General features: G+C 49.0%; 1 long non-coding RNA gene across 1 annotated transcript; it reads left to right on the top strand.

Annotated features, from left to right (window-relative positions):
* Window positions 1-22,019: 22,019 nt before the first annotated feature.
* On the top strand, window positions 22,020-41,939 carry LOC308337126. The gene is made up of 3 exons (XR_013966295.1): window positions 22,020-22,135; window positions 23,082-23,237; window positions 38,847-41,939. It is a non-coding gene; the product is annotated as an uncharacterized lncRNA (long non-coding RNA).
* The last annotated feature ends 29,868 nt before the right edge of the window (window positions 41,940-71,807 follow it).

Below are 71,807 nucleotides of genomic sequence, written 5' to 3'. Positions count from 1 at the left end.
ATCAATGCCAATTCACATCTCTCCAGAAGCTGGCTCCCTGATCCGAACTAATAAGCAAATCATTAGTGAATTAGGGCTGGGGAGGGCTCGACACAGCGCTCCTTAACTCCAGCTGTAAGACAAGCATAAAAGCCCCAACCCCCTTCCTTGGCGACCTCAAAACGCTCACACCGAGGAGATTTTCTGTGTTAAAGCAGCGAGCAAGTTCTCAACCCCGCGTTGCCCGGCCAAGCCCCAGGATCCTTGGGGGACCACAGGGGGCAGCCAGCACTTTTTTCCCCTCAGAATGCTGGTTACCAGACCCTGCACCACCAAACCTCCCCTCTCCCACCAGGCCGCTAACCCTGTGTTCTCTGCCGTATCAGGGTCCAGAGGCCTTTGGAGCCAGGCATGCCAAGCTGTGTCCCTCCCTCCCCCGCCCTGGGCACAAACTTGGCCCCCTTGCTTATTTCCCGGTGAAAGCCCATTATCTCTCATTTACATCTAAACTAGCTTTTCATACTATTTTAAAGGCTGCTCCTCCCCTTCTGTAATCTCCCTGCGAATGAATTAAAAGTTGATTCTTGAAACGCACAAATCTTGGGGGCAGTTTCTTTTTCCTTCTTATTTAAATCATATGCTGTTTTGGACTAACCCTTTTATTTCCTCCCAATTATGATTTCTGGTGTGTTTTCCAGAGCTTTACAACATGGCATCTGATTATACACAAAGCTTCAGAATAAAGCCCTGTTTTTCCCTTCATTAACGACACAAAGGATGGCTGTGTGATCCACACAGCACTTTGTGATTTAATGCAGCTTTACCGTCTAAATCACACCCGGCTTGGGCAAAGCAGATTTGGGAGTGAATCAACGCATTTTCTTGCTGCCAGGAGCTCCCTTGCAGATTCCAGCAAATTCTTTCACCACACGGAATTAGCATTTGATTAAGCTCTGCAGACACGTTCAAACTTTTACCACTGAGCGCCGGCAGGGCTGCGGTAATCTCCCGAGAGGGGGAGGCACCAAGAGCAGCCGCTGCCTCTTGTCCCCTCCCCCGCCCCCAACGGGGACACTCCGCAAAATTGTGGGAGTGGTGGGTGATGGATGAGCTGAGAGAGGGGGGTGCCAGAGAAATGTGAGGGCTCCTGAGAGAGCAGGGTGGGGGGCTGATGGGAAGAACATCAGATGCGTGCCTGGGTGGCAACCATCCTTTCTGCCCCAAACTGGCACTAGACGGGCTCTCAGCCAGTGGGCTCAGCTCACCACCGAGGCACTTTGATTGCACGATTCTCTGGATTCTGTGACACTGGGAGATGGGACCTTCCACCAGAACCCCCGCCCAGCCCCTGGTCAGAGGGAGTGGGGAGGGTCTCCCGCAGCGCTCCTGCCCAGCCCTGCGGCCCCATCCTCAGGATTCTGCTGCCCCTCCCGGCCACCTCCACCCAGACAAGCTCATGATTCACTTCCAGCAGAGCTGCGAGTAATGCCTCCCAACAGCCTGGGTTTAAAATCTCGTCCGTTTCCATTATGCAAATGTGAGAAACGGAAGTTTATCAAACTGGGGCTTTGTACCTAGAAAGCGGGCGTGCCAGCATGGGGGGGTGCTATAAAGGCTTTATTGCCACAACTTTGGGGTGATTGCTTCTCTCGCAAATGCCAGGAGCACGATTGAATTATGCAGGTCTTCCCAAACAGGTGGCAATAAAAACTTTACAACCTCCCACACCATCACATATTTTGTTTATGCCTCTTAGGTGTCTTATTTTGTTAGAAGATTTTTTTTTTTTTTGGACCCTTCTGTTACTATGGAAACGGGAGTAGGTGGAGTTGGTTCCAGGACACCTGTTAAGGCAAACACAAGGTAGATCTGTTGTCCTTGCGTGCTCCGATTCTATCCTCTGTTCAAGGAAATAGCTGGGTTTCTAAGTGATGACAAGAACCGATTAGCTCTGGAATGTCATGGCCATTCCAGAGTCCCACGGCATCCCTGTGGGGGGAGAAAAGGAACGTGAGAAAAATGTCCATTTTACAGATGGTGAAACAGGTATGAAAAGCGTCTTTCTGAAAGTCAGATAGCAACTTGGCCACATCGGAAGAAAAGAAAAAGTGCAAAACCAGTGTATCGTCCAGGGACCTATTTGTCCAGGGTCCTCCTAGAGCTACAAAACCAAAAATCATGCCTGGGTTTTGGTAACCCGAGGGGGGTCAGGCTGTAGTGACATCTGCTGGCAAAAGTGGAACTGGCCAAAGCAGGTTTTTCTGTTGCTGGCAGCTGCCGGGCCAGGAGCCAGTGATCTCTGTCCCTGGCGAGGGCTTGTGGACGGCGCGGTGGGGAAAAGGGCTTGTGCAGCCCCTTCTTTATGTGATATGGAAGACAGGCACAGCTGGGTTAGGGTGGGGAGGGTCCAGATGCCAACAATCCCAGGTACCCCCTCAATTCCAGGGCGGTATAATTCACCAATGGCATAGAGGACATACCCAAGGTAGAGCTCCCGGGTTCTGTTTTCAACGAGAAGAGGTTTTCTGATTTGGGTGTCCTGTTGCACTCTCTTATTCGGGGGCAGGTTGGGATTCCCATTCCTTATGGAAGAGGGGGTGAGGAAAATGGGTAAGGGGGTTAGGAAGAATCTGAAGAAGCCATCAGCAACCACAGAAACGAGGGGCTCCTGCAGAGATTTTTTTTTTCCCCTGGGATGCCCCTGTGTAGACAAGGATGTCCCCACCTCAGAATGAGGAAGCTGGTCTAAAAGGTTACTGGAGATGGGGAGGAAGACCTGGCCTTCACAAACCCTGGAAAACCTTCTGTATTGGCTGAACTTTGGTCTCACCATTTAAGGAAAACAAAATGTAATGCCTGTCTAAGCTCTTTCCCTCAGGGATGTGTCATGAGTAAAAGCGTGATAAGCTTCAATGTTTGTAGAATTTTACACTCAACTAAAGGCTGTCGTGTGTTTCTGTCCTGCCAGACCCATTGCCTGGAGATCTCTTCTTCAAGGAAGTCTTATCCCCCACCATCTCAGAGGTCACTGCCAGCTGGGGCAGAGTTTGTGGCCCCTAAGTGACAGGCTAGGTACAGAAACGGAATAAGCATTTAGAAACTTAATATGACGGAGTAATTTTACTTCGATCAAATCCAAGTACTCTAACTTGGGGCTCATAAAATTTTATTTTATTTTTTTCCCCTCAGGAATTCGTTTTTCTTGTATTTGACCAAAGATTTGCCTGTGACAGATTGGAAAAGAAAAACAACAAAATCAACAACAGGTCCCTCACCACAGGAAGTCTAGGAAGCACTGCTCTGTGGGGTCCCACGGTCACCCTCCTACAGCATCCTTCCTCCTGGAAGCTTTCTCAGTAAATTAAGTTATGAATTCTCGGCGCAGAGCCCAGCTCGGCTTCGGGGGGGGTAGCTGGTGTAGGCCAACCATAGGGCTGCTGGTGCCGGAAGTTGGGGCCGTCTTGTTCTCTCTGCCGTGCCAGGCCACACCTGGCTCCCCAGGCACCCTGGGGACTCCTCCTCCCCATTCATCTTCTGATGCTTGGAAAGTGCGAAAAATGAGCCCTTCTCAGCCCCTCTTCTCTTTTTGTCCTAAGTGAACCTGATCACATCGTGGAAGCCTTGAGATAGGCAAATGATAGTTCATGATCTAGTTCATTTGGCTGCGAATCCCCAGGCCCCGCCATCCACAGAGTCGCTGCTTGGGCTCATGTCTCCCTGGGGACGCGCTCGCTGCCCTGTACCCATTAGTGCCACCCACACCCCCCAGGTACCCGGGCCCTTCACGGTCTCCCTTATACTGTGGGTGCCGCACACTTCTTGGGGCCGAGAACGGCCTCATGCTTCTCATCAACACAGTGCGGGCCGTACTATCCAAGCAATGCATGTGAACTTGGCGGGAGTACTTCCTGAGACCCTATGAGGCCTCCCGAAAGACCAGTTATTAACCTCTGATTATTACTGTTTTCTAATATTGATTATTATTGTCTTCTGATTATATATTGATTTTTGTGGCCTTGGGAAATTCGACCTAAAACTTCCGCTCGTTTTCTTTCTTGGCTGCAATACGGATATTACAAGGATCTCCTTCAAATGCTCCCAGGATTAGATGAGAGGATCACGGAGGAAGAGCATCCTCCCCGCCCTCCCCCAGAGTTGACTGCTTCTATCTTACCAGATTTACCCTCCTCGGGGAGGGAGTCATTCCCCTGTGCACCTTTGTTGTCAGCCCAGGCCTGCGGCATTGACTCATGTTATCGGGTGTAGGCAAGAGGGGTGTGTCCTTGTGGGCAGGATGGGAAGGGAGTGCGCCCCTGGTGGATGACTGCGGTTGGGCGGGTCCCTGCCACTTTCTACTGCCTCCTGCCCCCACTCCCATGTGACCTGCGCTGGAGAGGCCAACATCTTTCTTTCCTCCCGGTGATGTCAGGCATTTTAGTAAATGCAGCCCCCACCGACATGATTTGGCCTTTGGTTTCTTGCTTTTTTTTTTTTAATCGACCTCACCTCTAAGATTGCCTAGAGCCAGTTTATTTTTAAAGTCCATGAGCGGTCACTTCTACTCCATGTCACTAATTTCATGGGCTGTGTTTTTCTCATTTTTTAATCTGGCAAAGCATTCCCCACCATCTTGCACCTTAGCCAGCCTGCCCGGGTGATTCAAACATGCTAAAATAATGAAATAAATACGATCCCGGGGAAGTGTAGCAGTAAATCAAGGCATTATATTAATTATTGTCATGATTGGAATTCTCTAGAGCTGAAAGGCAATAGAGATGACACATATTTTGACACCTATTTAATGTCAAACTTAGTGCATTTAAATCTGCTCTGCATTTCATTTGAGTCCTTTCTCTATAAAGTTGCCCGTGCCATGGATAGTTCCAGAACACCTAATTAAGAACTATCTATCAGTTGCTAAATGTTAGGCTCACAGTAGGTTGCCAGCTGGTATGTGTATCCCACCGTGCGCTAGGGGTGGGTGGCAAGTGGCTACGCTTAGCGCTGCCTCCCCCATGTCCCAGCATGCATTGCAGCTACTGCCTCCCATCCCTCTAGCTTGGATGCCTTAGCCACATTCTGGATATTGCAGGTGTCATGGCTGCCAAAAAAATTACCTTCAAACTTAGTGGCCTTAAACAACCATTTACGCTCACAGATTCTGTGGATCAGGAATTTGGACAGAGCACAGCTTCCGGGAAATGACTTGTCTCTACTTCATAATGTCTGGAGTCTCGTCTGGAAGACTCAAAGGCTGGGGCTGGAATCTTCTGGAAAGTAGTACACTCACACATCTGGTGGCCGGTGCTGGCTGTTGGCTGAGATGTCAGCTGGCTCTGGTCTCTCCATGTGGCCCAGGCTGCCTCAGAGCATGGTGACGGAATTGCAAGGATGAGTGTCTGAGAGAGAGCAAGGTGGAAGCCGTGTCCTTTTATGACCTAGCCTGGAAGTCACGTAGCATCACTCCTGCCAGACGCTGTTGGAGAGGCAGTCATGGGACTGTACTATGGGCATCATTTGGGAAAATACAGTTGGCCACACCGGGGCTGTCCTTGGGGAGGTCCTGGCCTCTCCCCTGGCTGGAGAGCTGCTGGTCATCATCTTCTGGCTGAAAGGAAAAGACTCTTGAGCTACCGCCCCGATTACATCCCATAGTGGCAGAAATACGCATCTCAATTCCACAACCAGACTTAAGGAAACTACCGGAATCTTGGTTTATAAACTCACTTCGGACGAGAGCATTTTCCTGCTGTCTTCGTTTGGGCTCCCATAATGAAGTACCATAGATGTGTGGCTCATACACCACAGGGATTTATTTCTCACCGTTCTGTGGCCTGGAAGTCTAGGGTCAGGGTGCCAACATAGTCGAGTTCCAGAGAGGGCTCCCTTCTGGCTTGCAGACACTGACTTCTTATGTCCTCACCTGGTGGACAGAGGACGAGAGCTCTCTCAGGGCCCTTTACAGGGCACCAACCCCACTGTGAAGGCTCCGTCCCCATGACCTCATCACCTACCTAAGACCCCCCCCCCCATTCCTAATACTATCACACCAAGAGTTTAGGATTTCAACATATGAGTTGGCGGGGCACAAACATTCAGTCCATGACACCTGCTTACAATACTTTTGATGCTTTCCCATTGGGCTTACTAAAAAATGCAGGCTTTTCTGGGAGGCTTATGAGGCCTACATCTCCAACCCTCTCTCTTCCCACTCACTGTCCCCCCACCCTGAGCTCCACTTCGAATCTCAAACCCACTATCTCTTGCCTGTGGGCTTTGAGCAAAACATTGCTTCTACAGAACGGCACCTAAATGAACCCTAATCCTTCTCCACCAACTCTCTCACTTGCCTGGATGTTTAATTCTCAGACTTGGATCCATTATTTCCCTAGAGTATACCCCATGCCAGAAGAGTGGGGCCAAGACAGGCGGGCAGCCTCTGCCACAGAACAAGTCAGAACCCGCCCATCTTCCATGGCTTCCTTTCGTTTTAAAAAATTTATATTTAAATTCAATTCATTAATATGTAGTGGTTTATTAGTTTCAAGGGTAGAACTTAGTGATCTATCAGCTGCATACAACACCCAGTGCTCATTCCATCATGTGCCCTCCATGCCCTTCACCCTGTTACCCCACACCCCACCCTACTCCCCTCCAGCAGTCCTCAGTTTGTCTCCTAGAGTTCAGAGTCTCTTACGGATTGTCCTTCTGTGACTTTCTAGAACAGTGGTGTCCGATAGAAATATAAAGTGAGCCACAAATTCCAGCCAGGGGAATGATTTAAAACTTCCTAGTAGCCACATTAAAAAGAGTAAGAAGAAAAGGGTGAAATTTATTTTATTAATATATTTAACCTCATAGATCCCAAATATTTGCCATTCTTTTTTTGTACATCAAGTCTTTGAAATCTGATGTGTATTTTGCACTTACAGCACATCTGTGTGAGGACTAACTTCATTTCAAATGCTCAGTAGTCAAACAAGGTCACTGGCTATGGTATTGGACGGCACAGATATAGGATATTTCTACCATCACAGAAACTTTCATTGGATAGTCTAGGTCTGGGGTATATTTGCTATATATCAAACATAGAAGGGATATAATCTCAGATGTACTTGAATGTCAGGTATCAGAACAGTCCCTGAAAAGGTGAGTGTATTTTGCAGAATTAAATAATGCTCAAACACACTGTACTCTAAAATACATCAGTCTTTCTTTTTTTTTTTTTAAGATTTTATTTATTTATTTGACAGACAGAGATCACAAGTAGTCAGAGAGGCAGGCGGAGAGAGAGGAGGAAGCAGGCTCCCCGCTGAGCAGAGAGCCAGATGCGGGGCTCAATCCCAGGACCCTGGGATCACGACCCGAGCTGAAGGCAGAGGCTTTAACCCACTGAGCCACCCAGGTGCCCCTACATCAGTCTTTCTTAAGAATATTTTCTCTTATGACCACAGTGCCATTATCAACAATATTGTCCCAATTTCAGTAAATTTATCAATATGCTATTTTGATCTAATTGACCACTCATATTCTCATTTTGTTGATTATGCCAGTAGCATTTCCCTCCCCTGTCTAGGATCTAGGATAGCATCAGACACTGCCTTTAGTTAACATGTCTCTTTCTTCTCCTGTGTGGGACATTTCCAGGCCTTGAATAACATAAGTTCGAATCGCGTGGGTCCACATATATGTGGATTTTTTTCGATAAATACAATACAGCACTGTAAATGTGTTTTCCTTAGGATTTTCTTTTCTTTCCTTTTTTAAAGATCTTATTATTTTTTGAGTAATCTCTACACCCAACATGGTGCTCAAACTCACGACCCTGAGACCAAGTGTCACAGGCTTCTTCCCGCTGAGCCAGCCAGGCGCCCTTCCTTACGATTTTCTTAATAACATTTTCTTTTTCTAGCTTAGTTTGTTGTAAGAAGATTGTAAATAGTATACATAACATACAAAATATGTGCTCCTTGACCGTTTAGGTCATTGGTAGGGCTTCTGGTCAACAGTGGGCTCTTGGTTGTTTTGGGTTTTCTGTCGTCTTAGGTGGGTATGAGATAAGGGACTCCCTCAAAACCCTCAGCTGCCCTTTACCATTGGGGGGAAGGCCTCAAACTCCAGTTCTGAGAAAGGACCTCAGAATCCAGCCCTTCCGAATCTGGGGGACCGTCCCCTGAGCAGCTCACCTGCTGGAGGTGTCAGGTCCCAGCGTCACGTGTCACAACGGCCCCTGAGACCACAGGGCTGGCCGATCGATCGTCTCCTCTCTCCTTGCCCTCTTGGGGACTTCCACGTGTGAGCCAGGGAGCCCACCAGGAAGGCAGGCAGTGGCTGGCTGGAAAGCTGACTTTCCCACCCTGTGATTTGAAAACCTGGCCCCTCCACGAGTTCACATAACCTCTCTTGACTGTCTAGATTGCAAAACCAGGCCAGATTTCCCCGAACTCCCGGGAGACCCACAGAAGTCCTCTCGTTTGCTCAATTATAGCGATAGACAGATCACAATGGAAGGAAGCACTAAATTAATGGTGACAGCCATTAATGCGACCTCCTCGGTGGCAGTGACTGCATTGGGGGATCGCAGATCCGATGGCTATAACATGTTGGGGATGAGGCCGCCCGCGTTGGCTCCTCGGCGGGCCTTGAACTTGTTGGAAAAGACCAGGCCTGTACACAGGGCCCCGTAGCCATGGCAACGGGCTCTCGCTCAGCAAAACACATAAAGATGATTCATTTTGTTTTCCTTTCCTTTCTTTCCACCCAAATTTTCGTGTGGGTTGGAATCTATTTTTAATTTCTTTCCTTGGAGGAGAGGCTATTTTTAATTTTGTTACCTCCCTCCTGGGGGACTGCCAGGCCCGGATTTGAATGACCCAGGGAGGTAGGCCGTACCGGGCCTGAAGTCCCGAAACTTTTCTGGGTTTTTCTGGAGCCGGGGGAAGGGGCGGGAAGGTACAGTCTGGGCTGGAAATGATGCCGGTGTGGCCTCGGTATTGAGGCTGGGACCTCATGTCTTGGAATTCGCCTGAACTCTTTCTCCCGTTGGTCTCTCTGGCTCCCTGCTGGAGGAAGGCGTGTCCTTTCTCATGAGTTGGCCCTAAGAAGACCGAATTCTCTTCTGCTCTGACTGAGTGCTTTCATATCCATGTTCTTATTCCATCTGAGTGGTAGTTAGGTGGGGCAGAGACCTCAAGTGTGGCCCCATATCCGAGGGCCCTCCCTCCTGGCCCAGTGCCAGACGCCACTTCTCAACCCCCTGGCGTCTAGGTGGGCATGGGAGTCGTTCTGTCCCACGGAGCAAGGGCTGAAGTGCCGTACACACGGCCACTTCCAGGTCCCGTCCCTAAAAGGTCCTTTGGCACCCCTCCCTCGAATTCTGTGTTTGCTTGCTGCCTAAGCAGTGTCGGGAGATCCCCAGGAGGGTGGGAGGGCCAGAGGCCCTCGGGAAACGGTGGGGCCACCCACTCCACCAGAAGTTGCAAACCTGTCTGGCTGTAAACTTGGATGGGGAAAAAAAATTGATCTTTATCTCCACTAACTTTCTAATGAGATTTAGCATTTCCTTCAATTATGAATGTAGGCAGCAAACCACAGTGATATTAGCAGTTTCTGAGACCTTGTCTCCAAAAGAAATCACAGACATTTCATATCATATTACCGTTGTTATGCCTATCTCAAAATATCATTTCCACTTATCACTTCTTTGAAATTGCAAGTTATTAGACCTGCCACTCTATCTTATTAATTACTGCATTAATAAAGAAGCATATATATTATAATATCACAACTGTTTTTTTTTATTTTGGTAACTACATTTCAGAATAATTGGTTTTCTTTGTAATTTTATTTTATTTTATGCATTTATAAACCTTGTGAGAAGCAGCCCATAGACATCACAGCGTACCAAAAGAGTCCACAGCACAAAAGGATAGAAATCCTGGCCCCATGGCCCTGGCTAGTCACATAAAACTAAGTTGTGAATGAGTGATGACCTTCTATTGGGCTACGCCAGAAGCAGTTAGAGAGTGTTTGTTAAAGCAACTAGCATTCCTTACTCTGACCGATAAACCAGGACAGGAACAGCATGCTATCCAATTGTATAAATGGGGAACCAAAGCTCACAGGAGGCAGGAGCCTTGCCCAGTGTCACACATTCATCAAAACGACACTGAGACTCAAATCTCACCCTCTCGACCTCAGTCCAGGGCTCCTTAAGATGCCCTACATGGTCCCATCGTCTTCATACCTCAGCCTCAGAATGCTTCTATGTAGAAGCGATACAGTAAGAAACCTTCTTCCCCAGCCTACATGTTGGTTGGCTTTCTCTGTCCGTAAGTAAAGTTTCTGAACAAAGCTCTAGAACTTTCTGTAGTGATAGGAATGTTCTATGTCTGCCCTGTCCAAAATGGCAGCCCCTAGCTGGGCCTCACCCCCAGAGAGTCTGATTCAGCAGGCCTGGGGGGAGGGGTGGCCCATGAACCTGCCATTCTAACTAGGTCCCAGCTGACGCTAATGCTGTGGGTCACTTCTTACCCTCAGCATGTCTGTCACTGGGCGTCAGATACATTTTTGTTATGGGGACAGTCCTGTGTTTTACAGAGTGTCTTGCAGCATCCTGGCCTCTACCTAGTTGACATGAGAAGCACCCCAATACCCCTCCCTCACAGCTGTGACAACCACAGATGTCTCTGGATATGGCTGATGTCTTCGGGGGAGCAAACTCCACTTCCAGATGATAACCACTGGTGTAGACATACTCAAAGATATATTTTTTTTAAACATCAGAGTTTGAGCAGATTACACTAAGAAAATACAGCTGACCTTGAGTAATGAGGGGCTTGGGGTGCCAACCCTCTTTGCCATGGAAAATCCATGTATAACCTTGGACTCCCCCAAAGCTTAACTAAGAGCCTACAGTTGACCAGAAGCCTTACCGAGAACATAAACGGTCAACAAACATATATTGTGTGGGTTCTATGTATCATATAGTGTATTCTTATAATAAAGGAAGCTAGAGAAAAGAACATGTTAAGAAAACTGTAAGGAAGAGAAAATATATTTACAACACTGTAGTGCTTTCATGAAAAAAATCCACGGACAAGTGGCCTCACGTGGTTCCAGTCCCTATTGTCCAAGGGTCCACTGAATTGAAATCTGAACTTAATTTCTTCTTACAGCGGCTCTAAAAGTACCAAAACCTGATTATATTCCAACAACACACCAGACTAGGTTGGGATTTTTTTTTTCCTTCAAAAATAAATCAATCATGTCTCCTCTGCGCTGGTTGCCACACCTCACGGCCCCCACCTTTCCCGTCCTCTTCCCTCCCGTCCTCAAGCTTCTCCCTCACAGTGTTGCCCCCTCGCCTTCCCTCTTTTCCCTTTTTGACTTCCTGAGGCTTCCCTATTTCCGTGTCTTTCCCTTCTTCCCTCCACAACCAGGGCTTCTCGGCCTCCCTCCCCGCATCCCCCTCTCCCTGCAGCAGACACTTGCACTCCCGGTGCTCTGTGCTGTTTAATCTCCATGCCTGTTGTCTCTGCCGGCTCTGGCTGGGTTTCCCGCTTTCTTCCTTTTATCTCCAGTCTGTGTTTGTCTTGTGCTGGCCAAGTTTGGCCTCTGGCCCCAGACAGTCTCGGCTCCATCTCTGTGCCCGCTTCCTGCCCCCCTCCAGCCCCCGCTCCCTCACACAGCAGCAGCCCCCTGGTACCGCCGACGGTAACAGGCAGCTTGTAGACAGCAGAGTAAGGAGAGCCCTCGGGATAGGCTTTCTCGGCTTGGTGCCAGAGTCACGTTATGCCACCGATCCAGAGAGGGCCAAGGATCTAGTTGGTACTTCTTTTCAAAAAAGCACTTAGAAATTGTTGTCACCCTCGTGGCTAAGAAGGGTAAGGAATGATCTGTGTCGGTGGGACAATGGCACGGGGCTTGGCATTTGTCCTGCGGAGAAGTCAAACATGTCAGAGGCTGACATTCTCATACGGAGGTGACATTAAACAAACAAGGTGGCGGGGAACTCTTTAAATCACCAGCAATATTGCGAGCAGTCAATCAATAGAGCTGTGACAGGCCGGGGCCACAGACTTGCCCATGACCGCTGGGTTTTGCGTCTCACGGAAATGCGCTTGACAGGAACCGCGCTGCTAATTTGGGGCGGTAAGCCTGTCTCTCTACCTTGACTTTATCCCAGTGTTAGTGCATTTTTTAAAAAGTGACCTTTGAAAAGACACAGGCTGAAGATTATGTCTACTGAGCGCTCACTCACTAGGTGGGATTACTTGGAAATATTAGACTGTTGACTAACGCTTTCCGTTTTCAGCTGCCTCTCTGGGCCGCTGTCAGAGGCACTGTCTCACACGTGCAGGGTACCAGTGATTTCAGTCCTTATTTATGAACATAAGGCCAGGAGCTGGAGGGGCCCAAGTGAGGCTGGCTCCAAAGGAAAACCATGAGGCTATCGTGAATGCCTTGGACAAGACACGAAGTCAACCAGGCTTCATTCTACAGCAAGAGGTTAACATTTCAAACCCAGGTGCTCCTGGGAGAGGGAAAGGACTTGGGCTTGAATTCATGTTAACTTGTAAATCACTAATATTAGAAAGTCGTTCTCAGCCCATTTTTGATTGAGGAAGGCAGGCCTACCTGAGGGTTCTAACTGACCAAGGATGGGGAGAGACATGGGAGGGGAGAGGGTCACACCGTTGACGATGGGAGAGGGGCTCACACAAAATGGAGACCCTCTCTGGTGTGAATACAGGCCTGGGAAAAACCACAGGGGCCTCTCCCCTACGTGCGTCTCAGTGTGGTGCATAGCCCTCTGCGGCCATCATGGAAACAGAATGTAAATGTCAGGAGTGGCGGTGGAGAGGGCTACTGGTGAGGCGCTAAAATCATCCAAGGGTGGGGGTAGGGGTGCTGGGTGGCAGAGGAAGGAAGCCAAGGAGAGCGATAGGGGCAGGGACACTTTAGTGAGACCAGTAGTGAGACAAAGGTTCTCAGGGACAGGCGATGGTCTCTCAAAGCATCGAAAGGTTGGAAGGACCCTCTAGGTCTCTCTGTTGTCCGTTGTCCTTCCCAATAAGCCCGCCAAGGGGTCCTATTGCTTCTACTTGAGTATCTCTAGCAAAGAGGAGCTCATGACTTCTGAAAACTTATTCCATGCTAGACAGATTTAATAGTGGGATCTCCCTTTCTCTCAAAAGGTCTTTGGACTCTAAGTGTTATGAAGAGTTCATCCAAATTCTCTTTTACAGGACAGCTTTTTAGCTGTTGGGTGACCACGTTTATGTTCTCCATAAGTCTCCCTCCCCGTAAATAGTATTGGTGTCATCGATGGTTCCTTATATCCTATGGCCTTGTGACCCTTCATGGTTCCCACCGGCCTCCTGTGGGTGCACTCCAGTTTGTCAATATCCCTCATCAAGTGTCACTCCGAACAGCACACAGTTCTTGTTTCGGTTAGCTAGTGCTGCAGAACAACCAGCCACACAAAAAACCCCAGCAGTGTGCAACAGTGAGCTCACAATTTTCAGGACGGGCTGGTACGTGGATCGTCTAGGCCAGGCTTACCTGGGCAATCCTGCTGATCTTGATGGGACTTGCTTGCATTTCTGGGCCCAGCTGATCTAGGTCAGCCTTGGCTGGGCCATTCATGTGTCTCTCATTCCCTGCTAGGATCAACAGGCTAGCCCCAGGATGTTCTCACAGAGACGGCAGATACGTAAGAGAACAAGCCAGATCACGCAAGTGTTTTTCAGAACTTTGTCGTGTCCAGCCCGTTAACTGAACAAGTCACATGACCAAACCTGAAATCAAGAGAGGAGTGGAACTCTGGCTCCTTTGTGGGAGGAACTTTAAAGTGATATGGCAAAGGGCAGGGCCAAAGGGATGGCCGAAGAATTGGGGCCATTAATACAGCCTATCGTAGATTTGATCTGGTCAGGTCAACGCAGAGCTAGATTATTCCCTCTCTTTTCCTGGACACCATGTTTCTATCAGTTCAAGTTAAGATTTAATAACCTTTTCAGGTAGCCACACTGATAGCTTACACTGAACTCGCTGTCAAGTAGAAACTGAAAATGTTTTTACATATGCTTGCTGAGCTCTGGACCTGTGCCACTGACCTTTTAGACCCCCAGTGCAGGGCAGTATGTGTATTCCTATTAAGTTTTTATCTTGACAGAATTGGGTCCCAAAATATTTAAGTAAGATGGAATCCATACCTCCTTTACTTTCAAGCCTCATATCTGCACATTTCATCATGGCGTCACCGGGGTTTGTATTGGTGTCAATGAATTGACTTCTCAAAGGTAGCTAGAGCGCTACATCTCACTGCTAGAGACTGCCTTCAGGGTTGCCAGTGGTCCGTTGTTCTGGTATTTTAAACAGTAGGAATTCAACTGATTCCACCATCCTCTGGCCTCCTTTCTCTATCATGTCTCGGGATGCGAAGAGACATTGTAGAATGCCCGTTATGATCACATAAAGGTCAGGTAAGATTTAGAGAGGAGATGCCATCTCAGTCTGAGGGAGCAAGATGAGCTAGATCCTTCTATGGGAGTGAGCTGGTATACTGGTGGGTACAAAGTCTTTAGATAGACATGGAAGGCTCATGAGTGGGGCCATCGGAGATGAGACCAGAAAAGGAATTTGGCTTCATGGGATGAGAAACCTTGGGTACCAGGATAATGATATTGGAATTTTACCTATGGGCACTGGTTTTCAAAAACTTGCAGAGTATAATGGCTCCTTGGAGGTGCCCCTTAGGGCAACCTTACTTTGGTGAGTATGACAAAGACTGCTTGTCCCCAATGTCTGTTCTCTTCTTCTTCCTCAGTCATAGCACCCATGATTTTTAGCAGGGTATACGGCTCTCCCAGAATAAAGACTGCATTTCCCAACTTCTCTCACATCTAGGTGTGGCCATGTGACCATGTTTTAGCCAATAAGAGTAAGAGCAGCATGAGTAACTTCTGGGAAATGTCCTCAAGGGATGAGGTGCAAACTTTATCCCTTCTAGCTGACCAGATGTGCATCTTTGACCCTGAAGTGGCACTGGAAGTCATTCATGGCAAAGTAATAAAATAGAAATAACCTGAGTCCCTGACCACATGGAGTTCTACACCATTCATGAAACGACTACTAAGGATTTCTTTTACGTTAGCAAGAAATAAAAATTTTTGCTATGTATTATGTTGAGTTTTGCTTAAAGTAAACCCAATCCTGATCCCCCTAACTAATACAGAGAGATAGGAGACCAAGTAAAATCTGGCTGTGATGTACAAAAGAGAGCCAATGGTGATGTGGGAACAGTTGGCTCCTGACTGTCCCTGTGCATGCTGGGAAGGCAGCCATGATATAAATGATTGAGAACCGTAGATACCCCTCTTCCACCAACAAAGCAGTTACACTTGAATTTACGGGCGTGTGGAGCTCTGTGGCACTGTTCCTCTTTCCCTGGCCCACTCCTAAGACACAGCTCTGCTCCAGCCACCTGGTCTCCAGGGTCCTGCTGGCGGGATCATTACCCCAGGTTAGGAGATGCAAGATTCAGCCCGGAGTATGGGGATATTGTCTGCATGAGTGTTCTTCTTGAGGCAATGGCCGAATATGCCCACCATATTGGTAATCAGAATGACTTTTATTTCCATTGCTTATAATCACAGTTATAGTTAGTAAATACCTATTTATCCCCCAACGAGTAACAAATGGTCCCTCTCCCATGTCTTAACAGTGAAGAGGGAATTGGGAAATGAGGCCAATTTTAGTGTAAATTTTACAATCACCAAGTTTAAGTGTAAACAGTTTTGATTTCTATGAAATTGAACTGAAATTGACCTGGCACTCCGTTTGACCAAATTGCAGAAAACTTGACCTAGGCCTCCATATAATAGGAGTCACTTAGAGATTCTTAAAAAGCTCAGTCAGTTCAGGCTGCTGCCCCCAGCTTCCAGGGCTTCTAAGCCCTGGTGGGCTGACCGTTTTTCTTGGCATGGGAGCGCGGCCTCTGGTAGGAGGCTGGTTTTCGTCTTGCCCTGGTTGTTGGCCAGGCTGTGGGCTTCATGTGTATTTGATCACCAGCACCCACCCCACCACCTGTGCGTGGAAAACACCTGTATCCCTTCTGCACCTGCTGTCTGTACAGGCTTCCTTTTCAGGCAGGGGAAGCTCTCCATGCCTTTCTGACTGCCTCTCAAGCTGTCTGGGCCAAGCTGAGCTGGGCACGCCTCTCTGACATCATTCTCGTTGCAAGCCCCAAGATGGGCGACCCCTACATGTGCGATAGCCCTTGGGCACTCTCTTGGCTCCATGGAGGGCTGCTCTGAAAGACTCCTCTGCTCAGGGATTCTGCCAAACTCATCTACCCTTTCCCCTGGCGTTCCTCTGATGCTGGTGCCAGGGGTCATCAGCTGGGCTTAGTTGGGGAGAAGCTAGGGGGGCCCTTTCGATGCTGGGCTCACCAGTATCTAAGTGTGAATTTCCTCCTGGCCAATTCTCTCCTCTGGCCAGCTGGCTTAACCTTGATCTACTTTGAGGCCGGAACACGCCTTCCTTCCTGCTCTGCTGCTTGGAGCTCCGGTGTCTGTTCCAGGCCCCTCAGGCTCTTATTCTTTTGGCACAAAGACACCCCTGCTCTCTCGCTCGCTCTCTCTCTCTGTGCTTGTCACTGAAAGCCCTGCCTTTCCAACTTTGGCCTCTGCTCTGAGTTTTCTAAAAGTCTATGCAGGAACTCCAATGGCTTCTTTGTTTTCAGCTGTATTCTCACCACACACACACACAGACACATACACACACACCATGAATGCCACTGCCATCATGCACCAAAGGCTTGTAGAGGTAAGAGGAAAAATGTAAGGAAAAAAATCCTATTAATATGAGTGTGATATTATACCATCACCATGGCTTTCTTTTCTAATTATCAACCAAATGACCAAAGCTTAAAAGAAAGTGGCTGGTGGGTGCTGTTTCTAGGTAGGTTCCATGTGTTTATGGTACCTCCCTTTCTCTGTGGACATCAGCAGAAAGAATCTGCTAGAAGACTTCAGTGCTTTGCTGCCTTTACTGCTTCTAATATGCGTATCACCCAGGATTGTTAGCATCCATGAGGCACAGCTCAGGGCCACACCTCTGGTGCCACATTGGACCGGCTCTATATGACACATAGCATTCTTTTTTCTACTTTTCTTTTTTTTTAAATAAAGATTTTTATTTATTTATTTGTTTGACAGACAGAGAGAGAGAGAGAGAGAGAGAGAGACAGTGAGAGAGGGAACACAAGCAGGGGGAGTGGGAGAGGGATAAGCAGGTTTACTCTAGGCAGGGACCCTGACTCGGGACTCGATCCCAGGACCCCAGGATCCCAGGATCATGACCTGAGCCAAAGGCAGATGCTTAACTGACTGAGCCACCCAGGCACCCCTTGTTTCTACATTTCATATAACACTTGAACAATTCAAAAAATCTACAGCAGGGGCGGGGGTAAGATTTTGCTAATTTGAATTTCTTTTTAAATGACGTACCCCCCTCCCTGCCATATATATGTAGATTGTAAAAATCACCACAAATTCTTCCCTTCCCTTCAGAAGGAGGTAGAGACACTTTCTCTGCCTCTCTACGCTGACCTTGATTGTGTGGTTTGCTTTGACCAACAGGATCTTAGCAAACATAATACGGTAGAAGCTTATAAAATGCTTCTGTGCTGGGGCTCATCCTCTCACACTCTCGGGGTTGGGGGGGGGGTAGACCTGCCGTCACCACCACATAAGTAAACCCCAGACTAGCCTGCTGGGTAATGGGAGACTAGTGGCCTAGTCACCCCTGAGACCTAAGCTCTCTTGGCAGCTGACCACAGGTGTAGGAGTGAGCCTGCCCAAGGTCAGAAGAACTGCCCAGCCAGGCACAGCACACACCGCCAGCCCACTGATCCTTGAGCTAAACGAACTGTTATTGTTCTAAGCTCTTGAGTTATGGGGTAATTTGTTACTCAGAAAAAGCTAACTGCTACAGGATGCTAAACATAACTGAATGTTTGGTGAACCGGCATTTTGTAATTCTGGGGCTTATAGACTGAATATAAATTCTTTCCGTTCAGGAGTATAGATTTAAAAGACAGAGGCTGAATTTATTCCGCGTCCAGGAAGTACCTTATTTCTTTTTTAGAAAAGCTAATCTACATATTATTATGCTTAAAATGCAAATGTTAGAGCAGTATGCTAAGTATGACTATTAGATTAATTAAGCTTATTCTGTATATATGCTCGTATGTCCATGGAAAATTCTAGAAGAACCCTGAAGAAACTATTAATAAGGATATCTCTGGGCCTTGGATGAGAGGTGGGATAGGGGTAGGAAGAACTTTAATTTATTGTTTATATCAGGTTTCTATCATGATTATCTGTTAATTTTATAATTAAAATAGTACTAAAATCTAAAAATTGAAGCCCATCACCAAATGGTTCAAGAGTTCAAGCCTGGCTCCAGGAACTGTGCTGTTTATTTCCTCTGTATTCTTTTTTTTTTCTTAAAAGCTCAATGTCCAGAATACATCCCATTACTTCAGGATTTTCATCAGCGTAGGCGCCAGTGAATTGAGTTTTTAATCTGGTGAACATTTGCTGCATGTCAAAAATACTGGCTTTAAAGAAAGAAAATGCTTATTTATTTGGTTTTGTATTAATTTCCCACCTACTTCCAAGAAATATTTGAAACTCCTAAGGTAATGCATTAATTAAACGCTGCTGAGGCAGAATTTCTGGCCAAATGAAAGACCTTGTATTATCATGGTGTTACATTTGCAAATTGGAAAAATAAAACAGCACAAAAATCCAACTTCATCGAGGGCTCCTAGATCCACCGAACACAGTCTGAATCAAGACTAGGATCAGGTTGTCTGAACTGGGAGATGAAGATCTCTCACAGAACGAGGCCCCTGATAGTTGGCATTAGCTGCTGTTCAAGCCCATGGCTGCCAGGGCCCGAGAAGCTGGACCATGGGCTTTAGGGTCCCCTTGGATTTGAGTCCCAGGACCCATCAAAGCAACACAGTAAAGAGCCTGTGGGAAGCTATGCCGCCGAGCTCTGATGGCCTTCTCCAGTCCTCGAGCGGGGTGGTTAACCACGTGACCAAATGGCAGCTGAAGATCGTGCCATCAGCCTGCCTATCACGTGCTCATTGCAGAGAGGCAGTAGGAAACTAACCCTCGGTTTAGGCTGTGGAAAACATTCCAGGATCAGAGTCCATAGTAGATGTCTCATAGATGATGCATTGTATGATGAGTATCTTGGCTTTACCGTGCTTTGCCTATTGTGATTTATAAACAATAGATTTTGGTCATTTGAGTGACCAAAGAGAGAGAGAGCGCGTGAGAGATCGCAGAGGCAGAGGGAGAGGGAGAAGTAGACTTCCTGCTGAGCAGGGAGACTGAAATGGGGCTCGATCCCAGGACCCCGAGATCATGACCTGAGCTGAAGGCAGACGCTTCACAGACTGAGCCACCCAGGCGTCTCCAAAATATATTTCTCATAGATATTTGGTCTTCATCCATTGTTCCTGGTTTACAGCTCCTAAAACCTTTGGCGTTCCTTGAGCGATAAGAGCAACTGGGGCACCTTGTGTCATATTTGGTGTTTTGTCCTCAGTTCCTGAAAATGCTTCAGAGCCATAAAAGTGAATGGGTGCCTGGTTATTCACAGTAAATCCCTTTCTACCACTGCTGGGTGTATGTTAAGGGGTGACTATTGGAAAATGCCCAAGGTTGGGGGCTGTTGCCAGGGAAACCAACCATGAAGAGAGGGTTTGAACTTTTCAGTGTTACCCCCTGATTTCTGGGGAGGGGAGAGAGATGGGGGCTGAATCAATCCCCAATGGCCAATGATGTCATCAATCACGCTCTTTTAATGAAACCTCCATAAACCCCCCCCCCCCCCCGAAAAGACTGCGTTGGGAGAGCTTCTGGGTTGGTGAGCTCATGAAGATGGCGGACCTGGAGAGGGCATGGAAGCTTCTCATCCTTTCCCCAGATCTTGCCCTGTGCCTGTCTTCCATCTGGAGGTTCCTGGGTGATGTCCTGTTATGATAAACCAGTGATCTAGTCAGTACGTTTCTCTGAGTTCTGTGAGCCGCTCTAACAAATGAATTGAACTTATGGAAGAGATGGTGGAAACCTCTGATTCACGGCCAGTTTGTCAGGAACACAGGTGACAATCTGGACTTCCAACTGGCCTCTGAAGCTCGTGTGTGCCTGTGTGTGCATGCGTGTGTGTGTGTGTGTGTGTGTGTGTGTGTGTGTGTGTTGGGAGAGGGGGGAGCAGTCTTGTAAGACTGAGCTCTTTTTTTGCGGGATCCGACACTCTCTTCATGTAGACTGTGTCAGAATGGAGTTAAATGTAGGACACCAAGCTGGCGTCCAGAGCATTGTTTGATGGTGTGGAGGGAAAATGCCCCCCCCCATCTGAATTGGTACCAGAACCCTTCTTGCAAGCTGTCCAGGTACCCAGGCAATGCTTCTCATAAGGACAGAGAAGTACATTTGCAGTGAAACCTGTTGATCAGGGTCAAAACGAAATGAAGGGCTTTAGGAACAGTCCTACTGTCTTGGAAATGCATACACTGGTGTGCAGAGCATGAGCCCAAACAAAATAAACTTGGGATGTTGACAGAAAACCTCATAGGTAGCCTTAGTCAAAGCTTTTTTGGTTGGGCAGAACATAAGCCTAATTACGTTGGCTCAATTAAAGAGATCTGTTTTTTTTAAGATTTATTTATTTATTTTAGAGTGAGAGCATGAGTGGGGCAGTGGGGGGGGGCGGGCAGTGCAGAGGGAGAGGGAGAATCTCAAGCAGACTCCCCGCCGAGCACGGAGCGTCACCCGGTGCTGGATCCCATGCCCCTGAGATCATGACCTGAGCTGAAACCAAGAGTCAGACGCTTCGCCGACAGCCACCCAGGCGCCCCTACAGAGATCGTTAATAAAGATATGCAGGGCATCTTACAGGACCACAAACTGGTTTGGGGGCTGGCGTTGCTAATAAGCTGACAGGGTCCAGGTTAGCCAGCCTCTGTTTCTCCTTAGGGGCCTCACATTCTCTAATTTCTTCTTTTTCCCACTTAGCTTCTCTATACCTTTGTAGGTCGATTTTTCAGTTTACTCATCAGCGCACCTATAGCTCAAAAAGGTTGCTCCATTCCAGTTCTGTGGGACCTGTCTGAATCCAAACAGACATGCTAAAGGACTATATCCAGTTTGGTGACTCTTGGTTCAGGTTTCTGGTGACTGTGACACAGCTGTGTGTTTCCTTCAGCCAGAAGGCTCATGCCTGGTTAAAGCAGATGTTGGCAGCACCCTGCCTATGGTCTTTACTGTTTCAGTGCCTGCCGGCTGCATTTCCAACCGGCAGCCCCCACATCTGTCTGTCTGGGGGCTTCTCTGGCGTGGACTCCGCTGAGCGTCGGCCTGGGCGGCTGGCCAGTGGTGGCTAAGCCCGTGGATCCCCTGGGGACGGATGAGAGTGAGTGCGGAAAGACCCTGATTTCTTTGCCCCCTTGGTGGGATAACCCCAGGGCTTATCTTCTAGACCATTCTCCAGTGGGGCTGAGCTCCATTTACCCTCAGTGGTAACTTGCTTGACAAGGCATCCGGCAGTCGCTGCTTCCCTGTCGCCATTGGCCAAAGTCACTTAAAGCACGAGGAGAGCAGAACTGTCCATGGGGCCGACCTGGGAAGGTTTCCCTTGTTAGAAAGAAACCATTATAAGGAGAGGTGGCACATCAGCTCACGATAAAAAGATTTACACCCACATGGAAATCCACAGTGCGGAGGGTGGGGCTGGGCTGGAAACCATGTGGGTGGAGATCAAAGGCAAGGGGAACAGAAGTCATATTGTTCTAGGAGCATATTACAGGCTGCCAAACCAGATGGGGGACGTTGATGATGGGTTCCTGACCGAGACCACACAAGGGGCCTGAAGGCGAGACACCCACCGATGGGGGGCGCCACCAGCTGGACGGCCGCACAGAACTTCTGAACCAACTCCCGGCTTGCCTGGCTGGCTGGTTCACCTCTTGTGAGATTGAACAGTGCCAGGAAGGATCGCTACTCGGGAGTTAATTCAAACCAGGAAGGAGGAGCTGCTGGTGAGGGAGCAGATGGGAACTTGGGAGGTGAGTCTGTTCTCTCGGAAGGGGGTCATCAAGAGTGGGCTGCTCAGACTTCAGAAGGCTTGGAGCAGTGGTTACGCTGATCCATGTGTATCCCCAAGGGCTGATACGGATCCCACCCCCGACCCTGGGCTCTGCCTTCAGGTTTCTGTTTGGGTCACTTGGGAGTGAGACCAGGCTTCTCAGGGGTTTTCACTGCAAACTGGGGGCAGGTGTTTCCCAGAGGACCCTTTGAAGAATAGTGCTTTAGAGAAAACAGGCGTAGGGAGTCACAGCTTGCGATGTTTATACGGACCATCCAGAGGGTCGAAAGAAGGCAAAAACCAAAATTCTAAGTCCGCCACCACCAAGGAGTCCAAGGAGAAAGGAACAGTGCATCTGACCAAGAGCTGGGGCTAGGCTGGGAGCCCTGGTGAGTACGATTTTTAGGAATCGCACAGAAGAGCTGGCGTAGAGCCAACGACGAACACAAAAACAGTTGCAAGAACAGTTAAGAGTGGTGGCAGGCAGGCGACAGAGCGGACTGGGGTTTCAAGAATCTTGGGGCATCCGTGAGGGTTTTTTTAAGTTAAATTCTGAGTCAGAAGGTGAACTAGAAAAGCTTCTGCTCAGTGCTGGGGGGGTTCTGATGAGCCGAGGTTCACACATGACAAGGAAGTGGCCATTACTAGACACCTTTCGGTGCAGACACTACCTTATCTAGTCCTCAAAGCAACACTGCAAGGTAGGCATTCCTTGTACCTGGTGGCTTTCTCTCTTCGCAAGTGGGAGAAATCCAGCTCACACCAACTTAGACGCAAAGAGAATGGATTGATCCCTGTACCTGGGAAGCTGGGCAATGGGGCTGATGGGAGGCATAAATGGGGGTCTAGGGTCACAAATGATATGGGTCAGATTCCTTCTCATTCTTTCTCTCTCTGTTCTTCTCATGGGCCTCTCTTTTCTCCAGTAGACAGACATCCTACACGTGGTGGGGAACATGGCCACAGCTGGGTGTCTGCCTTGGCCTTCTAATACCCCGGAAATCAGGCAATGGACCATCCCTGCTAGTTCCAGAAGGCCTCTAATTGGCCTAATCATCTCAGTGCTGTTCCTGAGTGAGCAAGTGAGTAGGATATTCTCATTGGCTACCCTGTGTCACATGCCCCTAGGCTGAGTCAGAAGTGGGTGGAGCCTGTTACCAGAAGAAGGGACCCGGAGTGCAGAGTTCTGATTAATCCCAAAGAATCACAACCATGTTTCCATTCCCATTTTATTGATGTGGAAACTGAGTCTGAAAGCGATAAATGAAGTCACCCAGATGATATTACCTGGTATGCTGCAGAGCCAGGATTCGACCCCCACACTGTCGCTTCTGCCAAACAGAGGTGTGCGGGATTGGAGAAAGAAGACAGAGACCGGAGCTGGTTTTCTAGAAGGGTGTTAGCGAAGAAGCTACTCAAGGCCCAGGTTCCCTTTCTGGGGCTGGTGCACCCATCTCCCTAGTTGCTGTGAGGGTTGCTGGCTGCCCCTTCTCCTGACACTTACCCCCAGCTAGATGGGGGCCACCCATCCGAAATGCCTGGGAGGTCCCCCATACCCTAGGGTGTCCAGCGGCCAATGGCCAACTATGGTAAGAAAGTCTGGTTGGTCCCCTCACAATGCGGGGGTCCCTGTAGAGCTAAACCCAGGCGAGACTTCACCTGAATCCACAGCTCCGTTCTCCCACTTCTCTTACTCCCTTAGAGATTGTCCTCATTCATTCACTTGCCTAAACCCCTGTCTCAGCTTCCGCCTCAAGGGAACTTGACCCAAGACAGGTATTAAAAGTCAAAATCGTGATAGCAAACTAGCTGTCAATCCACGGGTGCCTGGAGAGGAGCGGGAAAACAGGTGTAGAGCCAGCCGCCTTCCAACCATCAGGAACACCAGATGCTGGGAGAGGTGGGAGGGGAAGGAGAAGAGGGGACAGGTGCTAGAGGCATTTATTTAAATTCTGGCAAAATGTACATCACCTAGAATGGACCACTGTTAATATACAGGACAGTGGCATCAGGTATGTTCATATCATTGCACAACCTTATCACCACCACACACCTCTAGAACTTTCTCATCCTCCCTAAGTGGAACTCTAGACCCATTATACAATGGCTCCCCATTCTCCTCAGTTCCCCCAGCCCCTGGCAACCACCATTCTGCTTTCTGTCTCTAGAGACTTCAAGTCGATAGACTCACAACATTTGTCCTTTTGTGACTGACTTACGTCACCCAGTGTAATGTCCTCAAGGTTCATTCGTGTTGTAGCCTGTGTCGGAATTTCCTTCCGTTTGAAGGCTGAGCACTATCGTATGGAGAGACCCTATTTTGTTTATCTGTTCATCCGTGGACAAAGCCTTGGGTCGTTTCCACCTTTCGGCAATTATGAATCAGGCTGCTGTGAACGCGTGTGTGCACGTACCTGTTTGAGCCCCTGAAATTCTTTAGGGCCAACCCTCAGAAGTAGAACTTGCTGGATCCTCTGGTAATTTTTTATGTGTTTTTTAACTGTTTGTCCCAGTAGTTATGCCACTTTACCTCTGCACCCCCAGCGTATGAGTTCCCATCTTTCCCCATCCTCGCAACAATTGCTAGTTCTTTTTTTTTTTTTTCCATAATGACCACCCCCATGGGTGTGAAGGGGAGGCAGGCGTTTGGGGAAGCCAAAGCCTGCAGAGCATCCCCCTATCTTTCTACAGCAGCTGCTGGGATGATGGGGCTGAGAATGTTCTGCCACTAATGGCAGCCTGATGGCGTCCAGGTCAGGGGAGGGGGGCCGGGCCCCTCTCTGCCTTCATGACAGCCATCAATGCTGTGTGTGTGTGGGGGGGGGTGAGGTGCTTTATTGCTTCGGTGTTTAAGATTTTCCTCACTTGTTCTCTAAATCTTTTTGCCCGTGGGTGCAGACAGAACCCCACTGGGCTGGGGAGGAGGAGAATTTTAGTGACAGATTGCTCTGTCCTCAGATGCAGTTCTGTGCTGTGGCGCGGGGCCAGGCTGTTGCTTGTCAGTACCCAAGGCTGACTCTCTCCAGAAGCACTGGAGACATGGGGTGGGAGGGGGAGGGCGCAAGTTCTCCAACCCCCTGGGGGTGCCCAGGCACCAGGAACCCCAGTGTGGACCCCACCGAGCCTGGTGGGATTTCCCTCTGCCTGTTGCTCATAGTCTTAGGTTGAGTTCCCCTAAAAGCAGACCCCCCAAGAAGGATTTCAGCCCTGGTCGTTGACATGGGAAGTGAGCCCAAGAGGCACAGCAAGAGGAAGTGAGACAAAGCAGGAAGGAAGGCCAACGAAGGGTGCTTCCTTGAGCACATTTCCACCATGGCCAGTTCAAGGGAAGTTCAGTGCCGCAAGGGACCTTCTCAGAGACTCTGGAATACGGCTCAGAACTGCCCCAAGGAGAGGTAAGGAAGCTGGGCATTTCTCCCGGCCCCCACTGTCGGACTGCTGTTCCGGAAGGTGCTGATTCTTTGGCTCTTCCAGCCTGCCGGGACCTGGTGAGAGCACACCCCTGCAGCCAGAGACTGGCCTCAGACAGAGGGACGGAAAAAGCAGCTGGTGTGTGACCCTTGGGGTAGGCTGAGGGGATACAGGCAAGGCGCTGAGAGCATCTGCGACATTTTCCTTGACATTAAAGGGTGTTGAGGAAGGCGCTGACGTCAACCCGGTGGAAGGTGGGAAGGTCACCATGGAGGGTGCGGTCCTCAGCCTGGATGGAGTGAACAAATTCAGACTCTTAATTTTGTGTAGTAGTTACTGGGCCCCTACTTCATACCAGGCACCAAACTAGGAGTTGTCCTCTATAGTATCATACTTGATCCTCATGGCAATCTTGTGAAAGAAGAGATGAGTTGAGTGCCATATCTTCTTTTTTTAATTTAGAGAGAGAGAGAGTGTGTGTGTGTACAAGTGGGGAGTAGAGGCAGAGAAAGAATGTCAAGCAAACTCTGTGATGAGTGTGGAGTCTGACTCGGGGATTGATCTCACAATCTTGAGATGGTGACCTGAGCCAGAACCCAGAGTTGGCTGCTTAACCGACTGAGCCACCCAGGAGTCCCAGATGCATGCAATTTTTGCAGATGAAGAAAAGTCTCAGAGAGGTTAAGAAATTTCCAGAGGGTCACACACAGGCTTGTCTTGGTATGTCGGGTGTTCCACTGCTCCCCCCAACAAAGTCACCCTTACCGGCTCTGAGGATGGCTTGGAACTGGGAGGACAGGGAGTTCTGCTGGCTGATAGTTCCAGGATCCCCAAATCGCGTTGCGCCTGCGTAGTTGTGCGATGCTGTCTGTGGTGCAAAGGATGCGGCCCCGGGGGTAGTAAATCGGTACAGCCACTCTGGGAAACAGTAGAGAGGCTCCTCAAAATATTAAAAATAGAGCTACCATGTGAGCCAGCAGTCCTACTTTTGGGTATACACCCGAAGGGGATGAACTCAGTATCTGGAAGAGATATCTACACGTTCTCGTTCATTGCAGCCTTATTCACAACAGCCAAGATATGGGAATAACCCGCGTCCATCAGCAGGTGAACAGGTAAAGGAGATGCGGTATATATACAATGGGATATCATCCAGCCAATAGGAAGAAGGGAATTCTGCCATTTGCGACAACCTGGACGGACCTTGAAGGCATTACACTGAGTGAAATAAGTCAGACGGGATAAGATAAACACTGCATGGTATCATTTCTAGGTGGAATCTAAAAAAAGAAAGAAGGCAAACTCACAGAGACAGAGAGTATGAAAATGGTTGCATGGAGGTGGGGGAGCTAGGGAGGGGTTGGTAAAAGGGTCCCAACTTTGAGCCGTAAGATGAGTAAGGTTGGAGGATGATCTGATGTATAACAAACACGGTAGCTCTGTGTTGCGTGGTTGAAGTTTTCCAGGAGGGTGGAATTCTGATGTTCCCACCCAAAAAAGGGGGGGAAAAAAAAGAAGGGGCTAGATATGTCAGTTGACGTAAATGTTAATGAACTAGATGGGGGAGGGACCCTTTCACAACTTGTATATAATATATACACATGTGTGGGGTCACTAGCATGTGCATTAAAGATCTAACAATTTTGTTTGTCAATTACACTCGGTAAAGCTGAAATTAAAAAAAAACAAACAAACCAGACCCTGCCCTGGGGAAGTTGCCATGAGCCACCCACTCTCTGAACACCCCTGGGCCACAGAGTTATCTGGTGTCTCTGAGCTCTATCCCTCTCTCCCTTCAGCTGAGGAGTCTGGATCGGGCTGCCTTGTGTCTAAGCCTCCGCCCGGCTCTGTGAGTCTGGGATCCTGTGTGAGGTCAAGGCATGGCTCTGAGCTTCGTAGGCTCAGAAACCCAGTCTCACGTTGGTCTGCGTGAGTCAGCTCTGGAACCAAGTTCACACGAGGATGTTAGAAGGAGCCAGAAGGTTAATGCCGTCTTTGACAAACAGAAACTGGGTGGCTGGATGCTGCCATTACCTGGCCTCTGACGCTGGACATTAGTCACAGGGCTGTCCACTTGTCTAGGGTTTGAGTGGAGGCACAGACTCTGAACGAGCTCTGATGGCCCCTTCATAACCCTGGAGTGGGCCACACCTGTCAAAGTTGTGGCTATTTGAGGCGGCCTGGTGGAGGGTGACATTTTCCCTGAAAAGTGCTCCCATGGACACTCCTGATTCCTGTTTGTGCCTCAGTTTCCCTCAGGATTCAAACAGCAAGTGGCGGGCATACTCATAGTAAGATATTTTGATGAAGGATCGTTTCAAAGGCCCTGTTCACGGAGGAGTGGCTCAGAACATTTGTAACGCCAAAGCACCAAGGGGGCTGAGGGGGTCGTCGAACCTGGCTGGAGAAGGAGCCTTTACGGAGGGGCTGTGAGTGGCCTTTGGGTGTGGCCAGCCTGAGGTGCCGCTGAAATAGGGAGCCAGACGAAAAAGTAATTTTACCCCACTCCCCTTCCTTCGGATCACCTTTGGGGGTTTCCATCGGCCCAACTCCAGTGGAAACCACAGAGATCAGCCTGCCTGGGGCCAGTGCAGGTGGGAGGGAGAGGATGATTCCAGAGGGGAACACACAAGGTGCCCAGCTCAGCCCTCCCGGTTCACTGTCTGATGGACACATTCTAATTTCCTAACGACTTAAATCAGGCCGCTGCCAAGTCTCGCTGGCCGGGGCACTCCATCCCTCCAAGGTCACTTTGAGGTCCCGTGCACAGTGTTGATGGCCTAGTTTACTCCTCAGGGGCAGGCTTACTGCCTTTATTGTCGACTGGGGCGGGGGGGGGGAAGGAGCCACTTTCTCGCCCTGGATGGGGACATAAGGCTGACTGAGTGGGTATTTGAAAAGGGGAGGACACCATGTGCCGGGGGACCAGTAAGCCAGTGGTAGGGTTGGTGCCATCAGTGGAACTGAGAGGCGTGGGAGCAACTCGGATCTTTCCTTTTGCCGCAGTGGTGGTTGTGAACGTAGGAGGGCACTGTGTGCCACGGGCTCTTTACTTTTTATTGTGATTGTTTTAGATTGGGCAGAAAATTGTGTGATTCCCAGGCCCTTCCCTCTTCCCTTCCTCCCACCCTCCCTCCATCCTTCTTTTTCTCCCTCCTACCCACCTCTTACTAAGAATTTCAAACAGGGCTCCTGGGTGGCTCAGTCAGTTAAGCGTCTGCCTGCGGCTCATGATCCCGGGGTCCTGGGATCGAGCCCTACATTAGGTTCCATGCTCAGCGGGGAGACTGCTTCTCCCTCTGCCTGCAGCTCTCCCTGCTTGTTCTGTGTGTCTTGATCTCTCTCTCCCTCTGACAAATAAAAAAAATCTTTAAAAAAAAAAAGAATTTCAAACATACACAAAAGTAGACAGACTAGGGAAGTGAACCCCATGTACCCATTACCTAGCTGTAGCAGTTATGAATTCATGCCAGCTCCGTTTGGTTTCATTTCTAGCCCATTTGCAACCCCCCCCACCCCCACCCCAGAATGTTCTGAAGCAAATCTCTAATGTCCTATCACTTACATACAAATATTTCAGTACGCATCTCTAAAAAAGCGTACTCTTTTTCCCAATATCCATATTTTAAACACATTTTAAAAAAAGATTTAAGTTATTTATTTGAGAGATAGAGAGCGTGCGCACAAGTGGGGTGGGGGGGTGTAGAAAGAGAAGTCGACTTCCCTTTGAGCAGGGAACCTGATGTGGGGCTCGATCCCAGGACCCTGGGATCATGACCTGAGCCGAAGGCAGACATTGAACTGACCCAGGTAAGCCACCCAGGAGCCCAGGTTTTGCCCATTCTGAAACTTCATACAAGTGGAATCATCAAGTATATACTCGTGTATCTGACTTTCCACTCAACAGCGTATCTGTGACCCTATTCTTGAGAAGAGCTTGATCTTTGGCCTTGCTTGATAGTAGTGCATTACATGACTAACACCAGAATTCTCCCATTGTCTGACTGACAGACATTTGGATTGTTTCCAGTTTGGGGCTATTATGACTAAAGCTTCCAGGAACATCCTTGTGTGTGCCTCTTGTTGGAACAGGAACTCATTTCTCTCCTGACTCCCTTCTTGAATGTGAAACTATGGCTAGGAGGGAAGAACGCCTTTTCTTTCCTCACTGTCTACAGGGTGACCTTCCGTCTCCTGTCCTTTCCCCTCTCCTGCAGGCTGGTGAGGAGATTGCCCTCTTCCACCAAGCCCCCCTCTCGCGGAGATCCACCTCCCCCAACCATCCTCTTACCTGTCCCTCCAGTGCATTCTCTCTAGGACGGCTTTCCTGTCAACTCACCTCCTTCTTAAGTAAAAAACAAAGCCCGACAAGATCATACAAACGAAACAGCTTCCCTTGACTCTACATCGCACTCTAGCTAAGAACCTGTATCTCTCTTGCCCCTCAATGTCAAGAGTCTCCAAAGTGTAGTCTGTGCACGCCGACTCTACTTCCTTCTCTTCTCTTCACTTCTTATCTCCCGGACACGCAGCCTCAGCCACCATCCCCTCTCAGAAACTGCTCAGTCCAAGGTCATTGTTGACTCCCTTTGCCAAAGCCGAGCTTCACGTGTCTGTACTTGCCTTGTGTATTTAGATCTCTGTGCTGGGTCAGTCCACACAGTTCGGTCCCAGTTTGGGGATGGGTGAAAGTGATGACTGCGACCCAGGTTAAGGTTGCTTTTAGTTTGGTTGACTTCCTTTTTTTTTTTTTTTAAGATTTTATTTATTTATTTCACAGACAGAGATCACAAGCAGACAGAGAGGCAGGCAGAGAGAAGAGGAAGGGAAGGAGGCTCCCTGCTGAGCAGAGAGTCCAATGCAGGGCTCGATCCCAGGACCCTGGGATCATGACCTGAGCCGAAGGCAGAGGCTTTAACCCACTGAGTCACCCAGGTGCCCCAGTTTGGTTGACTTCTAAAGCAATGCCTAAACCACGCAAAGGATTGGAACAAGACATTGATACCAGTAGTGGGTGGCTCCTCATGACACCCCGGGATCAACTGAGGCATGCCCACAATTCAGTGAGCCAAGCACTCCATGGGAACTGAGAGAATCTTCTGGATGATGTATGGTGAGCTCACTGCCTTCTATATCCATGGTCCTGCAAACACCCCAAAACAGCTTTAACTATCCCATAAGGTGACTCCGCTCCCCGGAAAGCCAGAGTGTCCCCTGTGGACCCTAGGTCTTACAGTTCTTGCTGTGCCTGCTCCAAACCATTCTCCCTTTGTGGGCACTTACACTGCGGGCTCCGGGAGGTTTTATGATGTCTACCGGAGGGGTTTCTGCGGACCGACCTGGCCATGACCTTCCCTGGTCGTCCTGCTCCATTTGGTATTATTTCTGACTCTAGGTTTCCCCGAAGCAGACTGGGAGATGGGAACTCGGAGCAGGTAGCTAACATGGGAGCCGGTGCCAGGAAGCGCAGGGGAGGAGGGGGGAGTGAGGTGGGAAGGGGGCAAAGCCAGTGTACTGGGTCGCTATAGTGGGCAACTGGAGCTCAGTCCCCTCAGGGGGTCCTCTGAGAATCTGCGTGGGATCCAGCTCAGGAAAGAGAAGGCTGGGGCACTTATCCAATGGCTCCTGCTCCCCTCCCAGCCCCTGCCAGACTGGGTAAAGGGGACGAGGAATGTAGACATGAAGGCAAGAGCAGTAGCAGCCATCTTGCAACCATGAGGGAAGGGCCAAGAGAATTGAAGACTAAGGGGCTGACATTTTCAGACGCATCTTTGCCTACCTCCTCTCTTCTTGTCCTGTGAGCAAAATGCATCTTACTTGTTTAAACCACCATAATGAAGTTTTTCGATACATGTAGCACGAAGAGAATGCATTGCTCCATTCTTCCTTTAAGATGGAGGCACTCATTTCCCCAGCTGCAGACAGTGTTGAATGCTGGATGTCACCCAGTCCAAAACAGTTCATAATTTCCATAACTTCTTCCAAGATTCCACATCCTGATTTAGCCGCCTCTCTTTCTCTGGTTTGTGTGTTTATCTGATGTGCTCACTGGGCTGTAAGTTTCTGAGAGGTAGGACCATGCCTTCGGTGACTGGGACTGGCCCATAGCCTACTATGTATGTTTCAGGCTTTATGATCTTTGACTATCCAGATTGTTCTCTTCTGAATGTCCCGTTTGCCAATGATCTCCCAAAGTCTGACTTTCAGAACTAAGCTGAATGTACCAGGAGTGGTCTTGACAGGAGTGAGGTCAGGATGCTTTTTTTTTTTTTTAAGATTATATATTTATTTATTTGATAGAGAGAGATCACAAGTAGGCAGAGAGGCAGGCAGAGTGAGAGGGAGAAGCAGGCTCCCTACCGAGCAGAGAGCCCAATGTGGGACTCTATCCCAGGACCCTGAGATTATGACCTGAGTGAAGGCAGAGGCTGAACCCACTGAGCCATCCAGGTGCCCTGGTCAGGATGCTTTTAAATTTGTTTATTCAAAGTGAGCTTACTGCCCACTACATTTACTTTTGCTAAAGCCACGTTTCTCATACCGTACACCAGGGCTCCTGCTTTCTAGATCCGGACAGAACTTTATGTTTCTTCTTCTTCTTTTTTTTTTTTTCCTATGAAATGTCACCATTTGCCCAGGTGTTGACTTCTAGTCTTAGTTTATACTAGAACGGAACCTGATTCTTACCATTTCATTTTCATATTTGAATGGACCCGACTTTGAGTTCTGCAAATCACCAGAAACCCTTCATGGAAGAGGTTGAGGGGACGTAGAAATAAGTAAGTGAAGAGCATTTTCACAGACTCACTCTCTTGCCACAGTCCGTTGAAACATGATTGGAATCCAAGTGGATTATCCAGTCTTTAAACTACCGCACCAGCTTGGGGGCAGCCTGGAATTTGATAGGTGTGTGTCTTTCATTGGTCCACCTGCTCCCTGCATAAAATTGTTGAAGGGGCCTGGAGGGGAGTGTGAAAGTGTATCACCTACTTGAGAGTTTATGAGATTGAACTCAAGCCTTCTTCCATCACCACGCCACCTGGCTGGAGCACGGCTGACAGTGGGCAAGGGCGTGAGAGGGTCAGATGGGGGCCGGGGAGGGCTGGTGTGTATCAGTCCCTGTCCTTACATCAAATCCAAATCATTTCTTTTTGGATGGCCTACTCTTTAACGTGCTCAGTACCTCTTCTCCCCTCCACTAGTGCAGAAAATGGACAGCAGGTTGGCTCCTGAGTCCAGACATGAGTTGCCGCCAGCCCTTCACGGGGATGGTGGTCGAGCCTTGTCCCTGCCAGGTCCGAGGGCTCTGCCTGCCAGGCGTGTCCTCTTGGTCCGGACGCATTGATGCCGGGCGCACATTTTACAATTGTGTGCTTTCTCTTTCTTCCAGCATTAAAATTTTATTCTCCACATGTCAGCCTGCTTATTAAGAATCTCCCAGGTGCTCCCACCTCGGCTCCACGCCGGCCTTCAGCTCCGGCCGCTGCTGCTGTTTTCTCGTTGACTCTGGGCACGTGCTAAAATGTCCTGCTTGGGTCTCGGAATAGACGCAGCCCGCGGAGGAAAAGGTCCCGGCCTGCAACAGACCCAACTTGCCTTGGAGTGTGGGTGGCACCCACTCACCCCATCCCCTCTCTTTCCACCCTTCTTCCCCAGACAGATGGCGCTATCCCGCCCTACCTCCACTCCCACTCCCCCACTGGCGTTTATGTCCCAACTAACTCAAGCCATATGGAAATTTCTCTGTCCTCTACTCCAGGGGAAAACGTCAGGGTTAACCCCCCACTCCCCCTTACGAATGGGGGCCCTCCCTTTCCTTGACTGAGAGCAGGAGCTCTTAACCTTTTCTGTGCCATGCACCCCTGGGTCCCACTTCTCAAACTTAAACAAACATCGACAGGGCATTACCCCAGAATCTCATTACAAAGCAGATTCTGATTCAGTAGGTCCGGGTGGGGCGTGAGATTTGCATTGTTAACAAGCTCCTGGCTGATGTTGTTGGTGCAGGGACCACATTTTGAGTAGCAGAGGTTTTCAAACTGGGGGAGGGGGTGGGGGGGGACGGGGGTGGGGAGAGGGGAGCGGGACGGGGGCAGGGGCTGCGCTCACGCCTTCCTTCCTCCTCACCCGCCCTCCCCAAGCGCCAAGGGAATATCTGTGGTCACATTTGATGCATAAACAGTCTCCGGCAGGCGCGGAGCATCACAGGTGCGCTTCCGGCCCGGCCCCAGCCCCGCCGCAATTCATCGGCTCCCAACAAATGCTTCTTTATAATCGGGAAATAGAAACCCGCTCTGCCCGAGCTGGGAGCGCTGCCTGCGCTCCTCCCACCTTTCCGGGCCGCTGCGCAAGGGGCGGACTTTAGGCGGGGCGGCTTCATAAACCAGAAAAAAAAAAAAAAAAAAAAAGAGACGAAACAATTAAACCTAGCGAGCCAGGATTGCTCCAAGGAACAGGCTTTCAAAGGCAGCGGAGTCTGGCTTTTTTCCAGGCTGTGGGATCAGCCAAAGGGCGCAGGCCTCCTTCTCTTGGCGTGACAGGTGCGCCCCGGGGCAGGCACTGGGCTCGCCCTTTGCCCATCCCCCTGCGTGAGTGAAGAATGACTCGCCATTGGTAGGGTAACCGACCCCATGTAATAGGAAAACAGAGAAAAGCCATGTTCCTTTTTAGTCCGGCGGAGCTGTGCCCACTCCCAGACTTTTCAGAGCATAGATTTACAATCACACCTTCCAGAGACGTTCTGGAAGCTGCCCGTTCTAGCCACGTTCCTTCCTCCCTTTCTTCCCTCCTTTCCCTCCCACTTTGAGGCCCTTACCCTTAACTGGAATCGTTATTATGCTCATTGACTCCAGAGCTGGACACTGGACAGAAGCTTTTAAAATCAAGTAAACAAATGCTATTAGGTTCCACTTTCCAACCTGATACAGACACCAGCCCCAGCATCCAATTTGTGAATTGTTTTTAAAGAAAAAAATGGTCTTAGAGCAGTGTTTTCAAAGTGTGGTCCTGGGATAAGCAGGATCGGCAGGGTCTGGGACCTCCTTAGAAATGCAGATTGTGGGACCTCAGCCTAGAGCTGCCCAATCAGACTTTCTGAGGGTGGGGCTTGGCAATCTCGGTTTTATGAAGCCCTCCAGGCTGCAGTTTGAGAAGCATCCCTCTAGAGAAAGAAACGCGGAGCCCATAGATCTATAGAATGTACAAAGCAGAGCGGGAGAGCAAACATGCTCTGCCTCCTGGGTTGGAGGGAAGGAGGGACAACAGTCTAGAAGGCGGCATAAGGTCTGGCTGCCCGTGCAGACCATCCCAGGCCACTGCACGCAAGCAGAAGCTGCAGTGAGGTCATTGCTTCATTGGAGTGGTTTGAGGCACAACCTCAAGTACGCTGCTTTGGCATGTAGATTATTTCAAGCCGAAGGCAATCAACACCCGGCAGACTCAAGAAAAACTTTTATCTTTTCCTTAACTACCTAAAAGAATTTAGATAGGGGTCTTGGAATGCTATTACCAAAGGTAACTTTTTATCAGAAAGACCTATCTTTATGGCAGGGCAAACATCTAATTAGCAAACACCTGCTCTTCTTATCATCGTGTGAATTACCTTCCTCCCCTCTGAAGCCCCTGGGCTCCTATTCCATTCCTGAGGATGGCGTATGAGACCCAACTGACCGACTTGTCCTTTGTGCTAATATTCTTATGTGGCTCCTGTACTTACATAATTAAATTCATTTTTATCCTGTCAGTCTGTTTTATATTGGCTTACCTGCCAAAGAATCTAGAAGGGTAGAGAAAAACTGTTTCCTCCCCTACAGGGTTGACAAACCAGCCAGGAGACGTCACTGTCTGGACACTGCTGGCTCTGGGGCAGTTGCAGCTGAGAAATCCTGGGGTCTTTGACAAGAGCCAGCAGAAGGCAAGAATTCTTACCATGTCAGTCTCCTGGATCTCTATCTGCAGGGTTTGGTGAAAGTGAGAGTCCTTTTTTTTTTAAATTTTAAATTTAAATTAGCAGGAGAAAATATTTGGGTGAATTATTTCCTCAGGTATAGCAACTTTGCTAAAGATTTATTATGAATACTTTTAATTTCTACTGATCCTGTTCCTCCCAGAAATAGCCATTGTCTTGTTTTGCCTCTGTGTCTTTTGTGTCTTTTACCACGAGAAGGAAACCGTAGGGTAGAACGCAGGCATAGGCCCCATAGGCCTGTTGTTTGAACCCACCTCACAGCCTGGTGAACTCTTGGTTCTCACCCGTCCAGCATCTGTTTAGACACACTTTAAGTTTCCCTGTGTAAAAACTGGGTGAGGTTTTCCTTTCATCTTGTTCTGTGTCCTGAGAGTTTGGCTTTGTGGTCAGTGAGAATACCTTGGTCTCCACCATTCGGATGGAAGGTACATCTGATAGCTAGTCCAGTAGCCTGGGATTCAAGGACAGGAATCAGCATCCTCTGTATCCAGCTGTGCCAGCTCTCAGAGGAGTTTTTCAGAAGGGGTCCCAGTCCATAAGGAACCTTTGTTCTGTCAACCTTCTTTGTCTCATTAGTGCTGGAAAAGTCCCATTCACATAGCGCCCACCTGGTGTCACAGGTTAGCGGGTCTATGACTAGAGATGCCTCCTGTTCCACGAGAGACTGGATCTTGTGAGGGCCCCATATTTTGTGCTCTTTTGTGGGACACCTCTTATGTCCATGACTAAGCCATAAAACAGTGTATCAGTTTGAGTTACTATTGAGATGGATAGATCCTGCTTGTTAATTTTCAGATGATAGATATTTTGCATTGGAGAAGTTGCTATATTTGAGCACTCTTTTTTTTTTTTTTTTTAGGGAGTTCCTATTCTAAACAATTGTCTTGTTGGTACTTATAGAAAGACCTAATTGAAAAGTGGATACGTAGAAGTGTAACAGCTAACCTCAGGGACTCCCACAGCAAGATGAAAGAATAGAAATTAAACTTAGAACAAAATTAAAGTTCATATCCAATGTAAATTACCCTTCTTGAAATCCAGCCCCTCCTTAGCAAATTCCCTTAGCTCCCCAAACTCCTGCACTTTCCCCAGAAAAACCCTTACACACTCAGCTGCTTGTTTTAACTTTCCTGTCCCTACAAGATTTACAGAGAGCCCTCCAGCCTAATCTCCGGGCCCAGGGTATACAAGTTACTCATAGAAGTGCTAAAAGCCAGGAAGTAAATTTAACAGAAGCACCCGGGATGGACAATAAGGTTCATTTTGCTGGGCTCCATAATCAGGCACTGCCAGCTTCAGGCCTTCCTATGCAACATCCTTTGCAGCCATATCCGACACCCCCCACCCAGAGAATTCATGTCCCTTGGACAGCAGCAGATTTTTAAAATTATAAAGTCCTCTTTACCTTTCAGAGGATCCTATCAAATTTAGAGAGGAATTTAAAAAGATGAATTGTCACTTACAACCCCATTCATGGGGACCTCATTTGGCTGCTAAGGGGTATTCTTCTCACCCATGATTATATCGTAGTTATCAGACAAGCCGAACAATTCCCTGAAAACCTCCCTTCACAGAGGAAACGACCAGAATTTTTCCTAGGCCCTTCTACAAATGATCAGCTGAGGGCTGCTGTTCAGGGGCTGACACAGCGGCTTTTCCCCCCTAAGGTAAATTGGTCGAAAGTTGAACTGCATACTCAGAAAGAAGGCTTTTTATCAGAAAGCTTGATACTTTACAAAGACATACTGCATTAAACCCTGAAAAGGTTTGCTGTGTGTCCCAACTGAAAACTGACAAGATATTTACAAGAATTTGCAATAGCTCTGCGGTCAGAGAGATTGGTTGGACTGGAAGCTGATATTCACAGCCTGTAAGAATTATTTTGGGGGCTCCTCCCTTAAAAAATAAAACTATGTACCTAGAGGGAAAGAAAAAAAATCTGAATTTTTGTAAAAGTATTCATAAACACACGTACACACACACACACACACACGCACATTTGTGTCTGTGTGTGAGATGGGTAGATCAAGCTATAATGTCATTTTGGCTGTGATTCAGTTCTTTCGGGAATCGAGAGCAACTGTCCTTATCTTACAAATCTTTACCAAACTAAACATGCAGCTGGAGAGACTGTTCAGAGTTCACTTATTCTTGTTTTTTTGTTTTTGTTTTTGTTTTTGTTTTTTAGTTCAGTCTCAAAAGGCTTGTAACTTCCATTCTTCCCTGTGCTTTCGACATGTAAATATTCAAGTATGATTTTCAGGAAAGCAGTTCTTATCAGAAGAAAAACAAAAAGGGAGAGAGTGCATTTGAAACTTAGGCTAATGAAAAATCACGTGTTTTCTGCACAAATAATTGTGCCAAAAGCTTTAGCTGTCTGAGCAGATAAACTGAACTTACTCCAACTGTTGTTTTAAAACTAGTGAATTTCCCATTGTCATACGTCTCTCATGACAAACATTGTAAAATGAAACCATAAGGTCTCTGTGTCCGTCTGGATGTTTGTGTGTGTCTGTATATGTATATTGTGTGTGCACGGTATTTTCCGCCACCGGACGGAATCGCCGGAACGAATTCATGCATAAGACAGCTCTATTTCATTGGCTTAAAAATTAAGTGCTTCTATATACCGAATATTCAGAAATAGAATAAAAACTAACCCAAGTCCTTTTTCAGTTTACAAGACGTGGGATAATCTTGGGCAAATAAAAGCGAATTTAAGTTTTGTTTAAGTAAAATAAACATGTTTTTGGAGTCACCAGCACTAAATATCAACTAAGCTCGTGTTAATCTGTTACAGGGTTTGTCAGCAAGAAAGAGAACTTCAGATGATGGTTAGATATTTAATGCCTCGTGAAATTTTCATGACTAATCTAAACATAACTATTGAGACCAAGCGAATTAAACAGATACAAGTAAGATAAAAGTTTATAAATAAACTTTTCAACAATATTTAAGTTTTATGGTATGTCCACCAAAATTAAAGTGTCTCCAAATCCTTTTGCTAAATTCAAACCTTAGAGTTTTGCTAAGCTGAATTAGGTGTTGGGTAGTCATTAAAGATCTAGATCGTTTCCAAATATTGAAGCATCAATTACTTAACACAGGTTTATCTACTTTTGGCTTCTTATTGCAGAGACCCTATAAGACACTTGGATGCATCAGTGCTGCATTGATTGGAAAATTGATAAAGGCATATGCTTCTAGAAAATTGTGTGAAATGTACTTATTAATTTGCCAATCTAAAAGATGTGGATGTAACAGACAGGTTGTAAGTGTTCATTTTTTTTTTTTAATTTTCTTTGTTTTTCAGTAAACGCTACCCACAACGTGGGGCTCAAACTCACGACCGGCCAGATCAAGAGTCGCACGTTCTTCCAACTGAGTCAGCCAGATGTCCCTTTTTACTTTTTAGTTTTCACCGGAAATTAAGGTTTCTAAGAATTAAGCATTCTAATCAGTGAAATTTGAAGTATTAGAAATAATAAGTGTAACAATTCTGTAGGCAAGGAAGGTAAGACTTGTTTTTGTAAAAAGGGATATGAGATATGAAGATGCATTTTTGTTAAGGGAAAAAAAGTGAATTTGCCTTAAACTAAAACTGGTATAGAAGTACTGGCAGAGAGAGAGAATTTTCCCTTGTATAATCAAGCTAGTGAAAACTGAATTGTTTATGATGTAAAGTGAACTTAATTTGCTTTCATCTGCTGAAAGGACAAGTTTTCTTCAATTGTTGGTCTGCTCTTAGTAAGAAATTATAAACAAAAATTTTGGTTTATCTTTTAAGTAATGTGCCTAGAAAAGAAAGATTTTGTGTCTTGTCAAAATAATTTCCCGTGTTTCATATCAAGTCTTTGATTACTTAAGAATGCTGGGTCTTCCCTATCAAAAGAACTAACATTTTTTTTGCCTTTTTTTTTTTTTTACAACTGTGTAACTTTCTATATTAGCCTGGGAAGTCTTTAATTGTTACTATGGTTACATGAATAACAATAGTTTCACAACGACCCAAGATCCTATTTGACCAAGTGTTTTAAAACCTCTTGACATTTTTGACAAGTTTCCCCCAAATCAAATTCTAAGCAAAGTCTTTTCACCTCAAACTAATTCTGGAATTTTCCAGAGGTCCCTGGAAAATTGCCAAAGATTTGTTCTTTCTCTTTATATATAAAATATGGGAGATGTTAAACTTATTAGGCTTATTTGATAGGTTAAATTACGTGGGAAGCTTTGTCAAATAAGAAATAATACCAAGTCTTCTTCATGTTGTATTGTCTAGGTACACGATGTAACTGTTCTACAAATTGTATGAAATTCCTAAAAATCTAGTGTGTCTTGGTTTAATGTTATCAATCATAATTCTAGTTACCATCTTAAAATGTATGTCACAAAGGGGCACCTGGATGGCTCAGGTTAAGCATTTGACTCTTGATCTGAGCTCAGGTCTTGATTTCAGGGTCATGAATTCAAGCCGCACATTGGCTCCACGCTGGGCATTGGAACCTATGTTAATCAAACAAAAAAAGTGTCCTCTAGTCATCTGTGCTAGATGTCATCAGCACAAAGATAACCAAATTTCCTTGTCAATTGCATTGTAATGAGTTCCCGGCACATCTTTTTTTTTTTTTTTAAGATTTTATTTATTTATCTGACAAACAGAGATCACAAGTAGGCAGAGAGGCAGGCAGAGAGAGAGTGGGGGGAGGCAGGCTCCCCGCTGAGCAGAGAGCCCGACTCGGGCCTCGATCCCAGGATCCTGGGATCATGACCCGAGCCGAAGGCAGAGGCCCCAACCCACTGAGCCACCCAGGCACCCCTCCCGGCACATCTTTAACCATGGCCATTTTTAAGTCTTTCATCATTTACAGTTATTGTTTCACTGAATGCTTTTGCAAAAGTGTTTATAGGAGTGTTTACTCTTCAAGGAGATTTGTGGAAAGTGCTCTTGAATACAGATTTCTGATAACTTTAAGATAAAAAAGGAAAAACTACCTGAACTGGGTAGGAATGTCCAGAACTAATGAGAAAACTGGCTTCAAGCAGAGCAAGAATTAAACATGGAACAGAACAAACTGATGAGGTTGATTGCAATTTTTATGACATTTGGTTTAGAATATTGCTGGGGCTATTTTGTAGTTCCAGATTTAAGCAAGCCTTTTTGTCTTTTCTCTTAAGCTATCAACAATTTGGTAAGATACACCTTTGTGAACAAGGATGATACAATTACTTTTTCTCCCTACCTGATCCCTCCAGAATTGGGAAACTCAGTGAGCATTCTTACTTTCCTGGCAATATAGTTATTTGCATAAGTACAATAAGAATCTGTTCTCCTCCTTGTAACAGGACACAATTGGACGCATTGCTTATATTGCCAAGGCTTTGACTGGAATGTCATATTTGAGAATGTGCACAGACTCAGATATGACCAGACAGCTTTTAGAAACTAAGGTTGACTTAATGGAGCCATTAAAGCCCCTTGGAAATCGCAGCCTGGTACCTTGGTCTACAGGGTTCTTGGCAGCCTTACCCGGTGAGCAAGAAAGGTCACTTCCTGGCAGTCTCATGAACTTCAGGATATTTTGGGGATCTTGAGAAGAGAGGCATTTATCCGAATCTATAGATATTGCAGGGAAAGGCTATTGGCGAGTCCTTGGTGTGGTTTCTTGGCCTCGAGAGGCTTTTGAAAGTTCAATCTGAGATTCCTTATGAAAAAGTCCAACAGCACAGACTTAAAGAAACTATATGGTCCATCACTGTTCTTGCTGCACTTGGGCATATAATCGGGCCAACTTTATCGAAGCTAGACTTGGTTTTCAGGCAAATTAATCTTGTTGTGGTTCTCTTTGGAAAAAAAAGGGGGGGGTAATTACAGACAGAAAAATAATGTCTCAGTAATATACCTTTGTGGCTATCAAATTCCAGTGTTCTGTGTCTTTGAGGTTTTGTTTTTTTTACTGGTAAACTGGGCTAGATCCCGAATTCTTCTAGTTTCCTCCAATATTTGGCTGTAACTCTTCAAGCTAACATTTCCAATTTTCTCCCACCCCTCCGACTTGGAATCACTGAGAACTAAAACTGCCCTTCTTTTGAAGCCATGTAAGCTAACATTAGACAACTTGAGATACACTTAAGTGAAATCGCCACAAATGTTCATGTATGGACAGTCTTTGTGTCGGTTGCTGTTTGGGCCATGCAGAAAGATCTCCAGAGATGCTCACACTGCAGAGCGGGAATCACACTGTCAGACGGCCGTGGCCCACCCTCAGTCCATCTGAAGATGCTTCAAACTGGGAATCTACATGTCTTCTCGACTGTCTGTGTTCACAGCTCAGATACTGGGATTATAGTCTGCTCCAATCATTAACCATTGTTTTTCTTTGTCCATAAAATGCTTTCTATTAACTACCTCATTGCTTGCACCATAGGCCTAACTTTGAGAGCCTCACCTGCATCACCACTTCCTGAAGCAAGACACATCCATTTAACGGAACCGATCTATTCTCAGTACTAAGTGACTGGTTCAATGAGATGGAGAAATCTACCAACTCCATTTCTGGGCCATGAAATTTCTTAGGGAAATTTCAAAGGTGGGACTGAGGGTGAGCAAAACACATGACCCCCCAAATATGCTACTTTGGTATGTGGATTATTTTGAGCCAAAGGCAATCGAGACCCAGCAGACTCAAGAAAAGCTTTTACCTCTCCCCTAACTACCTAAAATAATTTAGGGGGCCTGGCTCACAGAGAGAGAACTATTCCCAGAGACAACTTTTATCTGAACGACCCATGGGTACAGCAGGGTAAACATCTAAATTACCAAACATCTGCTTTTCTTATCATCTTGTGAATTACCCTCCTCCCCTTTGAAGCCCCCAGACTCCTACCCCATTCCTTGACTCAGAACGGAATAGAAACATCATCTGTCCTTGGGTCTCATAGTCTTAAGAGAGTCCCATATGTACATCATCAAATTTGTTTCCCTCCTGTTAATCCGTTGTGTATCAGCTTACCAACCAAAGAACTGAGAAGGGTAGAGAAAAAATTTTTCCTCCCCTGCAGGTCCCTAGCGCTCCATTTGGTAACCCATCGTCCCACACTCACTGGCTGGAAGCAGGACCATCTACTTTGTGCTAATAAGCTGCCTCAGTTCTAACAGGCCCAATATGGTAAGAGCATGGAGGAATGAAATATCTGGAGTGGTTAAGTAATCAAGGCAGGAATAATTAGGTAGACTAAATCCCAACAGAAATAATCCGTCTTTTGGAAAGAAATGACATTTTGAAAAATTTAGAAATCTTCATCAAGCTATTATGTTGCTGAAATACATAAGCACTTTGCATTATGTTTTCTTTCCCCACAACACACAACACATGCGAGAGTAATTAAGGGATTTCACTCTGTCCTGAGCACTTCATCTCAATGATGGCAGCACTGGACGCTGGAGACGCCTATAAATAACCCATCAATTAACTTTTCTAAAGAAATCGTCTGTCCTTTAAAGAGAATATTATTTTGTATCCAGGTATCAGAAAGAATTTTGCCAGGGGTGCCTGGGTGGCTCAGTGGGTTAAGTAAGCCTCTGCTTTCGGCTCAGGTCGTGATCCCAGGGTCCTGGGATCGAGCCCCGCGTCGGGCTCTCTGCTCAGCGGGGAGCCTGCTTCCCCCTCTCCCTCTGCCTGCCTCTTTGCCTACTTGTGATCTCTCTCTCTGTCAGGTAAATAAATAAAATCTTTGGAAAAAAAATTTTTTTTGCCAAATGTTACAAACCTTTGGGATGTTTTTATTTTTGCACGAGCAGGGGAGGCAAAACAGGTTCCATTTCAAAAGTTTCCTGGGACCGAGGCTTCCTTCTCATCTCTGCCCTTCTTCCCCCGTCATCAATTGATATTTGTGATTAACCCACTCTGTGAAATATGGGAGCTCTTACCCTGGAATGCAGGAGAAGATTTTAGCAGATTGTATCCTCCCATGAAAAATGGCCTTTGTCATCAGGGACTCAGAGAGGACACCGTGGTGTGCACAGATATATGGATTAGCGAGGGGCACCGTGTTGTGATAGAAGAGAGTGCTGGGCTGTGCACAGGGAGTCTAGCAGTGTGCCCTTGAACTCAGCAGGGAAGAAACGTGAACCTCGGTTTTCTCATCTGTACAACAAGCCTGGGAGGGGGGTCTGCTCAAAGTCCTCTTGCTGATTTTCACTCTTGATTCTACAAGGATGGATTTCAGGTGCTCAAAATATCTTCAAAATGGCCCCAGAGGAAAAATCATAGGAACGAGGTCTTGTGTTTCTCTGGGGAGGGTGGGTGTGGGTATGTCGGGAGCCGACACGTCTGCGTCCACTCTGGCACACCTTTTGGGAGGTTCGCCGTGCCTTTTCTTGGCTCAGGACTTGCTCTTCCTGCCGGGAGTTTGAAATCACTGTGCGACAACGATCCACCTGGCCTTAGGAAGCAGAGCACATTTATTCCCTGTCATTGCTTGGGGCAACTGGAGCGCGGAGTTTAAATGACTCCCCATAAGCTGCTGCGGGAATGTGGAGCGGAACAAGCAAGAGGGCTGTGGACCTGGATTCTCCGCTCTGGGAGGCCACCTGCTGCCTCCAGTCCTTGACCCCCTCCTCTACCTTTCCCCGGCCTCCCCTCCACGCTCCCTTTCAGCTGGGGGGGGGGGCGGTCACCCGAGGTCAGAGATTCTCCTCCCTGAGGTGCCTCTTGGCGGCTGGCTCTCCCTGGTGACGGGGGCAGAGGCATCTTGCTAAATCCCACACCAGCCGTCCACAAGTCTGGTAATTTTCACAAGAGACCTAGTGGTCTCAGCTCACCTTTCAGCAAGATTTAATAGCACAAGACTGTTGTGGGGCCTCAAGCTACCGGGAAGAGAAATGTTTGCAAATCTGTGGTTTGGAGAAAGCTGCGCTCAAAACAACAATTCAGATCTTAATTTACAGCCTGCGGATTTGCAGGGAAGAGGATTTCTGGTAAGATGGCAATTAATGGGGCTTTATCCCAAAGCCTAGTTCATTTCCTGCCTTTTAACTCCTTTGCTGCTGTCTCTTGGAGCCACTGCCTTGGCTGGCAAAATCATTTCACGAATGAGCGAGAGTGCTCATTCATTCGTTCACTGAACCAACATCTGCAAAACAAAGTACAAGGGTGGTACTAGGTTCCTGGAACGATAGGTGAATGCCACTTTGGTCCCTTGAAGTCCTTGAGGAATGGTGAGCCCAATGGGGAGAGGCGGGTGGTAGAAACATGTTACGTAGCATGACAAGGAGCACAAAAGACGTGGACAAAGGAATATTGGTTTTGCAAACAACAAAAACAGTAGTTCAAGGACCAAATCCCAGCCTGAAGACTGGCTTTCTTTGGCCCGCAGGACATTAAAAAAAATGCATCCAACATTTAGACACTGAAGGATTTCACAAAATAAGTCATGCTTCTTGGCTTCTCTGGAATCATTTGAAGATCAGGCAATTTGGAGACAACAGTATCGCGACTGATGCTGGGTTGTGGCTGCCCCGTTTCGACGGGACTCGTGTTGTCTGGCTAGACACAGTGCTCCAGGCGGCCGTGACCTGTGTCCATGCCCTTTCTCACCCCAATTCTCCCAGCAGCCAGCAGCATTTAGGTTTGCAACTCTTGGAATCAAGAACAATGGAGGGGCAGAGATGAGATGAGCGACTTCGCTGCGGGGATGGGGGTGTCTGTGTCGCTTTGGGGGGTGAGTGACCCAGCCATGCTCACGAGCTCCTCTCTGAGCTGGTCTCTTTTTTTCCTGACTCTTTCCAGTAGCTGCTTCAGGCACCCCAAGCTTCTGCTTCCCATGACCACTGGCACTTCTGGGTTGCTTTCTGCCTTGGGAGCTGTTCTGTTCTACTCCACTGGCCGCTGGCTGTGCGCGCGTATTTAAGTTTAAGTTAAAATGACTCATCATGAATAAACCTTTAAATCCTGTTTCTCAGTTGCATAAGTGCTCGTTAGTGATTGACTACCGTTTGGGACAGTGCAGATATAGAAAATTATCATCATCACAGAAAGTTCAAGTGGACGGCACTGCTTTGGGGTTTTCCTGAAACTGACACTCTTTCTTCCGGGGATGAAATCTCACACCTTGCCTGCAAGCAGCCACCCTTCTTTTAAGAGACCATGCAAGCATCTGTCCTCCTTTGGAAGCCTCCCAGACATTTCCCTCTAGGAGGACTAGTCCAAAGCCATCTTTCTGTCCCCATTGTTTCTCCCTTATGAACCCGTCACGGCACAGAGCACACCTGGTTTTGACATCCGCAAGCTCCTTTCAGTGGGGACAATGTTATTCATGGCTTGTTTCAGCCAGAACTTAGACCAGAGGTAGTTCCATTGGCACATGGTAGATGCTCAGCAAATGTCTGGAGAATGAATGAGGGCCTGGCGTTCCAGGCAGTGGGAAGGGTGGGACTGGGACCTCCATGGAAGAAGCAAGAGCTAGGGAAGCTTGGGAGTGAGATGGGACAGTTCTTTGATGATCAGCCTAGTGGTCAAGATCTTGGGGGCAGGGTCGCTGGGGCTCGGGGTCAGCCACCCCCAGCGGAGCACCTGCTGTCCCAGATCTGTCAGTGAGGCAAGGATGCCAGAGAACTCTTTTTACAAGCTCAGCCTCGGGTGGAATGCACATTCACAGCAATTTCCAGGTCGAGCGAGCTGTTACTGCAAACCTCTAAGAAGTCAGTGTCTCGCAACATTGAGCAATGAGCAGCCAGCCTTGTGGGGATGAACTCGGAGTCCTTATTTATCAACTCGTCTTTTTTTCCCCTTCCCTTCTCTGTTTCCCGGTCTGTCTCACGGGCTCATTCCTGCCAACCCGCTGACCCTCGCTCCCCACCAAAAGCGGGCAATTTATACAACCAGTGTTTATACCTCAAGGTATCTGGGCTTTTCAGGCAAAAGAATTATGCAAAATGGCATGGAGCAGAAACATTGATTAAAAGAGAATTTATCATTAAAAAGGATGAGAAATGGAAAGATGTGCCTCCATAAGTCTGCTCCATGTGGGTAGGGATTCACGCATTTTTCCTTTTGGGAAGGAGTTCTAGTCAGTGCTGGGTCCTAGAACCCATGTTGGCGAAGGTGGTTGTGGTGATGGCTGGGCAATAAAGGCGAAGAACTTGAAAGGGGTACGTTTGTGTGTGCGCGCGCGTGCGCGTGTGCGCGCGCACGCACTTGGGCACGCTTTGGGGCTTTTCATCTTGAAACTGCAATTTTCCCAAATTTGGCTAGGGACAAAAAGTAATAGGCATTTCTGTTCAAATGCAGCATGTGTTGTCTTTGATTTGGTTTCAGGGAAACACAGCTTGAGATGGAGATACGTAGCAGAAGGGTTTTTTTTTTTTTTATTCAATAAGCTTTATTGAACTACCATTTACATTCTGTAAAGTTCACCTGCTTGAAGCATACAGTTCAAAGATTTCTCATAAATTCGCACAGTGGTGCAACCGTCACCACGATCCAACTCTAAAACATTTCCATCACCCCAAGAAACACCTTGCGTCCATCAGCAGTTACTGCCCATTCCCGCCCCTGGCCCCGGACAATCATTAATCTGCTGCCTGTCTCTATAGAGTTTTCCTTTTCTGGATGTTTCACGTAAGTGAAATGATACAGGACGTGGTCTTTGTGTCTGGTTTCTTTTACGAGGTATAATGTTTTCAAGCTTCTTCCACGCTGTAACACATATCAGGGTTTTTCCCTTTTTATGGCTGGATAATATCCCATTGTGTGGATGTACCACAGGGTATTTTATTCATCTGTTGCTAGGCATTTGGGTTATTTCCGCTTTGGGTCTCTGCTCCCGCTGCTGACAGAGGTGGGAGGCAGGAGGTCCAGCCATCTGCAGTAGGAAATCATAAGGAGCCGGCACAGAATCCAGAACATTCTCCACCTGACCTGGAAAGTCTGTGCTTCTGTGAAAAGTGAAATAAAACTAAGCAACGATGATGACCCAAACCTTACTTTGCTTTTTAAAATTTCAGGTCAATCACCTGGGCTTTAAAGGGTTGCCTAGTACCAGCAAAGTTCTGTCCTAGGCCTTAGGTGGAAAAGAAAGCACTCTCCAGCTTACTTTCCAACTCTTGGGGGTTGTAGTTTACGACAGCAGTTGGCAAACCACGGCGCATGAGGCCAGTCTGGCCGATGGTAGGGACAGAGATCATACAGCCCTAGAAGGTGGCAATTTTTACAGTCCAGTCCTCCGCAGAGCAAGGTCAAGGGTTTCTGGCTCAGGAGGCTAGGCGTGCAGCTAATCAGATAGTAGCCACTGTAACAAACAAATCCAAAGCCTTAGGGGCTTCGCGGTTGGAACAATAAAGGAACAATAAAGGACTTCTTGTTTAGGTCACAGCCAATGCATCTGCGGGGGAGGGGCTGTGCCCCACGCAATCACGCAGAGACCCATTGTAGTGGATGCTATAGTAGTAGGTCCTTTCTCCATCCCCCTTGATCAGGTCAGTGCTCCCATCTCGCACCTGTTGTAAATGTTGGCTGCTAATTGCTTACCCTCGAGCCACGATCCAGCTGTTTGCCCCGGGGCGGACAGCAGCCACTCTACCCCGAAAGGATAGGCAGCCCCAGGGGGAGCCCCCAGCCAATGACCAACCAGCCGAGGGCACAGATGCCTGGCTCCTTGGCCTCCAGTGGACACAGCTTTTCGAGGCCGTGAGTGCTCCAGAGCTCCCCAGGGGATCGGAGACTTAAGTTCATCTCAAAGGACCCATTTGTTTAGATTTCTTCCTTACCTTCTCCTGCTCCTCTCACTCTTCCGCGGGTCTCACCCGGGAGCTTTCTGTCACTAAATCCCGTGCTCGGGAGCTGCCATACGGACCTCTGCTTTTAGGGAAACTGACCTACTCCTAATGTGTAGCTGTGCCATCTGCAAAACCTGCCTTCACGGTTAGTCCAGCATCACCGGTTAGCAGATGGGAGAGAGAGCGAGAGCGAGAGAGAGAATGAGCGAGCGAGAGAGAAGACACTGTCATTCTGAACTATTTCAGCCCCTCTGCTCGCACGGGGTGGGTGAAAGCTAGTCTCTCATCCAGATGAAAGATGGCTTCAAAATTAGTTTAACCGTGTGCCCAGGAAGAGGAACCAGGTTTGGGGTGCATCTGGCACGTCTCTGTCCCAAGACATCTGCCTGAAACGATTGCAGAGTGAAATCTCAGATCAAGATGACATTGTGGGCCAGGTCACACGGCAGAACACGGCTACATTCTCTGCGAGTGGAGGAGCCACGGAAGCCTCCACTTCTTTGTGGCATTCCTGTCCATACCGCTGTCCCTGGCTCCCCTTTCAGGGCAGTGACTGGCAGAGACTTGTCTCCCCAGCTCCTCGCCAGGGCCATGCACGGGACATAATAAGGAACAAAATAAATGCTAGGTGAGTGAGACCGCTGTGGGTCAGGGCAGTCCCACAGAGGACCAGGAGTCAGCGAGGGCCTGGGTGTGGCAGAGCGGTGTGCGGGTGGCTGGGAGGCATCATCACGGACAGCTGGGGCAGCTGATTTTCAAAGATGGGCTCCCTGAGTAAGCAGAGCCTACAGGGCACAGATCTAACCCTCTACGGCCTGCCTGTTCTCTCCCCAAAGGGCAGTGGCTATAACCTCCAAGACCTCTAAATGAGCAGCTCCCTCACCTGTAAGCAACTGCAAATCTTCGGATAGTATTAAAGTCCATCCCTCCTCTTGATCGCGCTCCTGAGTTCGTCTTGGTGGCCTCTCTCCCCAGTGCTGCACTCCACATTCTCAGTCTGTGTCGGTCTCTCTGCCAGCTCATTAGTTTCTGAGTCTGGATGTTTCTTGGCTTGATAATCAGCAGCCCCCTTGGCTAGGGGCCTGCCTGGCTCTCATTAGCAGCTCCAGTCCTCGTAGAGATCACAGGGAACCCCCATAGAAGTCATATTTGTAAGTATCTGCTGGAATGATAACAACAAGACCGTACAGAAAAGGAACGGGAACACGGTAATTAAAAACATCGCCTGGTCACCAATGGTGGCTTGCCCTTAATGAATCACATCAAGACAAGATTCAAAGGAGATTTAAGTTTGTGTTGAGAGCTAGCAAAGGGGTTGAGTGGGTTCTTAATGCAAACCAGGCGCTGTGGGGTTAAATGTGGCATTATCGTCTCCAGGATCTTGTACTTAATTTCCCTAAAACCTCCACGTGTGCTGTCTTATTTGTCAGAGACAACTTGCCACGCATTCCGTATATCAGGTATCATAATTTGCATGTTGGGGACCGACTCACATGTGTCTGACTATTGGCAACATGGTTTCATCGCCATCTTGAAAATTCCTGATGGAAGCATTCTGGCTGCCTTGGAGATGTCTCCTCTATATTCTTAGAAACAGAACAACAAACAAGGACACTTGGGAAAAAAAGGGCAACATGTTCTTTTCTCCAGCGTATTAAAAAAAAAGTAAGACACCGGCTTCAAATTAATCCACAAAACTTTGAACTAAAATGTGGTTCCTTTCTCGAATGGAAACACTAGAAAACAACACAGCAGGCTGCTGGAGGCCGGAGTAGGGGAAATCAGAAGGGCCGTAGTTTCTGCAAGGAGAGTTTTGCACGGCCATACTATCCCATTTCTCAAACCTGGGTTCCCAGGCGCTGGCCTCTGTCATCCCACCAGAGGTGACTCACTCTCCAGGATGTTTTGGGTTACCATACCCAGTGCCTCGCAGTCAATGTACCTCTTGGAGTTCCTAAGGAAGATTCAGAATCGGATACTCTGTCTTCTTTTGCCTCAGCCACTTGTCACTTTCTTAGGTATGGGCCACTGGGAAAGACTAAGCAAGGCCCTGTTGGCTGTCATTTTGAACAGACACATCTGCCTGAAGGGGGTTTGGAAAGGAGAATGAAGGAGAAAGAAGATTCTAGAATGTTGCATCATGATATATATGTGTGTGTGTGTGTGTATATATATATATATGTATATATATATGTATATATATATGTATGTATATATATATACACACACACACACACACACATATACGTACAGGTCATGGGTTATAGTGTAGTACCCACTGTTCCCATTTGAGTTCACAGCTGGTCCTAAGAGGCTTGTTCAGGAACAATTTGAGCAGTGATTATCTTCTTGGGAGGTCTACAGGTCCCTGCTTGCCCTAAAAAAGGCCCTAAGGAGTCGTCATTCATGAACCTTGCTTCCTCAACCTCCTCCCCCCAAATAAAAACTGGGTCAGAGAACCCGTGTCTTCTGTTCACCGAGAAGCGGGCTGTGGGACTCCGAAGCATGCGCGTGCTAGGCGTCCTTTGGAATTCCCTCTCTGGTCTTGTTAAGTTCTCTGTGAATCTTCTGCCAGCCTCTTCCTCCCTGGTGATGCCTGTGCCCATCCCCCACCCCAGCAATGGAGTGGATATGTAAGGGGCCAGGGGTCAGCAAGGCTTCAGGAAGGCGGGGAGAAGGAGGGAAGGAGGCTGCGTATCCCAGGCTTTCCTTTTCAGCCTCCCTCCTCCCACCCACTGGCAGGGTGGTGGTGTTCTTAATGATAATTTTTAAAAGTGTCAGGCCTCTGCTCATTTGCAAAGCATTGTGTCTAATTTGCATACCAGATCCAGGAGGCCCCCTGCTCCGCATATGGAAAATGGAACACGGTATAAATAAGATAAATGGATTAGGTCAGCTGACTGCAACCGTAGCCACAGCCGCCCCACGGGCCCTGTGCGCAACAACGACGGAGGAGGTTTGTCAATCCGGCAATTTATTCTGCTCCTGGAAGTGGAGAAGCAGAATGTACGCGCGCGCACGCACGCACGCAGACTCGCCGACCACCCCTGCCGGGAAGTAGGCCATCAGACAGTCCCCGCACGGGGCCAGCGTGGCCTTCTGAGCCTCCCGTGGTGGTGAGGGGAAGGTCGGGGACACCTCCTGCCCTCAAGGACCACCGGCAGAGAGAAGGTTTGTGCCTGCAGACCGTGGGTGGCCCATCGAGAGCCAGTCTCCTTGAACTTGCTGACAAGTGAGAAAACATTTCGTTCCAAGGACGGGGCTGGGATTCGTGCAGGCTCTCTCACCTGTGTCTGTCCTCAGAGGCCCGCTCTCCCTGGGGCCACAGGGAGTCTTGGCCCTTCCTCAGCTGGAGAAACAGTTGTCCTAGCAGCTAGCCACTCGCTCCTGCTCCTGTGCACCTGCCAGCCCCCGTCTTCAGCCTGACCCACCCCCTCTTCCGGACGCAGGCCATCCATCATGGCAGGGCCATCCAGGCGAGCAGCAGGCGCCTCGCCTCGTCCTTTTTATCAGCACAACTGAAGCCAGGCACGGGGCGGGGCGGGTGGCCGCCATGGGATTATGGCGATGGGATCCGTACCTTTTGCAATTAGTTAATGGCTTGGCTATGAGGGGTACGCTTCTTTGGCCTTCTGTTTTGGGATTAATGACCTAGGATGACAGATGGAAACTAAAAATCGCACAGGAAAGGAAAACAAGCCTGGGGTGGGGGGAGAAGTGGGAAAAGTGGTCCAACTCCTTGGGGCGGGGGCGCTGGGGTGGTCGTGGGGACACAGAAGATGGCATTGAGTCCGGGCGCAGGGAAAGGATTTGGTCCAGGAAGTGTCCCTGCGGTTGCTTTAGGAGCTGGGGTTTTACAGGAGCGGTAAGCAGGTGTGTGAGCGTGTGCACACAGGCAGGCTGTGTGTGCATATGTAACTGCGAGTGTGTGCCTTTATATGTGTGTGCACTGGTGCAGGTGTTTGCGAGTCTGCCTGTGTAGTATGCCCGGTATGTGTTTGTGCACGGTGTCTCTGCAGTATGTGTTTCTGTGGAGTGTGCAAGTGTGTGGTGTGTGTGCATGTGCATGCGCCCAGGCTGGGTCTGGGCAAGCAGAGGTTAGGGAGGCTCTGATGAGGGGCTGAACCCCCGGGCCCCCCTCGGCAGGCCACCCTCTTGCCTCAGGACCCCTTTCTGTCTACCAGAGGGCCATCTGTCATGCCATGTGTCTGTCTCTCTCTCTCTCCCATCCTCCTGGGGCTCAGCCCACTGCCCTGTCCCTGTGATGGGTCACCCTCCTTACACCGCCCAGCCCCGGGTTCAGGATGAAACCACAGTCTCTCCTCTTCTTCCTCCCTCCTAGAACATCTGCTGTCAGGGTTTCACGGCCATCAGAAGTGGGAGAAAAGATGGGAGGGGAGGGGTGGTAACTAATGTGCAGCAAACGAGGGGGACAGTCATGATCAGGAAAAAGATTCGGGGAGTGACCCCGAACACAAGTAGACACTTCAGAAAGGGTCAGAGGTTCTCAAGGGTCTAATGCTACCCGCCTTTGGGGCTGGGACTACACAGGATGCCCTGGAGGGAGGGGCTTAACAGGTGGGCTCTCCAGTGGGGTGTGGAGGCTGCCGGTAGCTGGAAGTGTACCGTAATGTCCCCGGGAGCGCAGGCACTGTCATGCCCTCTCTCAGCTACAGACTATGGGGGTCTTCTGTGACTCGCTGGCCCCGCTCCTCCTCAGAGGGCTGGTGTGCCCAGCTGGCCTGGGCCAGCAGCACTGGCAGGATGGGTGCATTTGGAGACCTCCAGGCTGGAAGGGAGCTATAGGGGAGGAAACATTATTTTCCCTCTAATCCTTCTCTCAGCTGAGATCCTCCCACCCCCACCCGCAATAGAAGACTAACAGGAGAAAAACAGACATTTGATAATATGCAGACCTCCAAGGTACATGGGAGACACCCCGGAAAACTGAGTAAGTCCAAACTGGCCCAAGCCACCCCCTTAAATACCATCTCCAGCTAAAGACCAGAGAAGATGTTGGGGGAGGGGAGGCAGGTTCTGGGAGGTTTTCCGGCAAAGCACAGTAATCGAGAGTAAAGGTGTTACACAGATTTAGCTTGTTGCCTTCATCATCGATAAGAGTTTCTAGAGATTTCCTCGTCATCGTCCTCTTCCTGGTACAGAAAGGGAGATACTCTTAACGAATGGAAAGTTCCCTTGCACAAGGAAATGTCTCTACAAAAGGGTAGGTTCCACCCGGTTTTTAGAGCTTCTCCTGTGTCTATTGTTCCTTAAAAACCATCAGCCTAAAATTAATCCTGATGCCAAAGAGGCGTATTTTAGGGTGGCAGTTTCTGCTCCCCCAGAGGGCCAATTGCAAACACTTGCATCCTAAAATTCACAATAATGGAAGCCAGAGGGGTCCAGCCGCAGCTTCATGATAGTGACAGTGGTGGTGGGGAATTCTCTGAGCTTGTCGCCCAACCCCTGGGGTGCCCCTGCCCCCACCGGCTGGAGTCACGACTCTTAACCCTGGGGAGACATACCCTAGATGCCACACATTCCGCTTGGCAGGGGCTGATCAGGCTCCATGCCCTTCCACCCGGGAACCATGAGAAAACTGACCCCCTTTTGGATGGAGAAAGCTTGCCCTTTTGTTGGTGACCATCTTAGGAATTCCCAAGTGGAAGATAATTTCTCCGAAGCCCCATTTCAGGCAGGGCTCCTCGGGTTGCTTGAGGGAAAAACCCAATTCAAACGAGCTAATGCAATTTTAGTTTTATATACCTGGGGTAGTTTGGGGTTCAGGCATGGCTGCATCCAGGGGCACACACTGTAATGTCAGCTCTCTCTTTCTCTGTCTCATTCTCTCTCTCCCATTATTCTTGCCTCTGCTTCTCCCTACATTGCGGTCATTCTCTGCTGTTGCTCACAGCTCTCTCTGGGTAGAACAGGAAGTTCTTGCCTTCATAGCCTCCCCATTTAGCCATCTCATGGAAACAGAGCTCCTTCCCCTGCAGTTGTATGTTGGTAAATGTCTCACAACTGGCTCTTGGAATAAAAAAGCTTGGATTTGTAGCATTTGCCAATTTCTCCATGGTACCAGAATTCCCACAGGTGGGCAGTTTCAAGTCACCCGAGAGTTGTGTGTCTTTGGCTCTCCTAAGCTGCTGCTCCGGGCTCTGCACACCCGATCCGGGAGATCAGTCTGATTGACCCTGTCTGGGAGCCCAGGACTGAGCTCCGTGTCCAGGGGGAAGGGCTGTGCTGATTGGCCGGGACTTGGTCTCTTGTGGTTCTGAGGCTGGGGTTGGAGGGAGGGGGCACAGGAAGGTTAGCCCAAGAGCCAAACTGTAACGGTAGGGAGTGGGGGTGAGGACCACCAGAAGAAGCCCCCCACCCCCGCCCGGCAACAGCATGTGTTCCCGGGAGGCCTTTCCCACCGCTGACACTCTGCGGGGTGCCTTATATGTGACTCTAGCAGCTGCTTAGTGACAGGAGCTGCTGCCAGAGTGACACTCTCAAAGCAGGAAGCTGAGATAAGGGACGGGTCAGAAAAGGAGCCGGGTGAGAACGAGAAGTGGGGGAGCAGCTCTCTGATGGGTCCCAGCCCATCGGGGGACCCAGGAAGAGGGCATGGCTGACCCAGTTTGGCAGGGACCCGGACGCCTTCTGTGTTCATTTCCCCTAAAACAAAGATGTCAGGGGAAGCTGCAGGCTGGCAGGGCTGCCTGCAGAGAGGCAATGTCGCGTGACCAGGAGTTGTGACCTCCTGGCCTGAGCACAGGATGTCGCATGGCCCCGAGGAATGGTTGACTCATCTTCCCCTAGGAAACGGGCCAGGCATCCAGGTGCAGCTAATCAGTGTGTGTGTGTGTGTGTGTGTGTGTGTGAGTGTGTGTGTGCGCGAGTGCGCGCACGCGCGTGTCTGTGCACACCGGCGTGTGTGAGAACTGCCTGACAGGGTCTGGGCCCTCGGGCTGTCAGCTGACGGCAGCTGCGGATGGCTGTCCAGGGTCCTGCGGGCCCTTGGAGCTGTCCCAGGGCCCAGTAAGAGCCAGTTCAATGTTAAGTACAGGGAGAAGGGGCAGCTGCTTGCCAGAGAGGCCGTGTTGTAAAGCAGCGGACCTCCAAGTGCCGTCCTCAAATGGGCAGCATCAACCCCACGTGGGAACTGGTCAGAAATGCTGATTCTCAGGCCCCACCCTGGCCACTCTTTGGGGTGGATATGCAGGTCTGCTCTGACGGGAGAACCGCATTTGTCCAGAAACAGCTGGTGCTTAGCAGGATCTCAGGAGCCAACATCGTGGTACAGGTGTGTGCTCTTTGCCTTCCAAGATCCACTCTTCACCACTTTCCACGACGTTCTGCATTCCAGAGACCCGCCTCTGTGGACTGACATCATCGGGCTTCTTGCCAGCTGACTTTCCTTTAGTCTTGGCCTGTCCCAAGCCACAGATCGCAGGTGGGAGGAGGGAGAGGTCAGGGTGTTTCTCCTTCGGCCCCTCCCTGCTACAAAGAAGCCTGGGTCCACCATCCCACCCTCCCATCCCTGGAGCTGCAGCTCCTGCTCGAGGCCCCCCCCCCGCAAGGTTCCACCTCCCCGCCGGACTCTCCTATCACGCCGTTCCCTCTCCTTGTCCCTAAGGGTGCTAACGGCTTCCAGCTGCTCCTAGTTTCTGAGTGCCTCGGTATTCCTGTGTGGTTCCTGCCACCTGTCAGCATCTCTGCACGTGTCGTCTGCATCGAAGTCTGTTCATCAGCCTCTCCGGGCGTGAAGGGTGTCTCCTGGCACCTGACAGATACCAGGGAGGGCATAAACAGCTGGCCTTCTGGAGATGACAATCCATTCCTCCACTGCTCGAAGGAGAAGAGGAGGAGCTGGGTTAGGCACAGCACCCACTACCTATGGGGAATATTCTCAGGGCTGGTGTCCTTCAGCCTTTTCTCCACTCCACCATTGTAGGTACTGTGCAAAGATTTTATTTATTTATTCGAGAGCCAGAGAGAGGGAGAGAGAGCATGCATGCAAAGGGAGGAGCAGAGGGAGAGGGAGAGGATCTCTAACAGTCTCCCCGCTGAGCACAGAGCCCAATGTGGGACTTGATCCCATGACTCTAAGATCAAGACCTGAGTGCAAACCAAGAGTCGGACGCTTCCGCACTGAGCCACACAGGCGCCCCTGTAATTTCTGGTTTAATAACAATCCAGGTCTGACAACTGGTAGAACCACAGTCGGGATTGAAATTCACGTCTGTCTGGTACCTAAGTCTGCATTCCCCACAATATGGGGTGCCTCCGCCTAGATTACAACAAAGGCCTGGAATCTTCTACGGTAAGATGATGTTCTTGAGATCGATACAGACCAAGAAGACCGGGGGCATTACTGAGGAGCCATAAGGAAAATGCTTCTTCTGAGCATTCACTGACTGGGTGGTTTTTGTTGGTACAGGCAGGGACTGTGGAGGGCACATCCACTGAGGTCCTCCCAGGTGTTATTAGTCACTTTAGCTAGACTATCTAGAGTAATTTATCAAGGGAATCCGATGAGAGGGAGATTATTCCCCACTTCACAGACGAGAAAGTCGAGGCTTAGAAAGGTGAAGCGATTTTTCCAACAGCAACTCCCTCCTCCAGTCCCTATGGCTTTTCTCTATTTAAAATTTTTCTTTCATGACACTTAGCTGTAACTGACATTGTATCTTTTATTGGTTTATCATCTATTACCCACTAGAATGCAACTCCAGGGTAAGCAATTTTTTTGGTCTATCTTTTCCCCACAGCTGTATCCCCAGGGCTAGAAGGATGCCTGGCACATAGTAGGTGCTCATGAAATCATTACTGGCTGTGCCGATGAAGGTACAGGTAGAGTCAGTGAACTGCAAATGTGGGATTGGAATCCGAGACTCAGAAGGCAAGTTTTAAGTCTTCCACATTGTCATCACTCTGCTTACCCCCAAACTGATACCTAGACACGTACATTTATTGAGCCTCGACTGTGCGTCTGGCTCTGTTGTTGGTGTGTTTGCGAGCACCCATGATAATGTTCTTTATGTTCCTCTAGACCTTAAATCATTTTTCCTAAAATATTTTAATGTTGAATTTCTTTTTTCTAATGGATTTTAATGTGGTTATGCCTGCTGTGCGTGTCGGGTGGAGTTCTTCACCTCTGTGCCCCCTTAAAGGTAACCCCCTGCCTGTACCCATGTGTCTCAGATCTCATAGGGACACCTGCTACCTCTTGTGCCATGATGGCAGCCACTGCCCTGACCTACAACTTCAGGCACAGCTCAGTGCTGCTCAGCTCATTTTCCTTAAATGTCCATAACGGGGGGGGGGGGAACCCTGTCTATGTAGTGGACGTATAATGGGTTTTGAATGAACCACGTCCAAGAGAGACTTAATAACCTATATTATTGAACAATCACAGCAACATTATGCATTATTATCATGCCCATTTTGTAGATGGGGCAACTGAGGCCCAGTGAGTGAACCAGAAACCTGCTGACTTCCTGGGCCCCTCTTCAACCTCCAGCATAGACTCTCTACATGTTTCAAAAATTTCAGTGTAAGATGTGAACAAAGGATCCCAGCAACTGCTTTCCACTCCGATGTGGCATTGGAACCACCTTCCAATGTAGCTAGCTGACAGCAACTTTTGCTACGAGAGGCTCTCAACTGGAGAAAAAAAAAATGCAACTTGGCAATGCATTTGTAGACACAGGTGCTCCTCACCCTTGCACGCTGGCCGGACATAGGGAGAGGGGCAGATCCGAGAATGGGAAGTGGCCACCTTCAACTTGATGACTTTGCCAGAACATACTGCAGGATGCGTTCCCTGTCACATGGCCACTTCAGCCGTGAAAAGGTGCTGCCCACCTCTTGAGTTCAGATATGGGAGACTGAGTTCCGTCTCCTCAGACCACCTGGGCAGAATCGCACTGAGCCGGAAGTTCAGGGGCCGATGGCTGAACAGAGTGCTAAATTCTCGTCTCTGTCACAAAAGTATGTGTCTCCATCACCGCCCTGGTCATTTGAGGAAGGAAGAAACTTAAAACCACCAAACCTCTTTACGGAGGGCTTTAAGGAGACCCAATAAATTAAAGTCATAACCTATCAGTTGAGTGAATTAGGGTATAATTCCTCACATTCCAGTGTAGCCGGTCTAATCTCAGGATTCCTTTAAATGACGAAGCTTACCACTCCCCCTCTTCCCACCCTCCATTAAAAATACAATTGTGCATTTATTCATGCGACATTGACTAAGCTCTTATCATATGGCAGGCACTGAGCTAGGTGCTGAGGATTCGGAAATGAAAGAAAATGTAATTTACACCATTTAAAAAAGGTATCTCTAATGATTAATTGTAGGTGTCAACTTGAATGACCAAAGGATGCCCCCAAATGTGGCCAAACATTACTCTGGGTGTCTCTGTGGGGTTGTTTCTGGATGAGATTGACATTTAAATCAGTAAATTTTGGCCAAAGCAGATTATTCCTCCCACTGTGGGTGGGCTGTACCAAAATAGTTGAAGTTCTGAATAGAAGAAGATTCACGTCCTCGAGCAAGAGAGGATTTTATAGAAGGTGGTCTTGAACTTCATCTGCAACACTGGCTTTTCCTGCCTGATGGCCTTCAGACTGGAACATTGTCTCTCCCCAGGTCTCCAGCCTGTGTCTCCACCTTACAGATTCAACTAGCCAGTCTCCATAATCACACCAGCCAATTCTTCATATGAGAGTTACAGTCCCCCAAATTCAAGCTCATCCTATAGCAGGGCAGACATTCTGTATAAGATGACCCTACCCCTGCCACAGCCAATTGGCTGGGGGGTAGGCACCTGCCTTGATGGGGTCAAGCGGAGCTGTTTTTAACCTAGAGGAGGAAAAGCATCAGAGCAGCAGACTGAGAAGAAGAGGTAAAGCCCAGGAGTCACTGGTAACCATGTTTCCACCCAGGGGAGAAAGCCAGGCTGTTGCGAGAGAGGGAAATGAAGAGGAAGTGGGAAGCCAAGGTGACAAGTTGGGGGGATCGCGAGTGGTCCCTCGCTCCAGCTGTTTCTGGACCTTACCACATTCCTCTTTCACGGGACACTCCGGTATTCTTGTCATCAATCTTCCTTTTTTTGCTCAACATAGGTCAAGTTGGTTTCCGTCACTTTCAACCAAATCATTTTTTAGACTGAAGGGAAAACAGAAATGAGAGTAAAAAATGAAGCTAAGGTTAAGGTTAGTGGATGAACTTGAGGCTCTGTGGCTCTGTAGACATATGACAGAACGGGGCCACATGGTTAGCCCTGAGCTTTCCAGAGGCCAGCCCAAAGCGGGAGACATGATGGATAAGATTCAGTGTCTGTACAAATCAAAAGAAAGCAATTGGTCAGAAGCAACACTCATCGTAGATTAATACGGAGACCAGACAGAGATTTCTCTGGGGTCTTTTTAGAGGGCGCGCTAGGCAATTTGCCTGTATGCCTCAAAGTCTGGACCACCAGCAGCAGCTCCTTGCTAGGCGAACTTGTTAGAAATGCACATTCTGCCATTTGTACTCTGGGGGTGGGGCCCGGCAATTCATGGTTAAATAAGCCCTCCAGGTGATTTGAGAGTTTGAGAAACACTCCAGCACAATAAGCCATGTTCCCACGACATCCCGTCCCAGCAGCCAGCACAGCAGCGAGCTTCACAGGGCGCTCTGTCTGGTCACAGTGCCCAATAATTGGACCCTGCTGGGTCTGCCTGTCGTGCTCCACTCTCTAAGTTGCACAACACCTGCTCTGCCATCCCCGGGCCATTTGGGAGGAGATGATCCGTCCCAAGGCCCCACCAGTGCTTGGGCCACAGAGTAGTCACGTGACCGTGGCCTGGCCAATCATCGGGCCCAAGCGGTCGAACCGAGGGGATCATATGACCCAACCGGGGCCAATCAGAAGCCCTTCGTAAGATCTGAGAAATGAATGCCAGTGGAGAATGGAGAGGGATTTTCTTCTTTTCTTCTAGCAAGTTGAGAGGTAGGAAGGATAGGGAGATTGAGAGAGAGAAATGCAAGGGAGAAGAGATTGATTTGATCATTTTTCGGCTCCTGGCTCCAGAATCTACAACCTTAACGATTATACCTGACCGCTTCTCACCACAGAAATGTCCTAAGACTTTCCCAATTGGACTCAGGCCAGAAATGAACCTTGCGAAATCTGTGGCTTCCTGGGGCAACTGACATTACTGCGGCTGGTCCCCTCTAGCCAGCTGTGGGAGAGGAGCGATAGAAGTGTGGGCTTCTGGTCACACCACTGGAGTCGCTAGGACGAGGCTGGAATAGAGGGACAGAGGCTTCGTCTATAAAGAAGAACCCCTCCCCCCAACCCTTGACTTGGAATCCAGCCAGGGGTGTATTTTGCCTCAAGTTGTTCTGGAAAGGGATGCCAGGAATTTGCGTGGTTCAAAGTTAAACAGCCTATGAACTCCTTACTGAAATTTGCAGGCCTGAAATGGACATCTGCTTTGGAAACTGTCCAGCCTAAAATTGTTACAGCCCAACCTTACTGCAGATGGGACTGGTAGGAGCGTCCTTCATTTTCATCAGTTCTCCAAGGGTCTGTGATCCCAAAAAGTTTAAGAGGCACTACTCCATGGTAGGCAACTCTGGATTGCTGCTTCTCCTCTGCACTTAAAGGATCAAACCGATTTTCTGTGTGAAACTCAGCCCCGCCTGGGGTGCTGCTTTGTACCCCTCCTCAGCAATCCCCAACCCCCACAGCAGGGAGAGAAACCTTCCCATCAGGCTGTGTCCTCACCAGGTTCTTCAGCTTCCCCACATGTCAAAACCCAGCACGGCTAATTGTTAAAACATGTGGCTCCACGTCCAAATAACACTTAATTCCCAAACTCTGGGTATTTGACTGGGAGTCTAACCTTGAATGCACTGTGGCTTAATGCCTGCCAAAGGCTGGAAGAAAAAAGTATTTATGGAGGATTTCCTGCAGGAGACACAGTCCATATATCCCATACTCTTAGATTTATCTTTGGATTAAGCTGGAGCTAAGAAGTGAAATGGTGAAGGGGAGCTGGTAAGAGCAGATGTTCTGAGGTCAAGTTCTGGGTACACCAATTACTACCTGGGCTGCCTTGGGCAAGTATCTTGAACTTTCTGGGCTCAGCTTGCTTATCTGTAAAATGGGCTTAATGGTAGTACTTGATCCTTTGCAGTAGATTACTTTATTGGTCCTGATTCTTCTGTCCTCCCTAAATCTATGCCCTTTGTCTTGTAATTTTCACTGCCTTCCTGCTGTAGCAGATTGCTCTGCTAATGCCTCCCTGCACCCCCCTCCCCCAATGCCACCTTCACCTCCTTGATTCTGGGCTCAGCTATGTGACATCTTTGGCCAGCGGGACATTAGCAGATGTGAAGCAGCTGATGCTGGAAGTTTGGGTTGGGGGCTTGCTTTCTTATCCCTCTGTCACTGCCATAAAGACACACCTACTGGACAATGGGACAGGGGGAGCAGGGCTGAGTTGCCCCCTCAGAGTGGAGGTCAGCCTAGATCGGCTCACTCCCGCTGCGTCCCTGCCCCAGGCACACAAGCAAGTGCAGGCAAGATCAGCCAAGTTGCCCAGCCCCGCCCGCATCAGCTGAATCCTGTAGATACAGAAAGAGTGTTAATTGTTGTATGTTACTACAGTTTTGTGATTGTTACGCCGCCAAAGCTGGCTGATACAGTCACGGTGTTGTTGTGAAGATTAAATGAGTTCATACACGTGAAATGCTCAGAACAGTGACGAGGATGTATGCTTCAAAAGTCCTGGGCACGGCACACACATTCGCCTTGCCTGTCTTGGGTTCCTTTCCCAGGAGGCTGACGCCGGTGCTGTTCTGCCTTCCATGTTGCCGAGAGCCGCAGTGTGTGGAGAGAGCGCTGGGGACTGCGGGGAGCTGAGCTGGAAGACTTCACGCCACCCACCTCAGTGCTCAGGATTTGAATGCCTTCCAACCTCTCCTCTGGGATAGCTGTTGGCTCCTGCTTTCTCTGGCTTCAGTGTCTTTGGCTCAGACGTTAGAATGGGAGCACCACAAGAACAGACTTGGTCTGTCTTGCTCACTGATCTATCCCTAGTGTCTGAGGCAGTTACGGACGCATAATAAGTTTGGGATGTGTCCAATTGGTTGACTGATTACGGGCTTCTTGGGTCCAGTTTGTTGGTCTCAGCTGGTCTCGCCCAATTCCAGTGAACTCCTGCTAGCTCTTTCTATCTTTTCCTAAGCGTGCTTGGAGCCGGGGGACTGGGGGCAGTCCAGAACTCCATGGGTGACTAATTTAAAGACCTGGGAAACGGGGCAATGCCCATCAACCCACCCACCCACGCCAGGAGCCTCAGATAGGCGGCCATACTTACAAGTAGAGTGGAAATTGTCTAATGGTACAATTTGAGGAATATGGGATAGACCCTCTTTTCTAAAATAGCCACCCATCAGGGATTCCTAAAATTCTACCCAGAACTTCTGTTTATGCTAAGCTGTACCCTTTGCCTACCATTAGCTTAAAAATGCAAATACTCTTGTAAGGCATGCCATTTTGATTATTTAACTCATTAGTATGAATGTATTTCTAGAAGTATTCCTTCTTGTAAAATTATATAATTATACTTACATAATTCATCCAGAAAGTATTTTTTCGAGCTTGCTGGGTACCAAAAAAATGCAAAGATAGCCTGCCCTACGGGAGCTCTGGGCTAGTGAGAGAGCGGTTTCCTGTCCCTAGTTTTACAGAAGGTGGGATATGATAAGCACTTGAAAAGAAATGATGCTAATGATGGCCATTTGCAAAAGTGGCCACAGATACCTCCCCTCCTTGAGTCCACGTCCTTGCACTGTGAATTCACGGATCAGGAGGTGAAGCTTTCCTGCTCACCTTGAATCTGAGCTGTCCTTGCATCTTGCTCTGGCCGATGGGGGCTCAGCAAATGTGTCGCAAGCAGGAACTCGCATGACATTTGCACACTGAGGCTTGTCCTCCCGCTACACCTGGATGCTACTGTGTTCTGGGCTTGGGAGAGTCCGCTGGGAGCTGTCATGGTCCTGTCACGGCCATTGCCAAGACCAGCCAGGCTTTGGACATGTCAGCAGGGTCGCTCCGGACTAGTCAGCCTGGAGCTGACCCTTGACCCCACAAGCCCTCACGAACCTGGCCAAGATCTGCAGATTCCGGTCCAGCCCCGAAGAAATGGCCACCAGGACCATCGCTGCTTTAAGGCACTCACTGCTGGTTTGCGGATGAAAGCCCTTTCCTGGTGAAGGGGCCAGAGTCCCAGAGAGCAGAGGAGGTTGGGTGCCCCCTCTGCCTACCTTTTAATTTGGCCCAGGGCAGGCTGATGCTGCAGGACAGTAGCCCCCATCTGGAGGAAAGGCGGAGCAACCTGTCCTGACTCCGTCTCCCAATGACTAATGTCCTCCCGTCTTCCCTTGCCATGCATAATCAGCTCCTTCTGGAATTTCACCTGAGCTTTCCACAGTCCCTGGCTGTTTCTCCAGGCCCAGGGTTGGCCCCAACATTTCTCAGCTGCCAATCCTCTGTGACAAGCTCCCCACCCCAACCCCCCAACGGCCGTTAGGGTGATTTGTCAATAATAAATTCTGAAGCAAATTGAAATATTTTGCGACAGCATAAGAACAAATGGGAGAAAACGGTTCCCATCCCCAAATGCTGATTGAATCAAATATTGCAATATCGATTGTATGATACATTTTCATATTTAATTCAATGAAAACCATGGGGTTTGAATGCTTTCCATTACCCTACAGAATTTTTCAGTTTGCTGGAGAATTTATTATTGGTGTGCCACCAAATCAGATTACTATTGAATCAGAACCCTGCCATGTTATTCAATCAAAGACTGTGATTCTAACCCCAAGAGTCGATCATTACCACTTTTCCCGAAGTGTATTTCCTTCTTCCTGTTTGACACCAGAACGGCCAGTCCCCTTGCCTGTCTGTACAGTAACCCCCCCTTCCTGTCCCCCGCACTCCAAGCCACCGCTGGAGAAAAGCTAGCAGAAACAACTGGCTTTTCAACATCGATCTCGGCCTTTCTGGGAGCGAATGCTCTCATCTCTCCGGATTTGTCTCCCCTCCAGGCCCTGGGGTGGATGGGCACGTGTCCGCCACCTGCGAGAGGCAGCACAACAAAGAGGCGATGAGTGACCTCTGGCAGAGCAGGAACTTGAAGGCTCACGACAGGTGCTCCCAGTGCTCCCCATGCCTCCGCGAAATCCTTCTTCTGCTCCCGGGCACCCCACTTTCCAGGGGCCTTGCTTCCCGACAGCCAGCATCCTTGGGATCTGGGCTCAGGGAGGGCTGGGAGTGCCTAGGAACCGACAGCCTTCTGGGGGTTTCCTTTCACAGGTACTCTGACTCCTTTGTCTACTGGTCGGTCGGGCACGTCTGAAGGTGACCTCCCTCTCCGGTCCCCAGGAATGCCTTGCAGAGTTGAGCTCAGGTTCCCTGCTGAGGGACCTCCTGTGGCACTTGGTCTTCTTCCTTTCTTCTTCACTTCCCCACCTCCCGTTAGGGGTTGCACTGTGACCACCCCTGCCCCCCAAATTCCCACACTGAAGTCTTAATCCCAGTGCCTGAGAATGCAAAAGTATAGAGAGATAGGATCTTTAAAGAGGTAAGCAGGTTTCAGGGATCCTGGTCCAATATGGCCAGAGTCCTTACAAAGAGACGAAATTCAGACACAGGCATGCACACAGGGAGAACACTGCACGGACGTGAAGGCAGACATGGTGGTGATGATTCCACAAGCTGAAGTACATCCAAGACGGCCAGCAAACCACAAGAAGCTCGGGGAGAGGCCTGGAACAGCTGCCCCCCCCCCCACGGCCCTCAGAAGGAAGCAACCCTCCAACACCTTGATCTTGGACTTTTGGCCTCCAGAACCATGAGACAGCGCCTTTCTGGTGTTTAAGCCCCTCAGCGGGTGGTTCTTTGTGACAGCAGTCCTAACGAAAGAATTGACTCTCTTACCCCTTTCTGCAGGTGGAATTTGTTCGTGAAATCCCTCTCCCATGAATCGTTATCCCAGGGTCGGCCATGGAAGGCCCTGGAAGGCAGGAACGCACCAGGTCCTTGGAACCCAGTGCCCCGACTTGTCGATGCATTTTACATGCCTGGTTGAGACGGAATTTCCGAAATTGGATTAGAAAGCCCCCCACTTCTATCAAAAGCCAGCACAGGCCAGCGTCTCTGGGTGGCAGGTGGCATTTCGCCAGGATTGGCCCAGCCATGCGGGGCTCGCTGGCTGCCTCCTCTCACCCATCTTCCTTCTGTGCCCCTCACAGCTGTGGCCCTGGCTGCTTCACCAAAGTTGAATTGAGTGTCCCTGAAAAATATAGCGTAGCATCCTTTCCCTGCCGCGAGACACTAAACCAATAAATTATAAATCAGCCAGCAGCCCCGTGACATGCGGATGTAATGAGAAATGCAAAATAAGAAAAGACACGGGGAGGAGAACATGCAACTCTCTCTCCCTCAGCTCAGCTCCTGAGCACCAGGGCTGCTCCCTTTGGGGCTTAGAGAAAACCATTGTTTTCTCTGTGTGTCTCTGTTGTTACATAGGCAACACACACACACACACACACACACACACACACACACATACACACACACACACACATACGGCGTTGCTACTAACGATCCACCAGAGGCTGCCATCAGGAACCCGGGAACAAAACCCAGGATAATAGAATTATCTGCTTCCTGGGGCTTATGAAAGTCCTGAGAGAAAGGGCTGGGTTGCTCCTCCCAGATGCCGATGTCCTTGGCAAAGGGGTCACCCCATCCTAGCTCTGCTCCCCTCTGGCCCGCAGTTGACAGCCAGGTGAACACTCAACTTGACCAGGTACCTCCAGCCCGGACGTCACCAGTGGTCCTTCAAGGGCACCTTCTGGAATGCCTGGGAGAAAGGGGTGTCTGACCCATCTACCTCTCCTCGGGTGTGGACCCCAGCCGCTGTCCTCTCTCCTCTCTGTTTGTTTATTTATTCATTGCCTTGCATCCTTTTACTCAGCTATATAGTGGCTGAGAGAGGGGGTCTGGGAATGAATATTTTCTAGGTGTCTGGGGAGCCAAATGATGCTACTCAAAATGCAGGAACTGTCTGTCTTCCTTTCCCACCACCCTCTGCCTAGCGGCAGGTTTCAGACTCGCCTTCATCCTCTCTCTGCCCCTGGAGGGCGGTCATTAAGCCCCCAAAAGAAGAGGCCTCTGGGCAACCCCCTGCTGCCCTCCCCACCCCCTCCCCTGCTCCGGTGGCCTCCGTCTCTTCTCTTGTGGTCTGAATGCTTGTAACTTGCTAATATACCCATTTATCCTCAGTACTAATGTTCCTAAAGCTCTGAACACAAAGGTTGGGCGAAAACTCATTTGATGGCAAAACCTGGACCGAACACACGTGAGGCTGTTTAGAGCCTTATTCCATCCCAGGGAATGTGACTATTCATACACTTTGCTGCAAGGAACATTAGTGTGTTTGAGTTGGGGTATATGGGGTTTCATGTACTATATGGTGAACGCACCATAAGACCTTCCTAAAAAATGACAAATTCAGAATTCTGAACCTGTCGGTCCCTGTGATTTGGCTACAAGGTTGTGGACCCCTGTTAACTCCCATCTTTTGAGTTAATGCCAAGTGCTAAGAGCAGGGCCAACCTTTTTCTAAAGTGCATCATATTGGCTATTATCAACAACTCTGTGTGTGTGCGCACACACACACAGGTATAGTGATCCTATTCCCACTCTACGGATGATGAAACTGAGGCCCAAAGAGTTCAACAACCTGCCGTGTGTCCCAGCTAGTACGTGGCGGATCCAGGAATTGAACTCCCCTGTATTTAACTCCAAAGCCATGGTGCCTCTCAGTGGCTGCCCGACATGAAGTCCATCCAAACGGTCCCAGTAACTAAGGACCTCAAACTCCTGATGTTTGCTCACCCCAGGTCCCAGCACCCACTCAGACTCGAGAAAGAGTGGAGAGCTGGTGGGGACACTATTTTCCAATCCACATGAACTGGGGGACCGGCAGTTAGGACACTTACAAGAGGGGGGCAGGGCTTCTGATAGAGAAGGAGCAAAATGCCTTCCATTCAGCCCAGGGTCGGGTCAGGGAGCAGGCAGGTTCCTCTTAGAACACTGCTTTGTTTTACTTTCACTGGACCGTCTGTATGCAGGAGTAATAAGCATCTGTGCTTCTGCCCCTTTACCAGATGACTTCCTCCCCTACTCCTCCCCCTCACCCCCAGCCACCTGTACTGCCTTCTTCTGCATAATATAAGAATTCTATTCCTGGAAAACCTCATAGGGTGACTTCTCATCAGCCTAAGTCATAGTTACGAAAGGAGAAAAAAAAATCAGGGGCATTCCTGAGCCCCTAAACTAAAACTACCTTAGGCTAAAACAATACAAAAATCCTATTAAAATGGATAAAATAATCTCAGTAGTTGTCATTAGTTATTATAACACAACCTAATGAGGAATTTTCTTATCATTAATTATGCTCCAGTGTGGCCCTCTAATTCATCCGCTTCATAAGTAATAAGCAGTGTACTCTTAACACTGTGTTCCAAGAGCAAAACATACATAGGACACTTCAACGCTTATTTAATTCTACATTTAGTAACAAAATAGTGAAGATGGAAGAAATTAATGAGAAGTAGGCACTCGATATGATACTCACTGTGTGAGTTACCATCCTAAGGGTCAGAAGAGTTGAGGCAATCACTCTTCAAAGCAGGAGGCTGGCATGTGACTTTTGGGTACCCTTCACAAGATCAGGGAGCCATGTACTTCCCTGCGTCTTGGTAAGACCATGCAGGGCTCAGCCAGTGGCCTACTTTGTTCAATGGTATGTAGGCAGGAGTGACAGGGGGCCAGTCTTGTGTTTCTTCTCAAACCTTTGTACTTCTGCTGTCTACAGGTCTGTCCCCACTAGCCACCGGTCCGAGGAGAGTGAGAGCATATTGGAGCACCCCCCTCCCCGTGGCCCCCAACCCACTCAGGAGCCTGAAGCAGAACTTCCCCACATGACCTGTAGACCCAGCAGCAGGATAAATAAAGGTTTGTTTGGTAAACTACTGAGTTTGGGGATGACTTGTTATGCAGCATTATTGTAGACATAGCTGACAAATATACCTAGTAAAGCAGAATGCTTGAACCTGGACGAGCCCACATTGGGTGGGTCTGAAATTTCTTTGCAATAGATCCGGGTTAGGACCACTAGTGTTCTTGAGTTGTTTAGCCAGCTAAAGTCTTAGTTAATCTTGGAGAGTCTGAGCAAATCCCTTCTTAAATCAATGGGTTGGTTTGAGACCTGAGTACCTGTAGAATTGCTTTACTTTACTGCCCCACCTCCTAACGCCTTCCGAGTCATCAAAATGTCTGCTTCTCAATATTTGAAGAGTATGTTTCATTTTCTGATCCTTTTGACATCAGCTGTTGATACCACTAGCAAGAACAAGGCTCAGAATTCCTGCCCCATCCACGGCATTCTCCCGAGAGAATCCGGCATCCCAGGTCCCAGAAGATCTCTTGTGACATGTCTCCAGGCCAGTGGCACAGAATACTGTCACCCTTGCATGTATCGACTGGACTGGGGGGTGAATGAACAGTTGCCCAAGGATGACCAAGTCACGGACTGGCCAGTGGCCCATGAAGTGACCTGCTTCCGAAACGCCATCAAACAGAGGCATAAGAGATGGCTTTGTGCAGTGGAGAGGGGGTGAGCCTGAAGGCTGAGGTTAATAAGAACCAAGTCATGGGAGATGAACTTAGGCCTATATGGCATTTTCCCTCTCTGTTCTTCTCTGACTCTCAGGCCTCACAGAGAATCACAAGTCCTGCTCACATGGGCGGTGGGACTCAGAATCAGGTTGGCGGAAACCAACACCCATCAGGCCACGGGAAGGCAGCGTAAAAGTGTTTAAGGCAGCTGCTTCGAGAAGGGGGAGGCCCCCAGCCGCAACCCCTGTGGATGCCCCACCCACATCCGGTCCAGATATCTGAGCTCACCTGCCGCTCTGGGGAGCATAAATTCACATGCTAACAGCTGAACTTCCTGCCTGCCTCGCTGGGCTCCTCTGTCTCAGGGCCTTCCGAATTGGGGGAGCAGAGCCAGCTACGTAATTTGCCAGGCACCCTGCAAAAAGAAAATGGGGGACCCCTTCTTCCAAAAGTAGAACACAGTTTTTTTTTACCCTCTTCGACAGCGTCCCTCTCTCTTCCCCCATCGCTGTGATTTTCATCTGCTGCGTGACATCGTGCTCCCTTGGGGAGGAGGTTATTCACAGGACAAGGGCAGACCCCTCATGGGAGCCCCCCACCCCCTAAGTTGGCCCACACCCAGCCCTGCCAGGGCCACTGCCCCAGCTGGGACCCCGGCGTTGGCAGAGGGTTCCCAAATGCAGTGACATGGGCTGGGGGTGGCTGGGAGAGGGTCAGGCGGGGCAGACCATTGGGACATGTGGGTGGGGGAAGGTGTGAGGGGGATGGGAAGGAGATAAGGGAGGAGGAGTGGGCCGTGGGGAGGCTATTCGTTGCTCCCGTTGGTGAGGTCAGAAGGGGCCACTTGGGTGCCCCAGGTCTAGCGGTGCTTTCATCCCAACGGCCCCAGCTGGCTCAGAATCCCTTCCAACAACCAGGCCTGAGGACAGCCACAAGACACCCAGGCAGGGAGACAAGGTACCCGGTTGTAGCATAACATTGGGAGTCGGCCTGCCTGGGTGCCAATCCCAGCTCGGCCATCTGTAGTGACTTCGAGCAAGTTCCAGAACCCCTTTGTGCTTCAGCATCCTCACCTGGAAAGTGAAGGTATGAATAACACCTACCTTGTTGGAGGGGGCACAGGGCCCCCAAGTAGTTAACACTTACGAGGTGTTTGGAACGTTGTCTGGAATGTAGCCCGTCGTGTATTAGAGCGTGAGGTGTCCCTTCAGCGTGGCATGAAAGCTCATGCTAATGACCTTCCTCAGCTAACCCCTTCCTGGGAGCTGGCCTAGGAGACCATTGGGTTCACAATTTTTGGCCTGGAGCCCTGGAATTCAAATGTCCCACACCGGCATGGCCCTTGGGGGTCCTGTTGTTCGGGAGTTGGATGCCGGAGCAGAGAAAGAGGGAAAAGGCAGTCTTCCCAGTATTAGCAGGCGCGGCGCTGCCCAAAAAGTAGTAGGGAAGGCGGCCGCTGCTGAGCGAGGCCGAGTGAGGGCGGGGGCTTGGCTAATGCTCTGAGTTTCGGCTGGAAGGAGGGTTCCTGGAGGCCAGACCTTGAATATTCTCCTCGACCACGCGATTGGCTTTGGACCCCGTCCTCAGGGCAGTGGGGGAGCCCTGGGGGAATCGTAATGAAATGCCGTGAAAGAGGCACGATCAGTCATTCATTAAGTGCTCACTGATCAGTAAGTGTGCGCCATGCTCAGTTTTAGAGTCTGTCGACAGAGTAGTGAGCAAGACAGGCGTGTCCAGGCCTTCGAGGAGCTGATGCAGTCTACTTGGGGAGCTGAGGGCGGAGCAGCAAGCCCCAGGCCTGTAGGGACACAACCCCTAATCCCCCAATAGCTGCGCCTGGGGACCGTGGGTTCCTTGAGCTGCTTCTTCGAGTTGCCAGATGCTAGGTCTGCACTGACCATTTGGGAACCCCCTTTTGAAAGAGCTCCCCACCTTCCCTGGGGTTCACCCACAATCGTTCACTAGAGCTGGTCCCTGACGTTCCTGGTCCTCAGCAAGGCACCTGGTATATTTGCATTAAATAATCACCAAACAGGCACCCAGGGTGGTCTGTCGAGCTTGAAAAAGCCATCTTGTGGCCAAAAGGGTGGTCTCAGGTTGAGTGGTCCGGGGAGCAGCTGCCGAGGCGGAGTTAGTGATTTTTGAGAGCTGACTTAATCCTTCCGCCACTCGAAGGCAGGACTATATGGAACCGGGCTTAAAATAATAACCCAGGAGAAGCGCCCATGGAAGCAAGGGGGAGGCGGGACGGGGCAAGGGCGGCGGCAGGAGGCCACACAACTCTGATCCGTCTCCGCCTGCCTAGCGGGGTACTCTGAGCAATGGGTGCCCGGTGGTGTTGGGGCCAAAGGGCCAGTCCGGAGGGCCACCCCCTTGCTCAGCTGTTGGCGGGGGCCACTCCGAGACAGACGTGACTTCAGCTCCAAAGATGTGGCCGAGCCCACCAAGGCTAACAGCTGGAGGCAGCTTACCACACTCTGGGGCAGCCGGGCAGAGTCCCTTCGTGAAGGTTCTCAGTAATGCCTCTGTGTGTCTGCCACGAGCCCCTGAGGAGAAAGAGAAGCAGACCTGGGACCTGTGTGCATCCTTGAGGCAAAGTCTCTCTCTGCCTTCAAGGCTCCCATCGGCCAGCAAGAACTTGTGAGAATTCCCAATATCCCTAGAAGGAAAATCCAGGCAAGAAAAGCCCAGCTCGAGCAAGTTCAGAGGAGGCTGAGCTGATGTGTGGGAAGCTGCCTGGTTTGCCTGCTGCTCT

This window comes from Martes martes, assembly GCF_963455335.1.
Source record: "Martes martes genome assembly, chromosome: X".
In the NCBI taxonomy this organism is placed as follows: Eukaryota; Metazoa; Chordata; class Mammalia; order Carnivora; family Mustelidae; genus Martes; species Martes martes.
This window is presented reverse-complemented; position numbering and strand designations above follow the sequence as displayed.